Source organism: Rattus norvegicus, chromosome 7 (assembly GCF_036323735.1).
Source record: "Rattus norvegicus strain BN/NHsdMcwi chromosome 7, GRCr8, whole genome shotgun sequence".
NCBI classification, from domain to species: Eukaryota; Metazoa; Chordata; class Mammalia; order Rodentia; family Muridae; genus Rattus; species Rattus norvegicus.
In genome coordinates this window covers 91,854,274-91,926,362 of record NC_086025.1, presented here as the reverse complement: position 1 = coordinate 91,926,362, position 72,089 = coordinate 91,854,274, and the positions used below count along the sequence as shown (strand labels likewise).

The 72,089-nt window shown below is 42.7% G+C and overlaps 1 protein-coding gene, 1 long non-coding RNA gene and 1 pseudogene across 4 annotated transcripts; 1 reads left to right on the top strand and 2 right to left on the bottom strand.

The window, feature by feature from the left end:
- Positions 1-29,343: 29,343 nt before the first annotated feature.
- Fam91a1 (family with sequence similarity 91, member A1) lies at positions 29,344-69,102 on the bottom strand. 3 transcript variants are annotated; one of them, XR_001838719.3, is made up of 25 exons: positions 66,992-69,102; positions 62,139-62,223; positions 60,416-60,567; positions 58,870-58,927; positions 57,959-58,026; positions 57,327-57,440; positions 55,485-55,575; positions 55,055-55,117; positions 51,350-51,456; positions 51,230-51,268; positions 50,707-50,819; positions 50,159-50,274; positions 48,847-48,959; positions 48,495-48,581; positions 46,708-46,840; positions 42,869-43,017; positions 41,622-41,756; positions 41,309-41,422; positions 39,948-40,020; positions 39,129-39,278; positions 35,658-35,762; positions 35,049-35,172; positions 34,505-34,708; positions 32,865-32,934; positions 31,170-31,213 (listed from the first exon to the last, which is right to left on the bottom strand). XR_001838719.3 is itself a non-coding variant. In NM_001127578.1 (24 exons), exons 1-24 carry the CDS (start codon positions 67,061-67,063, stop codon positions 31,028-31,030), a joined length of 2,517 nt encoding a protein of 838 aa, NP_001121050.1. In that variant the 5' UTR covers positions 67,064-67,283; the 3' UTR covers positions 29,344-31,027. The 3 variants fall into 3 exon arrangements, 2 of the variants coding, with proteins under 2 accessions (NP_001121050.1, XP_006241746.1); NM_001127578.1 differs by lacking the exon at positions 34,505-34,708 and having other exon boundaries at positions 29,344-31,213; positions 66,992-67,283; XM_006241684.5 differs by lacking the exons at positions 31,170-31,213; positions 32,865-32,934 and having other exon boundaries at positions 34,476-34,708.
- On the bottom strand, positions 35,769-39,122 carry Zcchc9-ps2 (zinc finger CCHC-type containing 9, pseudogene 2; annotated as a pseudogene).
- Positions 67,302-69,359, top strand: LOC134479911 (uncharacterized). The gene is made up of 2 exons (XR_010053804.1): positions 67,302-67,416; positions 69,090-69,359. It is a non-coding gene; the product is annotated as an uncharacterized LOC134479911 (long non-coding RNA).
- Positions 69,360-72,089: the final 2,730 nt, after the last annotated feature.

The window sequence follows — 72,089 nt, the reverse complement described above, 5'->3', positions numbered from 1 at the left end:
GTCCCTGGAAGTAACCCCTCCCACAGGTCCCTGGAAGTAACCCCTCCCACAGGTCCCTGGAAGTAACCCCTCCCACAGGTCCCTGGAAGTAACCCCTCCCACAGGTCCCTGGAAGTAACCCCTCCCACAGGTCCCTGGAAGTAACTCCTCCCACAGGCCCCTGGAGGTAACCCCTCCCACAGGTCCCTGGAAGTAACCCCTCCCACAGGTCCCTGGAAGTAACCCCTCCCACAGGTCCCTGGAAGTAACCCCTCCCACAGGCCCCTGGAAGTAACTCCTCCCACAGGCCCCTGGAGGTAACCCCTCCCACAGGTCCCTGGAAGTAACCCCTCCCACAGGTCCCTGGAAGTAACCCCTCCCACAGGTCCCTGGAAGTAACCCCTCCCACAGGCCCCTGGAAGTAACCCCTCCCACAGGCCCCTGGAAGTAACCCCTCCCACAGGTCCCTGGAAGTAACTCCTCCCACAGGTCCCTGGAAGTAACCCCTCCCACAGGCCCCTGGAAGTAACCCCTCCCACAGGCCCCTGGAAGTAACCCCTCCCACAGGTCCCTGGAAGTAACCCCTCCCACAGGCCCCTGGAAGTAACCCCTCCCACAGGTCCCTGGAAGTAACCCCTCCCACAGGTCCCTGGAAGTAACCCCTCCCACAGGTCCCTGGAAGTAACCCCTCCCACAGGCCCCTGGAAGTAACTCCTCCCACAGGCCCCTGGAGGTAACCCCTCCCACAGGTCCCTGGAAGTAACCCCTCCCACAGGTCCCTGGAAGTAACCCCTCCCACAGGTCCCTGGAAGTAACCCCTCCCACAGGCCCCTGGAAGTAACCCCTCCCACAGGCCCCTGGAAGTAACCCCTCCCACAGGTCCCTGGAAGTAACTCCTCCCACAGGTCCCTGGAAGTAACCCCTCCCACAGGCCCCTGGAAGTAACCCCTCCCACAGGCCCCTGGAAGTAACCCCTCCCACAGGTCCCTGGAAGTAACCCCTCCCACAGGCCCCTGGAAGTAACCCCTCCCACAGGCCCCTGGAAGTAACCCCTCCCACAGGTCCCTGGAAGTAACCCCTCCCACAGGCCCCTGGAAGTAACCCCTCCCACAGGCCCCTGGAAGTAACTCCTCCCACAGGTCCCTGGAAGTAACCCCTCCCACAGGCCCCTGGAAGTAACCCCTCCCACAGGCCCCTGGAAGTAACCCCTCCCACAGGTCCCTGGAAGTAACCCCTCCCACAGGCCCCTGGAAGTAACCCCTCCCACAGGCCCCTGGAAGTAACCCCTCCCACAGGTCCCTGGAAGTAACCCCTCCCACAGGCCCCTGGAAGTAACCCCTCCCACAGGCCCCTGGAAGTAACCCCTCCCACAGGCCCCTGGAAGTAACCACTCCCACAGGCCCCTGGAAGTAACCCCTCCCACAGGCCCCTGGAAGTAACCTCAGTACTCATCAGTTCAGCAAGCTAGACTTAGGTAGAATCCTTTCTTTGGTCTATAGGACTCTGTGGGGTGAATGAGATTTCTTTGTGTATCCTCAGGTAAAATCAAACAAAAACTCCGTATAATGTTCTGAGCTTTCATAAAGTGGGAGGGCTGTTCACTGCCTCCTACAATTAGAATGTAAAGATTCACAGTTACAAAGTGAAGATTCCTAAGGACAAAATCTCAGAGGATGAGAAAGAGAAAACCCAGGGTCTCTTCGGGTTCCCTTGGATCCTTAGCACATCCGATGAGTGACAGGCAGATAAGGAAGCCAAAGTTCAGACTGGTGACAGAACAGCTCCAGGCCGCACTGCAAGCAAACAGTTGGCTGAGTGTACTAGACAGACAGGGGGGTTGCAGTCCCTTGTTTGATGACACTGGAGAATTTATTTTACACTTGAGCTTCAGTTTTCCAACCTAATGCATACTTTATATTAGAGTGATTTTAGCTACATCTGCTGAAGAGGCAATAAAAATTGCTTAAACAATAAAGACACATTATTATCTCATAAAGTAAGACTGTCAGGTGTCTTCGGGCTTATTGAGTTGAAAGATCAGTGACATCACTAGAGATCAGGTTGTCCCCAGTTTTCTGCTGTCCTATCTTCAGAACACCAGCTTTGTCTTACCACCCACCTGCCCTGACAGTGCCCTCACAGAGCTGCAACAGGGAGACGCCTATGAAACAAAGAGAAGGTAAGAAGATGTCAGGTCCAAAGCAAGCTCCATTTCCCCCAATTCTGGCAGTTAGACATTCCTCAGGAATTGTGAAACTGGATCCCTGCTACCAAAGCAGCCATTTTCCCTTGCCACAGGCATGCTGAAGGACCAAATGGCTATCTGTGGTGGCCTCTAGCATACCGAAGCACATACTGGCCTCTAGTGTCCCTTGGCATCATAAAAACCTGTGACACACCTCAGAGTCCATGCTGGCATCTGGGCACTTCCTGGCACTCTCAGCTCTCCTTACCTTACCCCATACCCTAAAGTCTCCAGCTTAGGCACTTTCCTCCCCACAACTACTCATTTCTCCCTATAACCCTGCTATTTCCACATCCCCACAACCCCCCAACTCTGTTCTTTCTTTGTCTCCCTCTCACGTCCCCTCACTCACTCTCTGCCCCTCTCTCTTCTCTCATGGCCAAATCCACTCTGCTAGCCATGCTCAATCTACTTTCTCTCTCTGCTCTGGACTCTTCCAGATCCTTCTTGCTGCTCCCCCCCCCCCCGATATCTACAACAAAAATTCTTCTGTTCAACCATACCTTAGAGTGGTCATGTCACCAGTTTATACATCAACTGCCCAAACCCTCAGTTTATGCAGAGCAAAGTGGGGAGGGGGTGGATGAAGAAAGGAAGGGAGGGAGGAAGAGAAGGGAGGGGGAGAGAGGGGGGAGGGAGACAAGGAAGTACATTTAGGTAGGATTGTTCACGCCTGTAATCACACCATTCAAATTTTATAGTCAAGAGCATAGTAACTCATGGCTAACCTGGGCTATGTAGCAAGACATATGATCAAGTTATACAAATCCTAGGTGAGAGTCCAGAGGAATCCCATTAGCATACTTTAAAGATACCTACACATAAATGTTTATTATCGAGTCCTTCATACAATCAAGCTATGAAATCAGCCTGTGTATCCACCAACAGATACACAGATAAAATAAACTTGGCTATATATACAATGGAGTGCCATTCAGTGTAGAATGAAGGAAACCATGTTCTTTATCATAAAACGAATGGAAGTGTAGATTGTGTTAAGCCAGGAACAGAAAGACACATATCAAACATTTTAGACCTTAGCTCCCAGGGGACAAAAGCTTTGGTGAAGGGAAGGCCGTTAATAAGAACCAGGAAATGGAGTCTATCCCAAACTGCTAGCATCAGGATGCTATAACCTGACGCTGGAGAACTGCAGTGACACTGAGTGACTCAAGAGTCATAATGTTTCTCCAAACAGGTTCTTAAAGACTTTCACACAAGGATTTCATTTGGGATTCTAATTTTCCTTTTGCTTATAATTTTAATCAATGATGTAATTGTCCAAAAAACCCTCTTTCACTGTAATACATTAAGCATCAGAGTGCCTCTGCTTGGGATCACATGAGCAAGCTTACAGCCAGCCGAGATCAGATGTGTTCATGACTCAGTCTTACTCAGCCGAACGCCGCTAATCACCATATGGTTTTGATCATAATAGTTTTAAGTTGTTTTTCTTCTTAGTCAGAGATGGTGTCATTTATGCTCTTGTGGCTGGTGATGACAAACACAAAGAATGAGGAATTCGCATTTTAGAACACTAGAGGGTTAATGAGGAGCATAAAATAATCATAGTTCCAAGTAGTGGCCTCAAAATGATCAGCATGCATCCTGGAACTCATCCACCAGAAGGCTTATGTTTAAATGGAACGGTCCCTGCCACTGCACAGAGTGGCCATTCAAAAAAAAAAAAAAAAGCTAACTGCTCTAGCTAGGCTCTGGTAGAGTCACCACACATAAGACCCTGGGTTCTATATGAAGGATGGATATGGATAGACGACAGAGCAACAGGCAGATAAAAAGGATAGATGATAGATAGATAGATAGATAGATAGATAGATAGATAGATAGATAGATAGATAGATAGATGGTAGATAGATAGATATAGATAGATGATAGATAGATAGATAGATAGATAGATAGATAGATAGATAGATAGATAGATAGATAATCAACTTGGCTTTTTTGTTCATTGGTCTATCTACATACACACCATGCAGAGAACTATAATAGTTTTAATATTTAGAAGGTAATTCTTGATTTTATATATGATTGGGAAAGCAGTTTAAGCCAGAAAGGAAAGGGAAAAGCACACTGTGCAGAAAATGTTACTATGTTAAGTTCTCATTCTCCCTTTTATGTGAATAAAGGAACTCAAACCTTTGAATCCAGAACTGAGAACCCAATTTGTAGCTTTCAGCCCTAGATGTTCAAAGATTTCCTGGGAGCTTAGTCCTAAAACCCTAATTCAGTTCCTCTAGGGTGAGGTCTGGGAAGAACATTTATGTCTCCTCCAAGGTGGTTCTAGTGCACCCACCCTAAAGCAACTGCTCCTTCCTTTGACAGTAGAATTATATAACAAAAGCAAAAATTATATATATCATGTATGTATGTATATATAATGTATATATGTATATATATGTATGCACACATACACATACATATATTATATTTGGCTTATTTAAATTCAAGTTTATCCATTTATCCTACAAATATTTAGGAGAAAAGACCATGGGGATGGATCAAGAGCTGCATTTGAACTTCAGCACCTCCTGTCAGTACCATGAGCACTGAGCCCTTTCACCTCTCCCGCCCTGTGCATTACTAGATAATATCATGAATCTTTTATCCATAGCTCACCATAGTGCAACAGTCAGAAAAACAGCATGGGATTGTGATCAAAGCAAATAAGCCAGGAAGGGTGACTGGTGGACAGATGGTGGTCTTTGCTACGTGTGTAAAGAGCAGGGTAAGGTCCAGGGATAGGGAAGACCTGAGCCACACACAGCCGGGAAAGTTTCCACAAGCCACCTTTCCCAGGCTCTCCCCTGGATGTAACAGTTGATGCACCACTTCTGCAGGAGGTCCCCCTAGCACAAGCACAGCCTTCTTCAAGACCAAAGAGCAAAGTTCTCCACCAGGTACAGGTTGATCTTTTCCTTAAATAGAAAGGGTGGGTTGGGTTGGGTTGGGTTGGGTTTTGTTTGCTTTGGTTTTCTTTGCTTTGGTTTCGTTTGGGGCCATCTCAAATGTTCCTTGCTCTAGACAGACTATTAAAGATTTACTTAAGCCAATGCCTGTCTGTTGATACATGACTGTTCTGTAAGTCCCTCGGGTAGAGAAAAAAGTTCTAGCTTCTTAAGCTCAAGTCAGAAATGTCTGTCCTTCACTGTTTTGGTTCCAGGTTTCAGGAGATAATAACAACATGCAGGGACTGGTCTCATGGTTTTGTTTTCTTCTGTAAACTGGCTGAGTACTCTCTTAGGTACTTTGGATGCCATGTTTCTCCCACACCACAGGCTGCCTGATCATAGCCTATGTGTGAGGTTTCTGACTCCCGGCAAGGGCTGTGCTCCATACAGTGAAGACCCCAGGGCTCTTTCCTCCTACTCATTGCTCCTGACTCTCAAAACTGGTCAAGTGGGGGCTTGGGAGACCAGTCTGTTAAGTCTGTGTGTTAAGTCTGTTTGTAAAGTCTCTGTGTTAAGTGCTTGCTGTACAAACATGAGGACTTGAGCTCAGACCTTCATCATTGAAGGGGAGGCTGGGCACAGTGTTGCTTATAATCCTGGTGCTGGGGAGGTGGAGACAGGGGCATCCCCTGAGCTCATTAGTCAGTTTAGTCACTCGAGTAAGTGAGCTCCCAGTTCAGAGAGAGATCCCTAAAGTATGGTGGAGAGCAATGGAGGAAGACACCTGAATTCAAGCTCTGGGCTGTCTACACATGCACATTGCACAGGCATTTTTAAAAAATGATTAGACTCCATTCAAGCAGCCCTATGGTAACCATCTAATAAGTGTCGCCTATGCTTCTTATTAATACAGCTGTTTCCTGAAGAATCTTCAGAGCTTGTGAATTGTGTGATTTCAGACAGTTTGAGTCCTCTTTCATTTTTGCCTCCTCAGCACCTACTACGATTCTGGGACCGTGTCCAGTGCCATTGAGCCTGGACAATTATGTATCTACTGTGTGACAAATGCCACCCTGAGTCCTGGGGCTCTGTGATGAATAAACCCATAATTTTTGTTGAAGACCTTAGAGTTCAGTAAGCTCCTTCCAGATCTGTAGAAAGAAGGAAGGGAAGGAAAGAAGGAATGGGTCGGGGCCAGGGGTTGGGAACAGAAGACAGGAAAGCAGAGGCTTGGGGCTTGACACTCACTACAGTGCCTCTCACGGTCACTGTCTTCGTTAGGGATTCTATTTCTGTGATAAAGCACCTACAGTACCATTGACCAAAATCAACTTGTGGCAGAAAAGATTTATTTCAGCTTACAAGTCTCAGGTCAAACTCTATCACTGAGGGAAGGCAGGGCAGGAGCAGGCCTGATGCAGAGGCCATGGAGGAGTGCTGCTTACTGGCTCATTCATTCGTTCTGGCTTGCTCAGTTCGTTTTCTTGTACTCACCAGGACCACCTACCCACAATGGGCTGGGCCCTCCCGCAGGAATCATCAATTTAAAAAAATGTCCCATGCAGAAACCCTGACAGCCAGTACAAGACCTGCACAGGTTCAAACCAGAAAAAATTCCAGCACTGAGAAGCAGACCCCTAACCAAGAAGCTATTTGCAACTGATACCTGCTGGGAGAGGTTTTCTTCACGGGCGTGTCATCAGGTGTATCAACTGCAGTTCCAGAGCAGCCCTATGCCCAGGAGTAATTAGTTGGTCAACACAAAACACACTCGTTTTTCTTTTTCTGCGCTTTTTGTTTTATTTTGTTATTTTTGTTTGTTTGTTTTCTTTGATTTTGGGGGTTTTGTTGATGAGAGACAGAGAGAGAAAGAGAGGGAGGAAAAGCGAGAGAGAACATGAAGTCAGGTGGGTGGGGAAAGAGGGAGGATCTGGGAGGAATTGGGGTAGGGGAAGAAATGTGATCAAAATGTATGAAATTTCTCATTAAATGGAATTTTTAAAAATTATATGTCCATTGTTGTTTGCCTGTATGCATGTCTGTGTGAGGGCATCAGATCCCCTGCAACTGGAGTCATAGACAGGTGTGAGCCGCCATGTGGGTGCTGGCTGTTGAACCTGGGTCCTCTGGAAGAACAGTCAGTACTTTTAATCCCTGATAATTAATTTTTTACGAAAGAAAATTAAAGCCCACAAACTCCAATTCTGTGAAGGCATTTTCTCAATTAAGACTCCTTATTCCAGTTGGGGGGAGAAACCTAGATGTCTGTCAACAGATGAATGGATAGGGAAACTTGATAAATTTATAGAACAGAATATTTCAGCCATTTAAAAAAATGAAATCGTGAAATTCTTGGGTAAATGAACAGAACTAGAAAAAAAATCATCTTGAGTAAAGTAACCCAGACACAGAAAGACAAACATGGTGTGTATATTTGCCTGTGTGTGGATGCTAGCTCTCAAGTCATTGTTAAGCAAACTACAATCCGTGTACCCAGAGATTAAGTAGAGAGTAAGGGACTCAGGGGACAGATGAGTCTTCCTAGGAGGGGAACATATATGGAGAAACTAGAATGGGAGGATGAAACAGGGAGTGGGAGAGAAGAGGGGTGGGGCTAGGGAAGAAATATGGGGAGGGACAGCTAAAACCAAAGGACATTTGAGGGGTTATATGGAAACCTAGTACAGTACAAGTGTCCTATAATGTCCTATATGAAGATGATTTAAGTGAAATCAACAAATAGCAGGAGAGACAGAGCTATAACTGGACATCTCTCATCGCTAAATGAAGCACACACTAACAAGAATGGGCTCCATCTAACAGGTTCCCATGGGAACCCCCAAAGGACCCAGGCTATGGTTAAGACTATTGGAGGCTCTTCATAAACATGCCGTAAGGCTATGTTGCTGAAAACAACACCTACACCACTTGATAAACATGGAGATGTTGAACTTGTGTCTACCTAGAGCTTTCAACCCTATAGACTGGTGTTCATGGTACTGGAAGGTACTCTGCATGCTCCTAAAGGAGAACCATAAACCCCAAGCCAGCTACAAGTAGTAGAATGACCTGCCTGCAAGACACACCAGTGTAATAGTGACACACAGCTTATGGGGGTAACCAACCAACTCCATGAGTTGGAACCCATACCCAACTGCTTGGGGTAGCCAAGAACCTGAGAGTAGACAGCCCAGGGACCTAGGGGAAAACCAAATATGACTGCTCTGCTAAAGGAATGTGTGGGGACATATATAGAGTTGGCTAATTGCTGTGACAATCTCAAAATCAGTGTTGTGGTCACAGCCCAAGGCAAGGATGCCCCATGGTTTCAGTGACCCAGGTACTCCACCTGTGTCTTACCATAGTCTTGCAGCTGTTGACAAATCTGGATGGCAGTCTGGGAAGGGAGAGAGGATGTGGAGAAGGCTTTCCTGCCCTTAGCTTTCTTAGCTAAGCATCTGTTCTACTTATCTTTAATAGCACTAGGACTTCATCTGATGCATGAGGGTTGGAAAAACTAGTTTATCCATTGTTTTTGAAGCAGTGGGCTTGGGAAGCATTTAATGAACTCCTGCCCAAGAGAGTTTGAATTGCTTTTAGTGTAGCCAAAATAAAATGAACTCAAGAGCCCATAAAAAAACATAGCTCTGAATTCCCTAGAACATGAGCTGTGTGTGAGACGAGTCCTAGTGAGTGGGGCTCCTTCACTCTGCAGACTCTTGCTGAGCACCTGCTACATGCTATACTGTGTTCATGGAGACAATTCTCCAGCTGAGACTACTAAGGAGTACATACGCAGTCCGGACTCACTGTGACAGGTGCTTATGTGAACACATCGTTTAGATCATGGTGGAGCAGAGCTGTCTGGTTTAGCTGGGTGATAAGGTGAGGTATACGAACACTTGTCCACCTGATTCACCTACCCCACTGTTCTCTTACCTCTCGTGTTTGTGAGGGACATAACCAGATTATGCAACATTGGGGCTAGAGTGATGCAATACCCTTTCCTGAGAGTATAGGAGCTAGGATGGAGTGCGGGTTCCCCCATAGTAGGTGGGTCTGCAATGGGTAAACATTGGGGTGGTTGGAGGCCAGGTTTACCATAGTCTGGGAAAAGTAAAACAATCAAGTCTGAGGAGACATAAGTGAGAAGCAGATTTGCTAAAAGCCGGGTTGGAGAGTCCTGATGTTCATGGCATTGTCTCTGAAGCTATTTCAGTCTTCTCTGTGAGTTCCCATCAACATAGTGTTACCCTTTATTATCAATGACACCCCTTTAAAAAAAACCTTAATTTATGTATTGGTTGCTTTGCCCAGTGCTGCAGTAAAATATCTAACAAAGCAACATGAGTCACCTTCTCCTGCACACCAGAATGGGAGGAAGGATGATGAGCTACATTCTAGGCTAGAGGCCACTGGCAATGTAAGGTTCATGGAGGCGGTCCTGGGGGCTCCTGGGTGAAGAAGTGGCTCCTCCCACTTGCTCAAACCCACCAGAGGTATCTAATGAACTGGATTCCTTTGTTTGTGCCACTCCTTCAGCTGACATTCTCTTCTGGTGAGGAAGGAAGGGTTTATTTTTGGCTCAGTGTTTTATGGTTCAATCCATCAAGGCACGTTATCAAGGGAATTTATTGAGGCAGAGGGAACAGAGAGCCATGGGTGTTATGTTCAGCTGACAATCTCCTTTTTATTCAGTCTGGGACCTCAGCCCATGGGATGGTAGCACCCATCTGCCCACCTCAACTAACCTAATCTAATCATTCCCAGAAGTTTGTTTCCGTGGTGGCTCTCAGTTTGACAATAGGATTAACCTTCAAAACACAGTTGTTTCTCTTGCCTCCAAGAAACCAAGAGGTCTAATGATAATGGATCCTGTCAACTAGCATCTTCTCCAGACATGGTAGGAGGATCAGCAAAAGAAGGGAGCCAGTTCCAAGAGACAAACAGGGTACATGAGGCTGAAGCACATGGCTATGTAGAAAGAAGTTCGATATGTGCTTTTAGCTGGAGAGATGGCTCAGTGGTTAAGAGCACTGACTGCTTTCCAGAGGTCCTGAGTTCAAATCCCAGCACCCACATGGTGGCTCACAGCCATCTGTAATGGGATCAAATGCCCTCTTCTGGTGTGTCTGAAGACAGCGACAGTGTACTCATATACAGAAAATAAATAAGTCCTCAAAAAAAAAAAAAAAGAAGAAGAAGAAGTCAAATGCACATAGCACACAATAGTTGTAAGACAAAAACACCAAAGAAAGAAGCAATTTTACATGTCCAGGAAAAGTTTGGCAGGGACCTACAAGACTGCCTAAACTACATGTGAGTCTAGGGAATGGAGCTGAGAGTTTTGTGGTGACTTCCATCTCATATTTTATAGTCCTCTGTCTTTCTTCATGATAAGCATGCACACTACTTTAAGGGGTATGGAGGACAGAAGTGAATGCCAACCGAAGGGGCAGCATAGATAATGGAGTCCAGTTCATAGGAACCTCTGAGCAAGAGGGAAAAGCCACTTCTTCACCCAGGAGTCCTCAGCACCACCTCTGTAAACCTTGCATTGCCAGTGGCCTCTAGCCCAGACTGTGCTCATAGCTCATCACCTTTTCCCCATCCTCATGAGTGATAGAAGGTGACTCTTCCTCTTTGAAGCTATAGGCTATTTTGTTATGAATTTCATTTCAAGGTTCAAAGTCAAGTTCTAGGGATATAGAAGAGTTGTGCAGCCATTGGGCAGTCCTTAGTCAATAATGCGCAGTGTGGGAGGGGGGCTTGCCAGACTTTCTGAGAGCAGGAGAGAGAACAGCCTATAGACTGCAGATGGGTGCCTATTAAAGAAACTGTAGTGGAGTCAAGACAAAAAGAAAACCTGTACAAGGCTGGTTGGGCTGGCAGGCCAGGATGCTACCTGAGGATGAAGGAGTCTATCCATCATCACCTAAGCATCCATGCAACATGGCCCAAGGCCATTTTTGTGATTCTTATCTTTGTTGCTGTAAAATTATTAAAAAATCTGCTGTCTTTTACCCCATACTAGATCTGGCACCATAGTGCCCCAAGATATCTGGTAGACATCTCAGTCAGCAAAGCCTCTCACCCACTTTGCTCCATCCCATATCACACTGCCAATGGCTTCTCTCTGAGACTGGCAACAATCTCTCTATCCATCTAGTTTCCAAAGCAGGTTGCCACCATGCCAGAAATACACATCCCAATTCCATGGTGGCCTAGTGTCTCCAGCCACCACATACTCTCTTAAATTCAATTAAATTGCCCCATAAAAGAACACACAATACAATAACCTCTGGTCTAATTGATAATATATAATTGCCCACCTAGACATACAAAGTCCTGTACATATCCATCCCTTAAGAATATTCATAACAACCTGTAAATGTGCAGAGAGAAAGCTTAACATCAGCCTCCATGTTCTCTCAGCTGCCTCTCTCCTCCCGCTCCAGTCTCCTCCTCTCTCTAAAACTTTTCTCCCGCCCATCCTTCCTTCTCGTCCAATGACAGGCCTCATTCTATCTTGTACCTGCCTTCACCTGTATGACATCATACTACATATCTTCAACACTTGACACTAGCCTCTGTTCTCTCCAGCTCATTGTCTTCTTGCCTTCGGTTACCCCTGAAAACCATTCATCTACTCTCCATCCTTACAAACAATTCACCCCAAAACCTCACAACACTAATGAGACTGTGTAGTGGTCTGTTTCATGGATGGACCAGAGTTTGTTTAGCCATCAAGACACTGAAAGTCATTCGAAGTGTTTGCCATTTGAAGCTGCTACAAATAAAGCTGCTGCATTAGTCAGGGGTCTCTAAGGAACATAATCCACAGAATCAATATATACTGAAAGGGGATTCATTGGATTGACTTAAGATGATGTGGTTGGAGTGGTCCAACAATAGCTGTTTTCTCACCCGAGAGGTTAAAGAACACAACGGCTGCTCAACCCAAGAGGGTTGACAGTACCTACATAGCCCCAAAGGTCTGGAGGATTCCTGGTGAGCCACTGTTTTTCAGTACATGTTGGAAGCCTGAAGAATTTGATTCTAATATGAATGAAAGACCAGGCAAAACAACGGATAGACAGATGAACTCACCAGCCAAAGTAAAGGTCTGAAAGGGGGGGGGGGACTTTCTTTCTTCCATGTCCTTTTATATAGGCAATGATCAGAAGCTGCCACACACAATTAGAAAGGGTCTTCCCATACCAATGAAGACAAACAAGACATACCCCCATGCTTTGTTCTAGCTTGTTTTCTGTTGCTGTGATTAAATATTGATTAATCAATATTAAATTTAATCTTGATTAAAACCGACTTTGGAAAGATGGAGTTTACTAGATTTTTTTTTTTCTGGTTTCTTTTTTTTTTTTTTTTTTTAATTAACTTGAGTATTTCTTATATACATTTCGAGTGTTATTCCCTTTCCCGGTTTCCGGGCAAACATCCCCCTCCCCCCTCCCCTTCCTTATGGGTGTTCCCCTCCCAACCCTCCCACCATTGCCGCCCTCCCCCCATAGACTAGTTCACTGGGGGTTCAGTCTTAGCAGGACCCAGGGCTTCCCCTTCCACTGGTGCTCTTACTAGGATATTCATTGCTACCTATGGGGTCAGAGTCCAGGGTCAGTCCATGTATAGTCTTTAGGTAGTGGCTTAGTCCCTGGAAGCTCTGGTTGCTTGGCATTGTTGTACTTTTGGGGTCTCGAGCCCCTTCAAGCTCTTCCAGTTCTTTCTCTGATTCCTTCAATAGGGGACCTATTCTCAGTTCAGTGGTTTGCTGCTGGCATTCGCCTCTGTATTTGCTGTATTCTGGCTGTGTCTCTCAGGAGCGATCTACATCCGGCTCCTGTCGGTCTGCACTTCTTTGCTTCATCCATCTAGTCCAATTGGGTGGCTGTATATGTATGGGCCAAATGTGGGACAGGCTCTGAATGGGTGTTCCTTCAGTCTCTGTTTTAATCTTTGCCTCTCCCTTCCCTGCCAAGGGTATTCTTTTTCCTCATTTAAAGAAGGAGTGAAGCATTCACATTTTGATCATCCGTCTTGAGTTTCGTTTGTTCTAGGGATCTAGGGTAATTCAAGCATTTGGGCTAATAGCCACTTATCAATGAGTGCATACCATGTATGTCTTTCTGTGATTGGGTTAGTTCACTCAGGATGATATTTTCCAGTTCCAACCATTTGCCTACGAATTTCATAAACTCGTTGTTTTTGATAGCTGAGTAGTATTCCATTGTGTAGATGTACCACATTTTCTGTATCCATTCCTCTGTTGAAGGGCATCTGGGTTCTTTCCATTTTCTGGCTATTATAAATAAGGCTGCGATGAACATAGTGGAGCACGTGTCTCTTTTATATGTTACTAGATTTATAAGCTCCAGTCCATCCTGAAGGAAGCCAGAGCAAGAACTCAGGAGAAGGAACCTGGAGGCAGGAAGTGGGGCAGGAACCACAAAGAGCTGCTTTCTGACCTTGAGTCTAGGCTCATGTTTGGCTACATTTCTTATACAGTTCAGGCAACCTATGTAAGGATTTGAGCCATCTACACTGGGCTGGGCCTTTGCCCATCAATCTAAAGTCAAGAAAATGCCCAATATCCATGCCCATTGGTCAAGCCAACGGAAGCAGTTCTACAAGTGGCGTTCCCCATTCCCAGGTGTGTCACGTTGACCACGGAATCTAACTGTGACACCTACAGACACAGTATGATGTAGATAATTCCTCACTAGGGCTCTCTTCTGAAGTGATCCTTTGTTGTGTCCAATTCACAACTAAAAGTAGCCATCACAGCTGCAGGAGATAATTGTGTGAACGTTTTATGTGGGCCTCTTAGTCAAGGTTTGTATTCCTGCGCAAAACATCATGACCAAGAAGCAAGTTGGGGAGGAAGGGCTTATTCAGCTTACATTTTCTCATTGCTGTTCATCACCAAAGGAAATCAGGACTGGAACTCAAGCAGGTCAGGAAGCAGGAGCTGATGCAGAGGCCATGGAGGAATGTTACTGGATTGCTTCCTCTGGCTTGCTCAGCCTGCTCTCTTATAGAACCCAAGACCGCCAGCCCAGGGAAGGCACCACCCACATTGGCCCTCCCACCTTTGATCACTAATTGAGAGAATGCCTTACAGCTGGATCTCATGGAGTCATTTCCTCAAGGGAGGCTCCTTTCTCTGTGATAACTCCAGCTTGTGTCAAGTTGACACACAAAACCAACCATTACAGTGAGCATAACCTTTTATTTCCCCAGAATAACTGCCCAGGGATGTTAATGCTGGGTCACATGTTAACCGTGTCTTTAGTTCTGGCAAACTCACCTTTCCCAAGTGGCTCTCCTAAATTTCCACAGGTAATGTTGGAGTGATTGTTTTCATCCTCTCCAGCATTTGGTGTTGTCTGTAATTTTTTTGTGTGAGGGTTCTAAAAAGTGTGTAGTGCCATGCCCTGGTGGGTTTGGTTGTGCTTCCTAACTGGTGAGTTGTGAATGTCTTCCCATGCGGGTGCTCCATAAATGTGTAATGGAGGACTGCTGCTAAGTTGGGCCTGAGACAGTGAACATTCTACAAGGTCTACCAGGTTTTCTGAGCCTCGGGCTGATGATGATGGAGGTTAGGGACCAAATGAATGTGCAGAGGACTGCCACACACTGGAGGGTTCATTGTCCCTTCCTGTCATTGTTAGCCCTCCGCACCTTGAAAACAATGTCTACTACTCAAGACTGGTTGACAACCTGATTGAGTGGTGGATTGGTGCCTGACGTTGTTAATTCTAGCTAGAAAATGGCTGTAATTTTAGGTTTGGAACATTCTGATTTACATAGCTAAAAAAGAAAACTTGTTTTCATTTTAAGCTTCATTTATATAAGGAAGCAGCTGATGGGTGTTACACTGTCAAGCAGACAAGCTACTGTTTACTGGGAAAAAAGCCTGCAAGACATTGAACGGGACAGTGTCCAAGGTTATTTCATGCATTCTGTCACCGTGAGAACTAAAGATGGAGACGTTTTTCAATGGCACCAAAGGGTAAGCCTCCTTTGGCTGCAACCTCAAAGTGCCCGGCTTTCATGTTATTCTTCTCTTCTCTCGGAAAGTTCTGCATACACGCTGATTAATGGTTTCTGCAAAGCCTTTGTCGAAATGGGAAAACTGCAGGCTTTGCAAGATTGCTGTCCAGGGCTGGAGACCAAAACTAGGATAGCGCTCAGAAGCCCCCTAGAGTCTGCTGCTGCGTACAACAGACACACAGCTTCATTAGCACACAACACTCAGGGATGGGCTCTGGGTTCTGGACTTAAGGGGGCTTTCTCTTGGCTCTATGCTTCTGTGTCTTGCAAGTTATCTGCAATCCCCAAAGATATTTGTGGTTGTTTGTTATTCCCGCTCATTTTGCTTAATTTATTGGGTATAATGTGGTTCAAAATAAATAAATAAATAAATAAATAAATAAATAAATAAATAAATAAATGAACAAACAAACCTGTTGCCCTTTGTGATGAGCAGAGGTTGACACATAAGCACCCAAAGCATTTGGGAGTGGGAAATAGAGAATCCTCCAAACACAAAGGAATCTGATCTTCAAAGAAATGTGGGGGGTTTTGTTTGTTTTTTGTATTTTGGGTTTTTTTGCATCTCCTCCCAAAATAACAAACCCCAGGCATTTTTCTGAGAAGTGGGTTTTTTAAGTCTTCTGCTTTGTTTTGGTTTTCCCCTTATGAGAAACTTCTGATGAGAAAACACGGTGAGGAAGGGGGTCATAGCGTCAGGCACAGCGTTGACTTCAGCTGAAAGCACCACACATTCAATGAGAAGTTATTACGGAATGTAAGCACAAATCCTGCCTGGCGCACAGTAGGTGTTTAACACTCACACGAGTGAATGAGTGGGCACCTTCGGGAAGTAGGTGAGGAGTGCTGTTGGACCTGTTTGACCTCACAAAGCCACTGAGCAGTGAGGACTCGGTGACATTAGAACAATTACCAAGAGAGAAAAAATTGGTGACAGAATGAGAGAGTAAATGAATGTGATTTGGGTACAAAAATTCTGAGTAGCTGTGGGGGGTGGTGAGGATAGTGAATACAGTATGTATGTAACTCTGTTAGTGTCATAACAAAAGAGCCCAGACTTCACAGCCTAAACAACATGGCGATGGGACTGGCTCTCTTCCTGGCTTACAAAGGGCTATGTTATTACTACATCTGCACAAGATTGCTGACATAGATATAGAGATGATAGATAGATAGATAGATAGATAGATAGATAGATAGATAGATGATAAATATATAGGCAATAGATGATAGGTACATAGGTATATTATAGATGATAGATAAATGGGTGACAGATCATGGATAGGTAGATGTATTATAGATGATAGATATGTAATAGTGATAGAATAAAGATAGATGACAGATAAAGATAAAATATAATGGAAAATCGATGGATAGCTGATCAATAATCTGTCTGTCTGTCTGTAGATATGATATATACGTGACAGATGAGAATCTGTTTTCCCCTCTTCTAAGGATACCAGTCTCATAGGGACAGAACCCCATCACTTCTGTCTAACCCTGATTATCCATCTCTCCAAAAGCTGTGTCTCCGAATAGTCTGAACATCGAGACTAGAGCATGGATATTTTGGGTTACACAACTCAGTGTATAACCATCCTTACTATGCGTTTCTACATCATGGGAGGAATTTTCCTTTACTGGGTGCTTTGCCACACGGCTTTTGATTCTATTCAATTAAATAAAAGATAAAATAAATCCGCTTCTGTCAACATCAACGTAACCCTTTCCAATGGCCTTGAGGATGTCCCCAAGGCTGTGCAAGCACCATCTCTCTAGTTCTGACGGACTTCCCTCCACTAAGCAGTCCCTCCTCTTCCCACCTTGAGCCTGCATGAGCTCACAGCCTTGCACACTCAGGCTGTGTCCATATCCCTCCTCAATGGAGAAGACTCTGGGATTACTGGTTAATATAGTTGTTTTTCAATTTTGTCATATGATTTACTTGATGTTTTGTCTTATTATGGTGCCCCTGAAACATGTGGACATGAAAGTCTCATGCCGACAATCCTCTGACAGTTTTCAACCAACAACCAACATATTAAGAAACAATCCCAGCAGGTCCATAAAACTGTAAAATCCACCTCAGCAGCATTCATTTCCTGTCCCAGACACTGGTCCTGTGCAGGGAATGCACTGCTGCTTGATCCAGAGGGGGCCCTGCCTGCCATTCATGATCGATCAGTTTTGCATACAACTCACTTCCCTGTCATTTATCACAAGCACAGGATCTTCCTGAAGAGACTGGAGCCCTGACGACCCGCTGCTGCCTGGGGACATATCATTCTGAGTTCACTTGGCTTCTGTTCCTGCCCAACGGCACTGTCAAATTAAAAGAGCTGTAGTTGATGTCAGCAGGCTTACCACTGACGTTCTGTTCATGTAGATGGTTAGAAAACAAAAGCAACTGGATATAAATTTTTAGATTGGCACTAAAACAAAAACAAAAGCAGAATCAAGTTTTATTTTCCATGAACCTCAACGATTTGTCCACATCCCCATGAGGACATCATATCTCACACTTAAAGACGCTGTCGTTTAGCCACCAGAACCCAAGTCTCCATCTGAATTCTGCTTTCTTTAGAAAGCCCTTCAAGGAGTGACATTGTATAGGCTGACTTGTTGCTTGGACAGGGAAGCAGGGACCTCGTGATTCAAGGGTGGTGATAAAGGTGTAAATAGTGATGAACCCTGGGCAGTGACGCCGACAGAGCTCGCCGGTCGGTTTGAGGTGTGGAAGGACTATAGCACTGTTCAGAATGAGCCCTTGACCATGTGGTCTCCAAGCCTGGCCCTCCCTTCCTGGGACCTCCATGACATTTGCAGTGCTCTGGAGACTGTGAAATCCTCAGTTTTTTGCTGCTTCGGTTAGTCAGGTTTGCCTCTGCTCCTTGGAGATTTAAAAATCCAGATAGATTCATAACATCTGTCCCCAAAAGTCTCCATACCAACAGGGGCAGAAAGCCTCAGTGGAGGAAAGTGAAATGGGACAACCTGGTCATTAGACAGCACAGAAAGCCTGAGGTCAGGGGCTCACAAATGGGCCCTGGCTGTGAGATTCAGAACCATTCTCCTGGCACATCCACCTCACCAAATAGCTATCATCCAAGAAAGAGATGAACAGTGAGAAGGGTTCCCTTCCACAACCTTGGTGTCAATCCAATGTCAATTGTGGCTCACACTTGGCTCACACTTGGCTCATACAAATTAATGTACAACACAAACACTTTTATTGTTGTCTGGAATGATGCTTTTGCACAAACAAATGTATTCTTTCTATCTATCCACACTGTGGTGGTTTGAATAAGAATGACCTCCATAGACTCACCAGAGAGTGGCACTATTAGAAGATGTGGCCTTGTTGGAGAAAGTGTATCATGGGGTGGGCTTTGAAGTTTCAAATGCTGAAGCCAGGCCAGCGTCTCACGTTCTTCCTGCTGCCTTTTGGATGATCCACGTGTAGAACCCTGTGTGCCTTCTCCAGCACCTTCTGCCTGCATGCCTCCCACCACGGCCACAATGGACTAAACCTCTGAACTGAAGCCAGCCCCAATTAAATATGTCCCTTTATAAGAGTTGCCATGATCATGGTGTCTCTTCACAGCAATAGAATCCTAAGACACACAACATGGGGTAACAGCTAACTTTTATAGTGTACTTGCTCCATGCCAGACACCCTACGCCATTCTGAAAACCAACTACGTAGATCAAGGTAGTCACTTGGTAAAAGGAGAAATGGTCAAGTGTCAGATGAAAGTTCTTTGTCCAAGGTCACATGATGAGCCAGTTAGGATAGGATATGGAATACACTACAAATAAACAACAGTCGGTAGCTAAGAAAACAAAGGGTCCTCCCTCATGTCACTGCCATCGCAGATTGGCAGGGCCTGCAGTCCACAGTGGCCATGCCAGACACAGGCTGATGGGTATGACATCTGTGAGAGTGACAGAAGTAAGGGAGTGAGCAAACTGCACGGGCACGAGGACACTGTGTCGGGAAATGAGGTCTTCACTGCTACCTACATCCTATGGGATAAAGCAAAACATTCACAAGTCTGACCTGAAGGATGCGGGAAGAACACCAGGCCACGGCAGAGAGAGCAACGGTACTGAGATGCCTAGGAGGACGGCCAGGGAGGAGATGGGGTGCACATAACCTACACGCATTATTTACAGGTTTGAAGTTGTCAACGAATAAATAATAAAACACTTTCTACTGTAAAACAAAGAAAGGGAGAAATGGGGCGTGGACGGACACTGACGGTGCCATCACCCAGGCCGTGCTTGCTCAAGGATTCTCACTCTCTTTCCCTCTCTCCCCTCTTCCTTTCCTCCGTCTCCCTCTCTCTTTCTATCTCTATACCTATCTCAAGCTCTCTCCCTCCCTCCCCAGTTCTCTATGTCAATTAACCCTTTGGTAAGCAAAGAGATAGAAGGAGAAAAGCAAGCCCGGTCCCAGGTCCTCCACTCCACTGTCACAGGAGAATTTGCACAGCTACCTGACTTGCAAACGTGTCCTTAAGCGTTGCTCAAGATGCCAATCGTCACACAAACGTTGGTTCCATCATGACTCAGTTTTCAAAGCCAGTCTCTCAGGGGTGTGCTGCATAAATCATTTTAAGATGAAACCCTCCCCTTCCCCCAAACACACTGAGTCCTCTTTGGTCAGTTTTGCTTTGAAGAAATTGGTTGATTTGGATGTTCATTGGATTTTTAGGATAAATGGTGGCTGCTTTGAATGCATTCAGTTTGCATGACTACATTTCCCAAGCAAAATGCAATCATCTGACGAAATTCTTACAGGGCAGTTATATTTGGGGGAAGAGAACATTTTAACCACAGAAATAATCACACAGTTAAGGATGTATGCGACAGCAAACACCAGGGACCTACACATCTTACGTGGACCTTATGGTGCTCCTACAGAGAAATCATTTTATCTCTCCAGGCAGACATATTTGCCGGCACATTGTAGTTGGGGACCAAAGTTCCTGTATCACATCTACTCCTGTTGACCTCACACTAGACCTTCTTTCTCAGCCATCTCCACATTAGGACTTGGAGACAGTTTAATTCCAGAACTCTTCCCTCAGGGCTACCCATTTCCTTGAAAGGAACATGGAGCCCACAGTGGTCATAGCTCCGAAGTTGCAGCCGGAAGCCCCAGCGTCATGACGCACCATGAGATACCATGGGGCAGCGGCCTGAGCTTGAGAGTAGCCAGCTGAGTCACCTGGAGCAACCCACCGATGTGCTTGGATCTTCAGCTTCAGCTTTGTGGAATGAGGGTCCCCTTCTGTGTGTGTTAGCACTTTTCTCATTGCTGTGACAAAATATATGGCTAGTGCCACTTATGGGCGTGTTTGGCTTCACTCACAGATTAAGGATACTGTCTCTCCTGAGGGTGACAGGGGTTGAGGAGAGGGAGCATTGTGACAGGAACATGAGGCAGCTGGTCTTATCGCATCCACAGTTAGGAAGAAGAAAAATGAATTGTACTGCTTTTTTCCCCCATTTTAATTCAGCCTGAGACCCCAGCCCAAGGAACGGTGCTGCCCACATTAGGGTGGGTCTTCCTCCCTCAGTTAGACATCTCTGGAGACACAAATAGTCCTAAGAGGTGCATCTCCTAGGTGATGCCAAATCTAATCAAGCTGACCCGGAGGATGAGCTATTTCAACCGAATCGTTGCAAGGACAAGATTTGCTAACATAAATACAATTCTTATTCAAGGATGAGAAATAGACTTCAGTAATCATCAACTCCAATTGTCTGGATCCCTAAGGATTCCGATGAGAACACCTCTGAGCTCAAAGGAAGGCGTTCTAAACCAGGCTGTGCCTAGGAATGGAGTCTGGTGGCCCAGAGAACTCTCTGTTTCCTACCACATCTGAAGCACATTTACCAGGACTCTCCGTTATGAGAGACTTGGATCTGTTGCAAGAGCTTAAACCCAAATGGAGCTTCATTGGACAAGGCTAGCCTGTCTCTGAGAATTAAGACAAAGGAGCAGGGACAGTGATCCAGGGACCTCAAAAACAAAAGCCTGAGACAAAGGCATTGGTAGGACTTCCCCCTTCTCTCCTCTATCCCCTCTCTCTTCTCCTTTACTTCCCATCCCCCTACTTTCCCATTCCCCTTCGGTCCTTCCCTTCCTTCCCTTCCTCTCCTCCCTCTTCCTCCCCCCTCCATTTCCTATTTCCACTCTTCGTAGTTCCATGTTCACTCGCTGGGCTTCAAGCTCCTGATCTTTGGATTCTAAACGATGCCACCCACCCCCCACCCCCACTCCCACTCCAACCCCCAACCCCCAACCCCAACCCCCACCCGCAGCATGGGCTCAGGTCCCAAGGTGCCTTTTATGGCGTCCTGAGTTCTCTTATCTTAGCTTCCAAGTCCACGCATACAGTCGGTGACTGCGTTAATGCAAACACCAATCACAGGCGATTGCTGCTCTCAAAGTCCAGGCCCAAGTGGTATGGCTGCCTTCCCCTTTCTAGTCAGCACTTGCAAAGCAGCCATGTGTCCTGTCCTTCAGATAAATCCCAAGCCATTTGCTGTACCTACTGTCCACCCCTGCAGGAGGCGCTGAGCAGCTGGCTAGATCTGGGGGGCCAGTATGGCAGGTCCGTCTCCGAGAGTGGTCTCTGGGTTTTCTTTCCTGGCTTTGGAATTTGAGACAACACGGTGCAAGGCCACTGTCAAGCAAGTGGACTGTACTTGTGCACCGCCTGCTGCTGACTCAAGGAGCGCCTTTCCAGTTTCAATGACTCTTGCTTGAGCTCCAGAGGCTTCACTCTGTTTCTGTTGCTTCAATAACCCCACAGAAAAAGCCAGTGGGGACTGGAGAGATGGCCCAACAATCACCCACTCATAAGGACTCCAGTCAGGATTCCAGTGCCCACAGAGCAAGCCAGGCATGCTGTAAACACTGCAACTACAGCAGCGCCATCTTCTGGCCTGCGTAGGAACATAAGCCCCACCACCACACTGTACCTTCCCACAACCACCCGCACATGCATAAATAAATAACATTAATTACAAAAACCAGTGGATCCTCAAGAGAGAAAGCAGGCACACACATAAATCATCCATCCATCCATCCATCCGTCCATCCATCCATCCATCCATCTGTCCATCCATCCATCCATCCATCCATCCATCCATCCATCCATCCATTTACAGTTAGTTACCGAGTTTGCACATGGCAGTCCAGAAGGTAGAGAAGGAACTTTGTTCCAGCAGCGAATGAGCAAAGAGAAAGAAATCCTTGATCTCATGTGGTTTACAGTCTAAGGAGGAGACAGACCATAAGACTGTCCCCTCACAATGTGACAACCCAACCCTTCCTTAAGTTACTCAAGCATTTTGTCACAGCAGTGGGGAAAAGAGCTAAGACACCAGCTTAGAAGTCTTCAGGTGCTGGGGGGCGTTGCTCCATGGGGAAAACACTTACCTTACAAGCCTACCAACTTGAGTTTGGATCTCCAGAATTGATGCGGAAGCCAGATGTTGTGGTGTACACATCTGTAATCCCAGTGCTGCTAGAGGGAGATGGAAGGTAGAAACAGGACAATTGCTAGAGGCTTGAGGGTCAGTTAGCCTGATGTGCATGGCAATGAACGAGAAGCCTTGCCTCAAACAGTGGAAGGCAAGACCTGATACCTGGGCTTGGACTGACCTCCACATATGCTCTCTGGCATGCTCTTACACACACACACACACACACACACACACACACACACACACACACACACACACACACACGTAGGAGAAAGCTTTTTTTAATTAAAAACTATAATTCTTCAATGATTCCATTGGTTCTGATACACATGTCAATTGTAGGCCACATGACTCAGGATAACCAATCAGATCACTCTGTGTCCACAGTCACAGGTACACAGGACCAAACTTACATTTTCCCTGGAACTTGTAGAAAACAGGCTTTGCCTTGGGGAAGAGAAACCCAACAGTATGAACCACCTCCATTACTGCCACCCAAACACGGTCACGTGGCCTACTGACAAGGCTGTTGCACCTTGACTCCTAGAAAGGTCTCCAGAATCAGCCTCAGGTGATTATGAAATCCTGGTGTTGTCAATGTGGTTTTCCAAGAGAACACACTGAAATTAACAAGAAGGGGCGAGGGGAATGAAAGAGTGTGTGAATCCCGTTTACTCTTTTTTTTCTTCTTTCTTTTCTTCTTTTTTCTTTTTTCTTTTCTTTTTTTTAATAAAATCAGGGAAACACGGATAGAGAAGTGAAACACTGCCACCCACCGGGAAAGAAGAGACTGCATCGGAAGTCACAGCCTGGGAGAACTCGCCAGGCCTCCCAAGCTTACAGCAGCACAGAGGACTTCAGACACACACATCTGTGCATTGCTGGACTCGGCAATACCTTGTCAGGGAGCTGGACAAAGGCTGTTGGGAGCGATGCCCTTGAAGCCCTCCATTATTGATGTTATTATTATGGTTAGAATTAAGTATGACTGGGTTCATGGAAAATCCCCAGCCAGCTGCAGAAGACTAATACAAATATGGTGGTCAAAATGAATGATATGATAAAGCTAAAACCAACATCCTGCTGACTAATAGATATGACAAACCTGTGACCTTTCTAATATCCTGTCAATATCAACCGATTCCCTGACCACACGAATACTGTGTCCTTGGCCTGCGTAAATGTTTCACACTTCCCCCCTCCCTCTGTTACCCATGTTATGGTATAAATTCAGCCTTGGGAAAAAATAAAATTGTCGCCTTCATCAGACTCTTGTCTTGGCGTCCTTCTTCAAGTCTCTTGTCCCCCATTCTCTTCCAAGTACCCCCCCAGACCCTTCGCTTATAAAAGGCCTTTTACAAACAAGCTGTAAAAACACCGCGCAGATTTAAAACTCAGTTTCAGTAACAAGCACCTCCAGGGTACGTTCCACCATTTTGTTTACTTTTAATTTCTATTATTTTATTTGTCTCATTATGATAGCCATCTTTAACTTTATAGCTGATATGGCATATTTCTGCCTTCTGATGACAAACACAAATTATATATATATATATATATATATATATGTGTGTGTGTGTGTGTGTGTGTATATGTGTATATATCCTCATATATATGTATATATATGAGGATAAAATTTAATAAATCGATAAGCTGTATTTCACAAAAATCTCACTCATTTGCTAAAGGAATATTTTCAATGTAAAAGCATTTAATAATACTTTGATTTTGTGAGGATGCTAGACAGTTTTATTATCAAATGTACCATAAGAACTTTGTAAGAAAAGAGATCTGCTTCACATTCATAAAAATAGAAATAAAAACTTAGGTGAAAGGAGTTACCTTTGAATCAAGAATTTTATTGGAATATTAATTTGATATTTCTCTTTACTATAACCTTATTCTTAACTTCCTGTGAAGCTACAGGGCTCCACAATATTAAGATCATCTTTCAGTTATAACAAGTGATTTAATGTATGACTCTGAACTTTTCGTTCTGTGCCAGATGAGTAATGTGGGTCCCAAGGCAATGTTTCAACTTCCTTTCTCTAGACCTTTAGTTCATTTTGCAGTTCTTAATATATACTGAAGTAAATGTCTGTTTTAGGAACTCCTAATATGTGTGTGTGTGTGCGTGCGCATGCACACACACACACACGATAGATAGATAAATAGATTGGTATAGATGATGATGGTTTCAGATGAATAAAATATTCCTTAATAAAAAAAAAAAAAAACCTCTGGGCAGGCGATGCAGTGAAGAGAGGCTTCCGGGGCCAGCATGCCCTTCTGAGGTGTGGTTTTATTACAGTGATGTTCAAAGGATGGAGAGTAAACCCTGCATAAACAGATGTTGCTGTGTGGTGGCTCTGCCTGGGGCTAAGCAGAGGCCTGCTTGGAAAATGAAAAGCACTCATGGTTTCTCATGGGCAAAACAAACAAAAGTAACAAAATATATGAAAGGACATCTACAATTTCAGGGACCCCTGTCTTAGTTAGGGTTTTAGTGCTGTGGACAGACACCATGACCAAGGCAACTCATACAAGGACAACGTTTAATTGGGGCTGGCTTACAGGTACAGAGGTTCATTATTATCAAGGTGAGAGCATGGCAGCATCCAGACAGGCATAGTGCAGGAGGAGCTGAGAGTTCTACATCTTCATCTGAAGGCTGCTAGGAGAAGACTGGCTTCCAGGCAACTAGTACGAGGGTATTAAAGCCCACGCCCACAGTGACATACTTCCTCCAACAAAGCCACACCTCCTAATGGTGCCATGCTAGAATTCCAAGAAGCAGACAGGCATGGGAGGGCCTCCTCCTATCTACAAGGCTCAAACTGCAGCTTCTACTTTGGAAGTTGATTTAGTCAGGGCTTCTATTCCTGCACCAACATCATGACCAAGAAGCAAGTTGGAGAGGAAAGGGTTCATTCAGCTTACACTTCCACATTGCTGTTCATCACCAAAGGAAGTCAGGACTGGAACTCAAGCAGGTCAGGAAGCAGGAGCTGATGCAGAGGCCATGGAGGAAGGTTACTTACTGGCTTGCTTCCCCTGGCTTGCTCAGCTTGCTTTCTTATAGAACCCAGGACCACCAGCCCAGGGACAGCACCACCCACAATGGGCTGGGTTCCCCCCGCCCCCCTGGATCACTAGTTGAGAAAATGCCTTACAGCTGGGTCTCATCAAGGCATTTCCACATGAGGCTCCTTTTTTGTGATAACTCCAGCTTGTGTCAAGTTGACACACAAAACTAGCCAGTACATGAACATAGTATCAAACTATCTTCCAAATATGTATCTCTGTACCATGGACTGGTGCATCTCTGTGTTCATCAGAGAAGCGTCACCATGCAGCAGAGGGTCATTAACACAGAAACTCATAACTGGTCAAAGTGCAGAAACAAATGTCTGTGGAGTGCTCAATCATAAACAGAAAATGTCTGTGGAGTGCTCAATCATAAGTGGAACATTCGAAACACACTCGAGAGTGTGCCTCACAAAACATCATGGAAGAGGGGGTGAAAAGCTTCTAAGAGTCAGAGGTTAGGGAAGAATGGACCAAAACTGTCTTCTGGCTATGATAGGACCACTGCACTCATAAACTCATAATAGCTGCAGTTGCCTGTGTAAGACCATTATATTATATACACACATTATATATGTGTATGTACTATAAAATTCTCAAAGAAATTTAAAAAAATTTTAAAACATCTCTGTACACCCTCCCTCAACCAAGTTTATCAGAGTGCTAAGAACTGGTGTTAACTAATTACTCATACACATTGGGAAATCTGTTCCCTAAATGAGATTTCATTAATATGTTCAGTTTTTATATTTTATGTGTCAAATCTAAAAAAAAAATTTCCATATTCATGACAAAAAAGGTTGTAGATAAATCATTCCATAGTATTTCATTTCTAATCTCGTTTCAGTTCATCTTTGAACTTTCCCAGTACACAAACATGTCATCTGATAATTTAAATATTTCCCATCCCTTTAAAATGTGACTACTGGCTGTACAGTGGTGGTCCACACCTTTAATCCCAGCACTCCAGAGGCAGAGGCAGAGGCAGGACGCTAGTTCCAGGACAGGCTACACATTGAGACCCTGCCTCAAACCCCACCCCTCCCAACTACCCCTTGATGCTTTAGTCTGACTTTGCTTTAATTCTATTGTGATGTCAGCAGTGGCAGATCAGTGGGCACATGTCATTTCTATCTGTGGGAACTAATCCAGCTAATAGCAAGTCTAAATTATAGAACGGATTGTGTAGTATCCAGGTTTTAGCTGATAATTTAAGAGAGGGGGATGGAGTTTTGTGCTTGTGCGCATATAAATCATCTCTATGTTTTGTCTGAATGAACATGAAGAGCTTAGCACTGGCCATGGTCGAAGCAGAACGGTGGCACAAGGCTCTTACACTAAACCACTCTCCACTTTTGCACACTCCTTAATAAAACACAAGGCTGGAAGAGTTCTCGATGGAAAGCTGAATTTTTGCTCATGGGCAGGGACCCACTAGAACCACGAGATGAAAAACAAATGGTCCATGAAAGAACCTCATAGTCCACACCATGAGAAAGATGACCTGGAACTGACAGACAGCTCTACAGAGAGAGATCTGGCAGGAAAAGAGCTCATTGTAAGCAGTAGCACCGACCTCATCATCCAGCCAGGATATTGTAGGGAAACAACCAGGGGCTGGAGTAAGACAGAGAGCCTATGCTATGTGCAAACCTTCCTTCTTAGATTTTAAATGTTTTCCTTAGTTGAGAATGTCACGTGTTTTAATCCTACTCACCCTCCCTCTCCCAACTCTTCCCAGATCTTTGGTATAATAAAGCAGGCTGGGCAAGCGAGGAGAACCAAGCCAGTAAGTTGCACTCCTCCATGGCCTCTGCATCAGTTCTTGCCCCCAGGTTCCTGCCAAGAGTTTCTCCCCTGACTTCTCTCAGTGATGGCCTGTGTTGTTATAGCAGTCAAGCCCACGAGGCCAGCCAGGAGAGTCAGTACCCACGCCAATCACTAATTCAGACACTGCCCTACAGACCTGCCCACAGGCCAATCTGGTGGGGGCACTTTCTCAGCCAAGGTTCCTCTTTCCTAAGTGACTGTAGCTTCTATCAAGTTGACATAAAACTAGCCAGCCCAGAGACAATGAACATCCCTGGCCTAACCTGGATATTTTCCTGCAAATCTGGTATTAGGACAAAATTTTAAAGTTAGCTGAAAAGGCACAGGAAAGGAGCTGGAGAGATGGCTCAGCGGTTAAGAGCATTGACTGCTCTTTCCAGAGGTCCTGAGTTCAAATCCCAGCAACCACATGGTGGCTCACAACCATCTGTGATGGGATCTGGTGTCCTCTTCTGGTGCATCTCAAAACAGCTACACTCTACTCATATAAGTAAAAATTAATAAAAAAATATTTAAAAAAAAAAGGCACAGGAAAGCCAGGCTGAAAATCACAGGCGTATTTAATATTAAAACAGAAGTCCCAGGAAATAACATGCTCTCCACAACAACTTGATCAACATCACAGTTTATTCGTAAACATGTTATTTGTGTCAATAATCAAATTGACAACACTTTATACAATTTCCTTGTATAATAGTAACATCACAACAGAAAACAATCCACTGTACTAAGTTACAGTTTTGGTACTTTAAAATCCTTTTAATACAAAGTGTCCTTGAAACATTGAACATAAGAAGTAAATTAGAGTGGCAAAGGAAAACAAAGGACCCAGTAAGGGAAATCACTTCCCCTGGAAACGAATACAAAGCCATCTGGTTACATGTTAAACAAGAAAGGCGCTAAGGCAGTGGTTCTCAACCTTCCTAACGCTGTGACCCTTTAACGCAGTTCCTCATGTCGTAGTGACCCCAACCAGCACATTATTTTGTTTTACTACTTTGTAACTGTTGTTTTGCTGCTATGAATCGTAACAAATAACTGATATGCAGGATATCTGATATACAGCCCCTGTGAAAGGATAATTTGAGCCCCCAAAGGGGTTGAGAGCCCCACAGGTTGAGAACCGCCATTGTAAGGAATCAGATGACCCTAACTTCTTAAATGATACAAAGTTGCATTGCTTTAGATACATTTGTGAGGTGAAACTAGACCTTTACTAAACCGTATGCCCTTTTTGATATTAGTAGCTTTCCCCCCCTTGGTTTCTAAATGTCTGTCTGTCATGGTTCAAGCTATAGTAAGAGGTGAGATAGGGACAGAAAAGAGGGTGGTGCAAAGCCAGATGAAATTAAACATTTGCAAAATAACTTTTATCAATCTTCTTTGGCAAGAACAAAGTCTATATTTATTTATTTTTTATCAACTTAACAGAGCCCTCTCTGCATGAGCTAACATGAGTGGAAGGAACCAGGCAAAGCACAAACACACATCATTCTCTCCTAAGAAGACAGGGACTTTGGCTGGGACTCTGATGGTCTCACTCTCCCTCCTAAATGAAAATCCAGAGAGATGTCAAGTGTTGTTTTCTTTAAAGTACTGTCCCTAAAGTTCATGATCATGGTTAGGCTCCATCTCTTCTTCTTTCAAAAAGGAATTATAGCAGCAACTCACTCCCGCATTTAAACTATAAACAACAATAACTGGACTGTTGTAACTATAACTGTTCAATTCTTTATTAGTGTACATGTCATTAGAGTTGGCATTCAACTACTAATACAAAGATAGATACCTACAGTAACTCAATCAAAGCAAATGAGATTAATGAGCCCTGATCAAAAGAAATACATACAACTTAAAGATGAAACTGTAAAAGTTACATACACATATAACTAATAGCACTAGGAATGTACAGTATCAGTAATTGGAAAAATAAATGAGTAATTCACAGTCATAGAAATTATTTTAATATTACTATGTACTTTTCCTTTTACAGACAAATGTGACATACACACAGTTCTACCTCACACAAGACAGAGTAGAAAACTAAGCATTACTTCATTTACCCCAAACACAGCACTAACTGTGCCACAGGTAACCTGGTCCAAAATAGTCAATTCTACAGATAGGCCATGGTATGAAATACATGGCCACTTTAACGGTTTCAAGAAAGGCATATACTTGCAGAAGTCTGTTAATTACACAAATATCAGTTGTATAAATAACAAAAGCCATCAGCAAAACTGTTAAGCTCAAATGTTCTCAATTAGTGTAATGCTTGAGTGTTTCAGGTATGTTGCTTGACCAGTTCGGTTAGGAGAGCTCAACTAACCACACAAACACCCCAGGGAAGGTGACCTGGAAAGTCTAATCCTGGTTCCAAAAATTCTGACATTTGAGATACTAAAAGACCCAATGCCCAAAGAAGCACATGAAGCCAGGCAGTGCTTCTCCACTCTCCCCCAGAGCTGTGTGACCGTTTCAGATCCAGAGGCTGTGTCTCAGGAATCGTTTTACCATGGAGCTAAGTCCAAAACCACAGCCCTGGGGCTGCTGCCATGCAATTCCAACTTCAACCATAATCCTTGGTTTAAACCATCAAGGTCAATTACCCTAAGAGTTCATAGGTAAAGCTAAGACAAACTGAAGACATGCAACAGCCTCAACTACACGTGGAAAATAAATTCTATTTTTCCATAGACTCTATGAAAATATAAAGCCCAAGGTAAGTGACGACAGAAGTCCACATACAAACATCATTTAAAAATAGAATGTTTTCCAAAGCTCTCATAAGATGTTAATGAATCATCAGTTAAGACCTTATAAATCAAGGTTAGGTTTACACAACTATGCTGATTGACATACCCTCAATCATGTTCACTTGGCATACATAATTTACTGACATTACAGCAACCTTTAATGCCCTAGCACATACATACCCTTCACTGCTGGATGCTTGCCACTTCTAGCGTGACTACCTCAAGAACCAAGAAGCCTTTCGGAGGAAGAGTCCATCTCCTCCCGTGATCCCCTCAGTGTAGATAACAAAATATAAAATTAAACCAGGTTTATGTCTGAGAAACATACATATAAAACTACCACTGCAATATTCATAGTGACTGCTTATAAACGTAACAGTCATCTACAGCCTATAAAGTCTGTCCTTAGTTTATAAAAGAAATGCAGATTGTCTCGAGTACAGTGCTGGCTGCTGAGAAGTACTTGCTGCAGTAAGATGTGTAACAACAGGCCTCTGGCGTCAGAAGACACGAGCACATTCTGAGCGTTTCCTACCAATGAGGCTCGACCTGCACCACGGCAGCTAGAAGCTTAGTGGCTGACCTCGGGAAGCCAGCGTTAAAAAAGGAAAAAGGCAGAGTATGTGAGCAACAATGCTGTAATCAAATTACTGCAAATGGAGACCAGCAATGAGCAGGGAGGAAGGGGAACGTCCACTCCACTCGGATAAGATCCCATCTTTAAACATTACGTTTTTGGCAGGAAGTGGAACTCCCGTGTCAGCGCAGGACGACTGTGAAAACACACTTGAGAAGCCAGGCTCCGCGTGAAAATCCAGAGTTGCAGCACCTTCCTAAAAGTCAAGAACAAGAGAACTGTCTCACATGTACTTACAGCAAAGAAATGGAACTAAGGAGCCCAATTACCCAGAAAGTGTTCACAGCGTGCACAGCATTATCGGAGGACACAAAAAACAGGTGCAAACTGACAAGCATGTATAACTGGACCTAGCTGGAAATATCACCCAACAGGAGAATGCCACAAAAGATCCCATCACTACACTACACAGCTCTACACGCAAGGCAGGTAGTCTAAGGCTTCAAGATGGACATATTCAGACCCACGTTCCCAAGAAGCCAAGTGTCTGACCATGGCCAGAAGAGTGTCTCCTCACACTACAGACTTACCACACCCAGTCCCCACTTCCACCCCAGCTTTCCCCATCCAACTCCTCCAGGTAAACAGAAGAATGAGAACCAGTCTTGACTTCTTCCTACTACACCCTCATTATTTCTTTCATTTAATTCATCAAGTTTTACAAATCTATCTCCAGAATATATCTCAACTGTTCTATTCACCACAGCCACAGTTACTGGATTCCAAGTGGAGTATAGTACTAAGAATTTCACAACGTCCCCACCTGTGGACTGTTGTGGTTTACTGGCATGATGGTATGTGTACAATAAACCACCCTTTACTGGGTGTTCCTGAGCACTTCAGCTGTCTTCCAGTGAAAAGTGCTCAGTCACAACATGGTTCCCCCAGGCAATTACCAGCATCTGACTGCAGTGCCCCTAGTCCACGCCTCTCCAACACTAACACACAATTTAAAGGACTTCATTAGAAACAATCCCTCCCTTTCCCCAGCCTTCAGTCATGCCTCTTGGTATGTGGTGTATTCACAGGTATTCCCCATGCTCAGGAAAACTCCGCCCTCCTCGACCTCACCTGTTGTCACTTCCTTTCTTCAGGATGTTCCTACCATAGTGGCTACCTTTTATTCCTGTGTGCACGGTGCTTTCCTGATTCTAATGCATGTCCTGTCTGTCTGCAGCATTCTGTTCTGTCCTATAGGATTCCGTTTTTAATCTTCTAAGCCAGGGCTTCTTTCAGACCCCATAGGAACACAGCTCCCTCAAAGCAGTTGATGAAGTCTTTCAAACATTAATATGTGACCAGTCTCACACAGTATCACATGCTCCACTAATGGCTTCCACATCAATTTCCTTGGCACTTGGTAAAGGGACTGGCATAGGGTAGACTCAAGTATTTATTGAATGAATGAGTGGAGTAAATAAATGAATGAAAAACTCTAAAAACAGTCTTCATAATATTGAATTAGATATTCTAAACAGAAATATTCTATTCTCAAAGTTTTTTATGAATCTACATAGTCCAGAATATCCACCGTTCTCTCCACTCCACTGACCAGCAGTAAAGCAGCACTGCAGGCATCAGCACTGCAGCCTGGCCTCAGCACTAACATGCAGGACTCACGACACACAGCACATGGTCAAGCCTGCTCTGCTGAGCGAACCCTGGCACAGAACCTAGAGGCCAGGCCTTGTCCAGGAAGGCCTGACCAGCAACATGTCCAAGTCAGTTAACACCTTGAATGATGCTTGTTACATATCGTACTGGGGAGGTGTGAAGCCCATCAAGAGGGGCTCACATATTATGGAGTGCTATAGTAGCACCATTGGCACTGCTTTGGATGATGTTACCTGGAATGAATGGACAAAGTTAAGGACTTGCAGAGAGAGTTTTCTACTGGAATGTAAGAGACTTTGAAGGCTGAAAGAAAAGGGAGAAAAAAACAAATTTTAACCAAATATAATAAAACTTTTGCAGGTTAAATTTTATCAATTTAAATAATCTATGTGAATATGTAACCTAATACAAAATTCTTTAAGTAATTGAAATGCTTTGTATCAATAAAATTTTGTCTTCTTTTTAACAGAAACTTGTATATAAAAAGAAGGCCATTTTCAAATAGATGTCATGCTCTAAATCTAAATTAAAACATAGTTTATGTGGTAGTCTACATACAAATGGCCACTATAGGCTCATATATTTGAATGCTTCAGCACTAGGGTGTGGCACCATTCGAAAAGATTAGAAGGATTAGGAGGTGTGGCCTTGTTAGAGGAACTGTGTCCCTGGGGATTGGCTTTGAGGTTTCAAAAGCCTATCCCACACCCTGCTGTGCTTAACTCTCTCTCCCCCAAACCCTCTACCTGCAGATAAGGATGTAGCTTTCAACTCCTTTTCCAGCACCATGCTCCCTGCCATGAGAATGATGGACTAAGCCTCAGAAAATGGAAGCAGGCCCCAATTAAATGCTTTCCTTTATAAGTCAGAAGTTGGTACTAAGGAGCACGGTTTATATAACCAAAATTGAAGTTATTTTTTCTAAAAGATTCTACTTATGAACTGTTAATACATACAAATATAAAATAAAACAAGATGCTAAACATATCTGACAGATTTAACACAACCTACACATACATCACTTTCCAGATATGTGAATTAAGTACAATGAGAGTGGCAATCTTTGAAGTTTCCTAATAGTTACACTTGTAAAAAATGATTATTGTTGAAAAATTTCACATACACACACACACACACACACACACACACACACACACACACACACTCACGCAAAGTGTTCTGATTAGTCTCAACCACACCTCTCTCCTTCCCCATCTCATCCCTACTGTTTTCTTTCCCAAGCTCCTGACTTTGGTGACCCATTTAATTTAGCTAAGGCCATCTGTGTCACCACTAGATTTTAACTATCCACTGGATCCTGGGTCATGGTCAAGGTAGGGTGTTACCAGTTGATTCACAACTGAAGGCAATAGTTTCCATCTCCCTATCAACAGTAAATAGTCCAACAGTGAAGGGTGGGCTCTCAACCCCTCGTCCATCCCTGTGTTACTGCTGATGGGCTGACCCATCTTTCTGCAGAAACAGCACAGGCATCCACACTGCTCTCCATTGTGATTACAATAGCTGGTCCTGCCCAGGAGATGGTATTTATATGCAGCCTCCCGTTTCTAACATTCCTCAAACCTTCAAAGGGTCCCTGTTACTATAAATCTAGTCAAAACCCTGTGGCAGTGGACAGCACGGCCTCAGGGAGCAATGAGTCCTGTTTAGCAAACTGATACAGTGTCAAGATACTCTAAACATCATGCTCACACCCACAGACATATGCTGCTCCTAGCCTTAAAATCACAGATGCGTCTCTTTCTAGGGAAAAATAGTGCATGCCAAGACTCCCGGCTGCAGCGGACACAGAGCGTAAACAATACTTGAGTCTCAGACCTCACTTGGTGTTTATACTTTTATTCATACATACTCCAGAGAACGGCTGTGGAGATTATCCGTTGAATACTCTTTACTATACAAGCTTCACTAGGCCAAATAATTTAAGTTATTTGCTGTCCAACTTTGTTTTCCTAAGTTTAAAAGACAGAATTGCGGGCATCTCCCCTCCACAGTTGGCCACTCCCTTCCAAAGGGTTGGAGCTGCTTGCCACAAGGTCAAACCTGCCTGTCATGTCTGAAAAGCAAAACATGCATTTCAAAAAATATGCAAAGGGGAAGATGTTAAGAAAGTCACCAAAACATGAAGTAAACATTTGAGTGTATATAGTGCTCTTGTACAGACAAATTTTCAGACTTCTTTTTTTTTTTTTTTTTTTTTAGTGTCTTACTATGTACCCCTGGCTGGCCCAATTCACAGAGATCTTCCTGCCTCTGTCTCTGGGGCACTGAGATTAAAAGTGACATTTATTATTCAACCAACCAATATATATAAGGCAATTGCTATGTTCACAAAGAAGCAAACTAGAGCAGTGTCAGTAACAGCTGAAAATGGAGATGAAGAACAAAAGCCTTACCTCTCTTTACTGCACAGGCCATGTGTAGCTATTTTCTGACAAACTTTCCGGTTTAATTCAGAACTGAACAAAGGAATTCCAAAGCACAGCTCAAGAGGAACCCAATCTGCTTCTGCTGTGGCCCCTACAAAGGACACAGATAACTTGAAATCCATGATTCCAGACTCTGCATGAGCACCAAGGTCTTCCAATCTGAGGTTCCTAGATCTTTCCATCCCTGTGACACCCACTAGTAAACTCAACAAGGGAGAAATAAGACAAGGTTATTAATCTCAAAAGAGAAGCACATGTCTTTTGATTATGTACATGTCTGGGGAAAAGATAGCTTTTCATAAAGTGTTGCAGACAATCACTTGCTCAAAAAGACATCTGCAAGATTTAGATAAAATAAATCTATTTATCATATACACAATGAAACTGAAATCATTACACTCTGGCCATAACTTTATAATTTTTGAATTACTCTAAGCACATAAACATATTTCCTAGAACAATCACATTAACACAGAACTCCACTGCAGATAATAAGGCAATATGCAAATAGCTCAACAGAAAAGTTAAGTCCCAGAAAGGACCTAATAAAGTTGCAAAGAATTCTTAACATCTTACCAGAGTTTTGCTTTGTAGACAAGTCTGTACTGGCTTCCTCAATGACCATTTCAAACGACTCTGTACTGCCATTTACATCTGAACTAGAAGCCAAATCAGGCTCGCCTGGTAAGTCAAAGAATACAAAACAGTGTGAGGATTCTATACTCAGAAGAAACCATCAACTAAATCTTAGCACAAAAGGACTTCAGGAAACAGTAATAATGAAAGAAAAAAGGTTTTAAAAATCAAACAAACAGGGCTAGAGAGATGGCTCAGTGGTTAAGAGCACTGACTGCTCTTCCAGAGGTCCTGAGTTCAAATCCCAGCAACCACATGGTGGCTCACAACCATCTGTAATGGGATCCGATGCCCTCTTCTGTGTGTCTGAAGACAGTTACAGTGTACTCACATACATAAAATGAATAATCCTAAAAAAAAAAAAATCAAACAAACAAAAAGAAAAAAGAAATTAAAAGAAGAGAAAGAAAGATCTGCTGCGATAGGCAGTCCAAGGTACAGACAGCTCTCGGTCACTCACACAATCTACAGAGCTGCAGACAACTGCTACTGTACTGCACATACATGTCCTGTACTCTCCCTCCCTTCCCACCACAGGATTTAAAAAACAGCAAAGAGGATGATGCTCATCTTTGGTTTAAGCAATTGACATCTGAGAACCGTCTAGAGACAAGCTGGTGAATAAGAGAGGGCGTGGCTGACCATGTGTATCATACCATGTGTATAAAATTCCCAAGGTCAAAACCAACCATGACCTAAAACCTCTAAACTCATGAGGCAGAACACAAGTTTAGACTCCTACTTCCATCAGTCCTAAAGCCATCCCCATCAGGGTGGACTTCTGCAGTCCGAGCATTCTCCACAATTCTTTTTGAATCCCTCCATCTTTTGGCATCATGAGATTCCTAGTCACCTTCTGCACTCATCTATTCACTAATGACTCCTTTCTTTTGGCTATTTTCTGCTTTCTAATTCCCTTTGCAAATGGATGGATGGATGGATGGACGGACGGACGGACGGACGGACGGACGAGCAAGCAATCACCTTGACTAACTTCTCAGTTTTCAAAGCTCAGTTCAAACTGTGCTTTCTTTAAGATGCATTCCCTGTGGCTCCTAGGTTACGATATGCCTTCAATCTCCCATGTATACTCCAAGTAGTCCACAGTCCCTTCTGAGCCTTAACTACACAGTGCAGCAGATTCACTTCTTCGCTACTGAGGCTTTACCCTTTAGACTAAAACTGGACTGAAAAATTTAATTGCTTCTAGGACTTAAACCAGGTATTTGCTGTTTAAATGTTTGTGGGGGAAAATGACTGAAAAAAATGAGCTATAGTACAGCTAAAACTGAAAGGGAGTCAACCCAGCCCCCTGGCTGACTACTGACCATATTTTGTCAGTGTTTTCAACTGAAGGAAAGGATCATGGAATACTGCCAGTGGCAGACACTTGACAGCTTCAGAACAGTGGAATAGAGTTGACACCACCATAAGCAAAGCTATCTACACTTCATCTCGTCAGAGCAGAAACTCCATAAGAGCTGATCTGACCATGAACACGCTGGGCAATGTAGAGCTGAAGGGCGGCTACACAGAAAGTGGCTGCAACATGTGTTTTTAGGTATCAAGGTCCAGACCAAACTGAGAATTAAAACAGAAGAGGGGCTGGAGAGATAGTAAGCTAATGCAGGTAATGTGTGCGCAAGAAAAATGCCAACTTCTAGACTTATGTTGGAGTCCCAGCATCTACACAGAGACTCACAATTGCTTCAAACCCAATTCCACAGAAACCAATACTATTTCTGGCTATAGTGTATACACACATGCACACATAAAATAAAAATAATTTGCTTTTACAAGGAAAGAAGAGGGAGGGAAAGAAATGAATGAGAGTTACTTCCAAAGTCTAATTCATGGAATCTGTAAACTATTAAGTCTAATTTGGGGATGTTAAAATGGCAGGAGTTTTGAAATTATACTCCTTAAGGCTAATTTGACTCAAAGCCTATGAACATAGATGCAATGGTAAAAGGCTGAGTGAACAGCAGTTCTAAAGCTAACCCAGGGTCATATTCTTTCTTTTTTAAAAGCATGTAACAAAATATTTATTTACTCACAAGCTGAAAGGCATGTACTTTGTTAAGGGGTCAGTTTTGATTCATAATTTACATTTATAGCGATAAGTGCCACAATCAGGTATAGAGGCACTTGTTTATTTCTAAGTTCCATCTGCTAAAATATGTTCTTAGGCACACTGCCTGTAATCTCAGTACTCTGGACGCTGAAGCAGGGTTATTAGTCTGAAGCCAACCTGGGCTACATAGAATCTATTTCAAATATAGACAGATACACAGGCAGACAGACAGACCCCCCCACACACACACATCTATAGAGTATAATTAATCACCCTGTACTCCTTGATAGATAGATTGTAGGCAGTCTGGCTCCCATCAAGGTCAGAGTCGTGTCTATAATACAAGCTTGCCTCCAGATGTGTCCAGCTTTAATTTCTAAAAGCCTACTCTGAAAAGTAACCCTGAGATGGTACTTAGCAAGTGTAGCAATTCTTATCAAAAATTAACTACTTTGGGTACTTTTGTTTCAGGTTTCTGTGGTTTGAGCACATCCAGAACAACTTTGTAGTCTGCACTCATTCCCTATGACCAGGACCAACTGTGATGATTCAATCTGAGTTCTGATTTTCCAGGCAATCTTTCTTAAAATGCTCCAGACTCCTCTGGTGTTATCAGGGCGGGATCTGGACACGTGTCCCATTTTTCCACAGACAAAACATTTTGCAAAAGGAAATTCACCACGTGCAGGGTCTACATCATCTTCAGCATCTCGTGCTCTGTGCAGCAGTAACAGATGCCGGTGTCCATGTCCTGACTCTCTAGCACAGCTGGGCAGTCAGAGATTCCATGGCCAGGTTGTCGACAATGGGAACACCATTGCATTCTTCTTTGCCACCTTCCTTCCTTCCTTCCTTTTTTAAGGCCACTGCAATTTCTCCCCTTCCTTCCCGGCTGTCGGCTGCTATCAGCTGTCCATTGTGAAGCGCCTGGGAGCTCTTTCAGGTATTCCATGAATCCATTCACATCTTCATTCAAATACTCTTTTTTCTTTTGGCTCTTTTTGCATTTTGCTTGAGGTGCATTGTTTCTAAGGGACCGCCCACTGATTTGACATTGCCTCTCCACAGATCCCTTCTTCGTGTCCTCCCATGGTGTTGCTGACTAGGGTCTCTTACCCTCTGAGGTGGTAACTCTAGCCCACTTGGTCATGGTTGGATCAGAGGTACTTAACTAACCCTGTCTGAGTCCTCCAGAGCACTCCAGGGTCATATTCTTATCCCTTCAATGAAAACTATTAAGTGACAGCAGTACAACAAAGGTTTGCTGTGGTTTACACACAGAGGCAATGCTAGACTCAAACCAGCTATTCTAACCAGAGACCCAATCAGTGACTGACCTCTCTCATCAGAAGCGTCACTGAGCTTTCTACTTGCAAGCTGGCTAGAAGCATTCAACATGGTGACATAGCCACAGAAATGCTGCAAGTCCACTTTGCTCCTCAGAATCTGCAATGCTTTATGAACACCCATGCTGGCCCGGGTAAACTCTAGGAGCAAACCAATAGCACCATATTAATGAAGTCTTATCATATAACAATACCAAAAGCTAATGAATACTTTACTATTCTTAAAATTCTTTTACATGTTAAATCAGACCGACTACAATGATGAAACCTAAGGACAGCTTCACATGAGCCCCCATTAATCAGCTCTTAAGAGCTCTCAAGACCACAGTATCTGCCATCTTCAGGAGAACAAACATTTTGTCCTCAGCATTTAAAAAGACTTAAAGGATAAGAGAACAAGGCCATTTCGCACGCACGCACGCACGCACGCACGCATGCAAACACACACATCACAAATCTTGCCTTGAGTTCTATGAAAAAGAATGTTAAACTTTGTAAACATAAATTACTCTGATGGTTTGTTTTCTCTCTCATTCTTCAAATAAACCAACAATCAATCAAGGGAAGCTACTAAAAGCATTTACTCTCTTCATCTCTAATGCACACCAGTATTCTTTAAAAGGTTAGAATTGGTTGTCTAACAATTCACTGGCAGAAAAGTCATGCAACTGAAAACTACTTTCAATCAATTCTTTATGCAAAAGAGTAAAAACACAGAATTTAAAAGTGTCAAGAACTCACTCCCTGTCATTTTCCACCAATTACTGACAGGAATAAGGATAAAAATCAAATGAATAGAATCCAGTGTACCTCCTTGGAGCTCTGCTTCATCAAATGGAAAGGGTATATGGACAGTCTCTCCTACCCCATGCAAACCATGTCCCTACAAACAGAAGAAATGCAAGTAGAAAGGTGAGTGAGAACCAGCACTTCCGGTGACTGAAATAGCAGGGTGCCACATCATGGTACACTCCACCATACTCAAACGCCCTTTGTAATTTTGCTTCTCTTTTTCATCAAGGAATGACAAATGTTTATTAACTTCTTGGACAATATTTTTCAAACTGGACATATGAAAAGAAAAAACTAAGAAGGCTAATAGGCAAATCAGACAGGCTTAAGCCAAGTAAGGACTGAAGTACACGGTCTCATAGCTCAGCCATAAATGGACCTAGGCAATCCTCCTCACTGTGTAGTGAAGGAAAACAGACACTCAAAAGGAGTAAGTGATCAATGCACAACAGTAGCAAGAGAAGCAGCGCTCACAGCTCTCTCAGTCCATTAGGACCACACATGCCATCCTTACAGCCTGCCCCTCGGTCAGGCACAGTGCAAAGCATTTTAAGCCAATTATCCATCTTAACCAATTTCTTCAACAACCCGAGAAAGATGGTGGCTTCTGTTATCTCCAACTGACAGCTAAGGACACTGAAATTCAAAGAAGTTATTTATCTTTTCCAAGACAAACATTAATACTGAAACCAAGATGTGAGTTGGGACAGTGTAACTAGAGGCCCTGTCCAGCACATCCAATGCTTGTCACCTCCTATCTCTATGAGTACCACATATTGTCCCTGACTAATGGCATTCTCTTAAGGATTCAACTTCCATCTATATGCATGCCAAGGCTTCAGTCACCTCTCTCCTGTAGTCTCTCACTTGATTTTCAGATTATTTTCAACTGCCTTCCTAATACTTGGTAATCAATATGTCCAAAAACCCAGCACATTATATATGTAATGTAATGTAAAGCTGTGCAAATGTAGAGACAGTAATGTTACTGAGGAATGAGAGGATGAAGAGAAAATAGATAATTAAACAGTATAGGATTCACTGCTGAGGGGATAAAAATATTCTACCATGGGGTATGCTGATAGCTATACAAATCTGTAAGCAAACTAAAAACCACTGAATTGTACTATTTAAACTGCTTAATTGTGCCATATAAATTACAGATTGATAAAGCTAGTTTAAAAAACAAAAAAATGTTGCAGAGTTAACAGTGTGGCTTCTACTGAAATGCTGAGTCCAAATTCAGTCCACTTTGCCCTGCTACTCACTGAGACCCAAGTCATTCATTATCCCTCAACTTTGAGCTAATCAGTTGCATCTGGACAATGCAATGTAAGTGATAAAACCTAATTTAATTTGTTTCAAGAGACAACACATACCTGAATTAGCACTGCAGAATGTGTTAGAGCATCGTTCAGCATCGTGAGCACATTTGATGTAGGAACGACCCCAGGATCATGGCCCCAAGAGGTTATGAGTAACCGATCATAACCCTATTGGAAAGATGAGTAACATGAAATGGCACTTTGAAAGAAGGGAAAATTACAAAAGTTACCTAATTCTGCATAGCAATTTCTGTGCCCCCCCCTCCCCCAAATAGCTCACAGGGCTTGACCAACGTGTATGAGGCCCTGAGGTCAATCCTTAACAGAATAGACTGGAACAAAAGAGGAGAAAGCCTCTCACACATACCTGGAATATATCTGGCAGTTTCCGAAGTCTTGTGCCTTTGGACAATAAGAGAGATGGTGGTCCTTGCCCAGTGATATGGTAAATATACAATTTAAACCAGACAGAACTGACTTCTGGAATAGCTGGTCCAATATGCTATAACCATAAAAGAGGCAAGATAAAGCTATAATTTTATCTAAATAGTCAAATTTCATAAATAACCAATATAATCTTCTAATTAGTGAATATATACTTTAACTGCTTCATACATATTTTAACTGCTGTTACCCTTATGAAGGTAAATGCTAATTACCAGTAAAATAGTTTTGTCTTCACACTGGGATTAAGATGTAGTTCTGCACTATTAAGAGACTGAACTTTAAATCAGACTCCCCAGGTCTGAGTCTAGGTTTCACCCCTTCAGCCATATCACCTTTACAACGGTTCTTACACTCTATGCCTGCCCATTTGCTCCATCCACAGAAGCTCACGAAAGGATGTATGTACCACATGAAGGTGCTGGAAGGTGCTGGAAGGGTTGAAAGTAGTGCCTGGCTAACAACTTCCACATAGAGCAGCAGTCATTACTATCACGTGTTGCTTTTCAAAAGAAAGATGATGTCCCCTTCATCCATTTTCCCACCTGTGCAGACAGCTCACAGATTGTTTCTACTAGGCAAAAGCACTGAGTTAAATGGAAGGGATGTAAAGTATTGTACAAAAGCTTTGTAAAAATCTAGTTCCATTCTTGTTGACACCAGACAAGGACTTTGTCCTAAGGATGAGTGATGCGAGGCAACTAGAGCCCACGGAGAGCAATAACAAACTCGGTACCTAAATCCCTTCCTCCCTTCTCAATCCCCGAGCCCTGCACATTCAGGAATCCAGGACGGATGGACCACTGTACATCTTCCTTGCTGATTATACAAAACACCATAGTCATTTGAACAAACCCTATGGTTACCTAGTAACTGCTAGCTTGCAAAGCCCATCTTTTCTTCTCACCTAACTTAGCATTACACTTTTTTGAAATATCTGCTATTCTCTTAAATTTATCCAAACTCTCATTCCAGAACATTCAAAATGTTCTCTTAAAGTATTTCACATGAATACATTTTTAATCTAAGGTGTCACGAGTTACTTAGTGATATACAAGCTAAATATACACTTAACAATTTGAATGTGACAGCATCTTACAAGAGAAAACAGGCCAGTTTCCTCAATGAAATGACCACACTCCCATCTGAAGCCTCTAAGTGAGTTATTACCTGAGGAGTGCAGCTGCTGACTGGACGGATTTCATTGGTAAGAGGAGCCATAGACACAAGCAGTGTGTAGTTTTTGTTTAGAACTCTGCTACAAGTTGCTGGGTCCAAACCAAGAAGGCTTTCGCAGCGTAAGAGATCCAGGGGAAAACCTGAGTTATAACAAAGCACACACACAGGACATAACAAATTGACCATGTGAAACAAAAGTGTTGAAGATAAGCTGTTGATCACTGCCTTAAGACATTATTTTTGTCTTTAATTATAAACAGATTCTTTTCTCACATAATATTACAGTTTCTATTACTTCTATTCCTCTGAAGTTCCTCCCTACCTGCCTCCCTTCTGGATTCACTCACTTTTCGTCTTTCATTAGAAAAGAACAGGCTTCCAAGGGATAATAATAATAATAAAATATAATAAAAAATATAATAAAACAAAAAAAAAATCACATTAAAACCAAAAAAAAAAAAAAAAAAAGAGCCAAAAACAGGAGAATCAGAAATCTACCCATCTGCACGCTCGGGAGTCCCATACAAACTCTAGGTCATATGTACTATGCAGAGGACATGTGCAGACTGCACAGGCCCTGAGCGTGCTGTATCGAGATTTACTGTTTTCAAAGGTACAATAACTGCTAAGAGACCACATTTCCAACAGGACACTGTTAAGACTGGAAGCTTGGGTCTAGACTGAAGGCTGTGCTCTCCTGGAGGAGCGCCTCTTCTGACTCTCACTTCACTCCATTCCCATCCCAAGCGCTCTGCAGTGTGTTCTGACAACCAAGTGTCAAGATGCCAAAGTGTCAAGGAAAGCTGTGTCCCCCCCTCCCCCGATGGCAATCTCTAGAGCAGTGGTTCTTAACCTGTGGGTCAAAACCTCTTCAGGGGGCTGAGTGATATTTCACAGGGGTTGCCTAAAACCATCAAAAAACAGATATTTATGTTACGATGCATGATAGCAAAATTATAGTTATGAAGTGGACACAAAAATAATTTTATGGTTGGGGGGTCATCACAACATGAGGCACTGTATTAAAGGTTCACAGCATTAGAAGGTTGAGAACCACTGCTCTAGAGAAAATCACACCTTAGATCTGATTCTAGCATAGAGGTAAGCATTCCTCAGTTAGAAATTTGTGCTCTAATTTGCTGGTCTATAAAGCAAGAATTCAGCATGCATTTTAAGCGACCACTATCCTCTATCCTCTGGAAACTATCCATCCCATCCTATTGCTCTCCAGGGGCAGAGAGAAGCTATGCAGGTAATGAGCAGTACCTGCTGCACAAGCCTGACTACCTGAGTCTGATCCCCAGAGCCCACAAAGCCAGAACAGAACTGACTCTTGAAAAATGCCCTCTAACCTCCATATGTACAACTGACACATCAATACCACACTCACACATGTATGCACACCCACGCACATGCACACAAACACCTTAGTCCTATTGGTCTATAAAGGAGGTGTTTAAGATTGAAACTAACTTAATAGGTCCTGTGGGCCACTTCCCCTTCATGAAAGAATGCATCTAAAGAAGTGTACAGCCTGCTCAAAGGCCCAAGATGCTCCCAGCATAGCTAGCACCAAGATCCTGATCTCTCATACAGTGCCCAGAAAAATAAAGTCGATTCCTAGGAGACTGATTAATACGCACAAAATAAGATATTGTTGGGGGAAAATGGAGTCAAGTCACAAGGAGACAGAGAACAGTTTGAAGGTAAAATGAGGCAACTAGAGCACAGAAACAACTGAGACAGAAATGACAAGTCACTTGAAGAGACTGCTAATAACACAGAGGCGATGCTAGAGAAGAGAGCGTGACTAGTTTGCAACAACTACAGTTGAGAAAGAGCCACTGCTGATGCTAAATCCCAGGGCAAGGTCTTAAAGTATCTCCCACAGATTTCCTCTATAGTGCAGTATCATGGAGAAATTAATTTGGGTGACCAAATTAATATCAGCAGCAAGAGGAAGATGAACAGCACGAATCCAGACACCAAATCCTCAGGAAATCAGAGCACCGCTTGTATGGTATCCAGACAGGAACAAGCCACAGCCTATCTGTAAGGAACAGCATGCCCTAAGATGAGAAATATGCATACAAACCAACAGACGTGGGATATAGTGCTTTTGAACACTAAGAATGGCATTAAAAATAAATAAGCAACCAAGCAAACATGAATTTGTTACAGAATAAAGAGAATAAAAGAAACATGATTAAATATAATACTCTTCCTAGGCTGGAGCCCACCCTTGAAAGAGAGCAGCATGAGGGAAGGATATTAACGTTACTGACCAGCAACAGGGTGGGCAGACATGACAGAAGGCTGTGATAAACAACTGATCCCCAAATTCTACGCTGAGAGATTACTCTTGTTCTCAAAATTTGAGAGTCCTATTCTAGAGCTTACGGCCTATGAGCTAGTACAAGACAGATATACTGACAGGAGGAATAGTACCTGGTTCACAGACGGGAAAGGAGAGGAGGCAGACTCCCTTATAAAGACCAAAGAGATTTCAGCTGCACAGTGAGGAACTGTACAAAAGACACTTATAAGAGAACTTAACAAAAACTTCGTCTTGGTATTTAGGAAAGATTTTGATAAATAAGAGTGGGAGCATGGCATATGGTTACAGTGGAAAGTGGACGACACATGGGGCAGAAACAAGTCATGTGAGAAGTGGCATGGTAACACAGGGTGCGGAACAGACTGGAGACATTCTACTGTAAGGTGTCACTCAGCATGAACTTTGGGGGCCTGGAATCTGCAAAGATTCCTACCTACAGTCTGACTAACAAGCATCTTATTCTGACCAATCAGATGAGAGGCAAATTCAACCAACCATTTGTGAGGCAAAGGGAGAGAACTCAAGAGGCTGTTTCTGCCTTGTCAGATATGAACAGGGAGAGAACACAGAAATTTCATGAAAACTGTGTGGAAAAAGGATGGTCCTTAAAGTCGTTTCTAAAACACAAATGGATGAGGGGATTCCCAACCTTCAGGTAAAAGCCAGGGTTATTAATGTCAATTACAAAATACATTTAATGTACATTAGGGCAGGGAACTACGAAATCTAGAGTTCCAAGTGACTGGAGCACTTTCTAAGACTTTTACGACTATGATTACTCATCTATAAATATAGACTAGCTTCTAAATGTTTCCAAAGTCTAAGCTACCAAATTACAAACTTTCATTGACCATAATGAAAAGATGTCTTTTTGTTATTGAAAATAGGTTGTTTTCATAGAATATATTCTGACTAGTTTGCCTCCCCACCTCTCTACCCACCCAAGACTAAATCCTTTCTTTCTCTATCTCATTAGTATGCAAACAGGCATCTTAAAATAATAACAAAATAAAATACAATCAAACTGGAATAGGATGAAACAAATTAAAAGAAGGAAAAGCATACAGACACAGAGAAACACACGTCCACACATACAGCAACACCAGATACCATAATACATACCCAAAAGTCATGTAAGGGAAAATATAAATAAAGAAAAATAATAAAGAAAAATCCAGACAATATGACTATGAAGTGTGCACTGTGTTCATTCTGTGCTGGCCATCTACTGAGCTGCCCAGTCTAACAGCTTCATGACTAAGTACTCCTATAACCTTTCTGTCAGTCCTGTCAGACTGAACAAATGTTACTAGTACAGGAGAAGAAAGGAAGAGGGTGAAAGACGGTGAGAAACAGCTGACACGGTTCTCAGAGAACAGGCTGCCAGCTCCATGTCTGAAAACATGTGCTGATGGAATGAGGTACATGGCCTGCTTCAATTCTTGAAAAGAAGGTCACTGTCGTGTCTTCACAATCCAGTATATTTCCATACCATAGTTGGACTGGTCTGGCTGAGAGGTCTGAGCTACCAGATCTTTATTATGACGAAGAAAGAGAATAGTGTTCCTCAGAGTAAGTGCATGGTCAAAGTATCTCTGTGCTTCTCCTTCACCAGTGCTCTGAACCTAAACCAAGAGAAAACAGATTGTTTTTAAAATACCACTCTCATACTATTCATCCTAATAATCATGTAACACAGGTATAAATACATTAAAAATAACAACAACAAAAATAAAAACAGAATTCCCAGGAAATGATTTTGAGAAAGTTCCCGTCACCTCCTAAGATGGGAGGAGGACTCCAAGTAGAACAACTCTAACAACTGAGTGAACTACCGCGGAGCACACGTTTACGCTCTGTGTCCCTGTATGATTCAAAGAGGGGAAGTTCCAAAGCCAGGTCAGCTTCATCCATAGAGTAGAACAAGAATAATCAGATCAGGACATCAAGTGTACAGTAAGACAGAAAACCCATAACTAGCACAGCATCTGGAAGAACAGGGGTGAGAATTACAGACACGAAGCAAGTGTTCTGTATTATGCTGAGGTCTGGTCTGCTGCTCTTTACTGTTAATGCTAAATATTGGTCCAAAAGGTTACCCAGGACAAGAGAATCCACACGTACACCAAGAGATGCTATGGGATCTTGCTCCTTAATTTAGAACTACCGGTTGAATAAAGATGCCTACAGCCTGTAGCTGGGAAAAAGAGAGGTAGGCAGAGTTTTGGTTCCCAGGCTTGGGTTCTGAGGAGAACCCTGAATGGGGGGTGAGGAGAGAAGGTGGAAAAAAAAGAAGCCATAGAACAGGTAAGTCATGAGAAATGGCCATGAGGACTGGTCAATTGGAGTTAAGAGCTGCCCACAAGGAATGTGACAAATTATAACTCAGTGTTATAAATAAGGAAGTAGATTTTAATAGCTTAGAGGGTAGATATCTGCCTAGCTCTAGTGCACTATAAATATTACATTTCTAAAATTAGTATATAAATATAAAAAATTGTCTTTTATCTGAACTGAATGATCACCAGAAGGATAGAAACTCCCAACTGACATCAAATATTTATTACAACAGTATTATTTCATATATGTTTTACACTAATGAATATAAAATTCCTATGGAATAGTAAAATAAAAACCTATTTATTTATGACAAAGAAATTACAAAATCACTACAAATCCTCTAAATGAAACATTTAATGTATAAAATTCATAACCACCTACCTAAACTATTAGCTAAGTTGCAGATCTGACAAACGGAATACAAAGAAAAGAGGACAGGATGAAACGCAGTGAAGAAAAGCACCAGTGCATGGTACTAGGCTTACTCAGTGAAGGGAGAGAGTGGGTAAAGCAAACACAGCTCACGTCAAGGTGCTAACAGGAATAAGAACAGTGGGCATAAATACAGTACTCAGGAACACTGTTCCACATTAAAAACAAAAGAAACAAAAACCTAAATAGAACAGCCTCAGAGCTTACCTCAGTCATATCACATTAAAAAAGAATAAACAGTTAGAAAAGATTAAAGATGTTCCACAGACTAAGATGTCTATACCCCATTTCTCAATATATCAAATCTCATTAGGAGTTAGTCACGTCGCCTTACGATCACAGATCACTCACTGTGCTGATGTCTAAGCAGCACCATAGGAGAAGACAGGGTAGAGTCCGGAAGAAGCAGAGATATTCCAAGACAGAGGACAAGGTGCATATACATCGGTAGGGCTGCCATCACAAGCAGTAGGAAAGGTTCCAGCCATGCTGCCCTAGGGCACTGACCTTCTCTAGTTCTATAAGGAAGCTGTCCAGAGACTCATCTGAGAGTTTGCCCACTTCAAACATGGTGACTGCATGGCTTTTCAAGTTCTGCAAAAAGAAGCAGATTATTAAGCCACGCTTTTCCTTTTTTATGCTAACAATATTTATTATGCTCTCTAACACATCACAACTGAAAGACAGCAACATGAGCATCTGCTTTGCTCCTCACTGAGACTCACACTGTCAGAGGAATGTGACCCAGCTGGCTGCTTTCAGGACTTGTTCTAAACACAAGGACACATTTACACAGCAGCAATGATTGTATATCTCATCTTACTTTAAACATCATTACACCCACAAGCACTGGACTTACTGGTGAAAGGTTTCCCATCATTAAGAATGCAGTAAGAGTTGAGTCAAATAGGAATGCAATTCGCTTTGTGTGCCCAGTGGACAGACTCAAACTGCTGACGCTGGCCGTGTCAGCTGAAAGAAAAAAATAGAATATGCAATCAAGTCAAGAAAGCCTTCTTTGCTTATCGTCTGAAATAGTTTTGCTTCAGCAAACAAACTTAATTAAATATAAGCAATACCGTGGTCTTAAGACATTAAGTGTTTTTGCATCAGGGCCTCACTCTACTGCGCACACTGGCCTTAATTCCAATCTTCCTGCATTTAGCTCCCTGGTACTAAGATTATAGGTATGTACCATTTAAAAAAAAAAAATGTAAAAGGCATTTAGCTTTGTGTTGATGTGCTAGTTTGTCAAATCAATCTGACACAAGCCAGGATCACTGAAGAAGGGGGACGGTAAGACCAGCCTGAAGGCATGTCAGTGAGGCATTTTCATGATTAAGGATTGATGCGGGAGGCCCAGCTCCCTGTGGTGGGCGCCTCCCTTGAGCAAATGGCCCTGGAAGTATGAGAAAGGAGCATGAGCCTGGGGAGTAAACAGTAAGCAGCACTCCCTCAGGGGTCTGTCTGAATTCCTGCTGGCAGACTCCTGCCTCACAGGTCTGCCTTTGCCTCTCTTCACAATGGGCTGTAATGGGCTGTGAGCTGTAAGCTCAAATAAACCCTTTTCCTCCTCAAGTTGCTTTTGGTATTGGTGTTTTATCAGAGCAACAGAAAAGCTAATGAGCACAGCTAATTTCCTTGAAAACTATAAATAATAATCCTTGGTAATCATCAGATCAATAAGCACTACCAACAGGCCCATGTTTCTCAGTGTGTGACCTGTGTGTCAGGCAGAACAGGAGAAAGGCCATCCCAGGTTCCTACTGCCCTCAGCATTAACCCTGCACGTCTCCCTTTGGGCTGAGTCACACGTTCTCTTTGGCTAACATGGCCTTTTCTCAATGACCCCTGAACTCACAGCCACGCTAACCACAGCCTCTTCCTGAAGTCAAAGGTTAGAATTTTTATTTGTTTCTGCATCCCCAAACACTTCAACTGTTTATGTTTTGGGGGTTATACTCCATCACCTCCTGCCTCAACTTAATTTGTAGGTGGCAAATACCATGTTCTTAATTATCGTATACCTGCCAGGCTCTGACAGCGTTGGTAAGGTCCCAGACTGCATACCAAATAAGAAGCCTAAAGGAGAGCTATAAAGGAGATGTAGGGCTGCATCTGGACACATGGCAGACCAACAGACAGACTCTAAGTTAAACTGAATTGCTAACCTGGATCCTCTTGACTATTTGTATCTGTGTCAGTAGCAGAAGAGGCTTCTTGCACAGGACTCCTACTTTCCCCACCATCCCATGATAAGAGCATCTTTTGTGGGTCTAACGTGCTCCTGTTAATGAAGAATACATTCATTTTTAAAAGTCACATAAATTATCCCACCTGAACATAGCTACTGAGGTTGGTACTTACAACTGCGAACGACCAAACATAACCAAGAACATAACATAAACCAAGGCCTAAGTCTGAAACTGAGATGAGTTCTCAAACTGCTCTGGCCATACACAGAGAGCACTGTGACCAAAACTCAAGCACAGGCTTCAGGGAATCCAAGGTCTTCTAAATTTTATAAAATACTGTATGTGCTTTTTCCTTAAACAAAGCGTCCTTAGTTTCCATCAGATTATACAGAAGATGAATCATACCCAGATGACTGAGACACTAGGATTCAGGATCCACCTCCATAGGCAGAGTGAACTAAAAAACTTTCTGCATGTAAAAATTCTTTTCAAAAGGAAACTGTCATACGGGATAAATGAATTACTTTAATCTGTTCACAGATGGAACGTTCTTCCATGATGAATGAAGTTGGTCCAAGTTTATTACTTGTCCCTTCTTATGGGCAAAGCCCAATCGGCAATACATTGAAACAGCATTCTGAAAGGAATGGAAGGAAAATTAGCATTAAAACAGACATCAGACTATTTGAAGAGAAAAATACCGTACAAGACTAATGCCAGCGTTTCCGTTCCTCACAGACAGAACAGTCCGAGCCAGGACTGCTGTCCCTAGATCCTCTTCTAATGAGGCCAGAGCTGCGGCCTTAACAAGATACTGACCAGGCTGCTTCCTGCTGCCCACATTAATGTGAGTGCTCTGGTCCATTCTGCCTGGTGGAAAACAGACTCAGGGCTTCTCATCTTGCCCCTTCTTTCTCTGCAACCGTTCCTTTACCATGGAGACTCCCTCGAGCAGCCAATTAGGATCAGTAATGTATCAAGATAAAAATTAACTAGCAAAATCCACCCAGTACTCACATTACACATAGAAGGTTAAAAGAGTCATACCTTTACCAGCGATAAGTCTATCTCAAGGACATTAGCAAGCTAGAAAACAAAACTGAAAATTACTGTTCCGTTCTCAGCATTCTCAGTAAGTCTTCTCAAGAATACTTTTGCCACACTTACCTCTGCAACATTAGTGTGCTCATCTATTGACACAAATATTTTATAGAGTAGGGTTTCGAAATAATCACCTTGTACCCGATTCATTACAAAACCTTCCAGAGGAGGAACTGAAATAAACAAAAACTTTCTCAGTACTGGGTTTCATAAAACAACAAAGTATAACTCAAATGCCTATGCAAAAAGAGAAATCATTCAGAAACTGAATACAACTTTTATGCATTTCATCCACTCCATAGCAACCTTTCAAAGTCCCCACAGTTAAGCAACCTTTCAAAGTCCCCACAGTTAAGGACACATACACCATCATCTACACAGAGCTGTCTAAAGGTTCACAAGAAACTCTCCATTACCGAGACAAAGGGAATACTAGGCAGTACAGACTTAGGAAAACACATGAGGGCGGGGCTGAGCCTCAGAAGGCTTGAGATACGTGTGCTTTTGATGCCTGCGGGCCAAGGACTGCTGGAAAGAGCTAATAACCCCTCGGGAACAAGTGGAGGAAAGCTGGCTCACTGCCATTCTCCCCCATCTCTCTCTACCCTGAGAAGAAACCAGTCTGCAGAGGTTACTAACGCCTGCTCTTCCTCAGGGTCCAGAGGTCAAGACCAGCACACAAGGTATCCATTCATACTCAAGCTCTCTCTCTCCTGTCCAAATGCTTTCATCTGATTTAGCAGCAAGTTCTGCCTAGTAAACAGTAAAGGGTGTGCTTTTGTTCACGCCCTTCCGTGGGTCTGCATCCCTTCAAATTATCCTAGGAAAGGGCCAGCAAAATGGATGAGTGAAGGCACCCAATGGCAAGTCCAACAACCTACACTTAGTGCCCCTACACCCCTACATGGCAGAAGAGAATTAGATTCCTAAAACCTGTGCTCTGACTTCCTTCCACACGAACACCGCAACATGCACTCACATACACACTGTGAAATGTAAAAAATGAAATTTTACAGACAAGTGGAGCACACAGGCCACCAATAATAAAAAGCAAAGGTTTCTTTTTAGAAATTAACTTTAGAATAAGTTAATTCTTATCCTACAGTACTGCTGTGTTCAAGCATTTCCTGAATGAATACTGGCTGGGTGCTGAGCACCTGCCAAGTACATTACATTCATCATCCCATCTTTTAGCCCTACAGGTTGTATAGTATTATAATTTCCCTTCCTTGGAGATACCAAGGTACTAAGAAGTTAGAAATTTCAATATATAATTTACATCTGAATGATAGGATGGGAAAACTCCTTATAGAGACATAAAATCAGTTTCTAATATGTATTAATTTAATATAAAAGTATGAACTAAATTCCAGCCTAAGCTGTGGGTGTGCACTGGCCATGGGCTGGAGGGGTGACTTGGTGGTTGCAAACATGTACTGTTCTTGCAGACTCAGGTTCAACCCCAACACCCTCATCAGACAGCTTATAGCTCCTTGTAACTCCAGCTCCAGGCTTATGTGCATACACAGAATACGCACAGTACATGTAAATACATAATAAAAATATTTTTAAATAAAAGATACTGGTCATCCAAATACAATGAATGGAATCATTATTTCATCTCAAATATAAAACTACATTCCAGGCAAACTACAGATTTGACAAGTTATTCAGAATTTTATGTATGTATATTATATAATTTTTCAATGATATATTCTTTAAGTACCTTTTTTTAAAAGAAAGAAAAATATAGGCACTGAAGCATTAAAATATACACATAGAAAAAAAAAAAAAGACTCTAAGAGCCAAAACACCAGGACATCTACTATGAGACGTTCTTTTTTTTTTTTTTAAGAAAAAAAAAAAAGCAAGAAGTGGAGGAGGGAAAGAGAGGTGATCTGGGCAGAGCTGAAGGGTGAATAGAATCAAGACATGTTGTATGAAGTTCCCTGAGAATAAAACAGTGTTTCTCTAAGTGCATTAACACTGGAGTCCTCCAAAGCACCGCTAAGAGCACTCCTTCCTCCAAACCCAAGTGCTCCACATCCACAGTGCTGCATCTTGGCAGACCATCTGGAATGCCTCCCCCGAAATAGCCTGCCAGGGTTTCATGCAGAATCTGATGGGCTCCAAGTTGCCAACTTTGTGGGTTCTTCCAAATAGAGGACCAGCCAAGAGAGGTGGCATGCTAGCAAGCAGGCTGAGTCCAGTCCAGCAGCTACAAAGGCTACATCTGCCTGCACTACCCAACTGCTAAGTGTTGAGGGAACCACAGCAGACTCTATCACTACAAGGAATTCAGCCCTCCTCCGCTCACTCCAACAGACTGAAGTGCTATTACAAAGCTGGGTGTGGTGGTGGCATATATGAGGCAGAGGCAGGAGGGTGAGTAATTTAAAGCAAACCTCAGCTACATACAAGTTCAAGGCTAGCTGGGGCTATATTAGAACCTCAAACCAAAGAGGTACTCAAATAGTCAGCAGTTAAACAGACTGAAGTGAACAAATCCAATCTAATCCAACTTTGGAGGGAATCTCAGATGAGTTCAGTCAGCTTATCAGGTAAGAATAGGGACTAGAATAAATCTTCCAAATCCCAATGGTGAAGAGACCACTACCACAATCTCTACCTCCAAAGACTCATTTCCTGCTAACAGTGCAAATTCAACCTACTGCTCTACTTGTTACATCATCAACCTCAAACCCAGATTAGATAAGTGTTTCACCTCCTTTGTAACCGTCTTTCCAAACTTAAAACAGAGCTCACGTAAGCATACTGTCCACAATGTGTTACAGGGTTGGGAACGAATCTCCCTAACATACTGTCTTATAGTGTTTCTATTCCTGCACAAACATCATGACCAAGAAGCAAGTTGGGGAGGAAAGGGTTTATTCAGCTTACACTTCCACATTGCTGTTCATCACCAAAGAAGTCAGGACTGGAACTCAAGCAGGTCAGGAAGCAGGAGCTGATGCAGAGGCCATGGAGGGATGTTACTGGATTGCTTCCTCTGGCTTGCTCAGCCTGCTTTCTTTTAGAACCCAAGACCACCAGCCCAGGGACGGCACCACCCACAATGGGCTGGGTCCTCCCACCTTGACCACTAGTTGAGAAAATGCCTTACAGCTGGGTCTCATCAAGGCATTTCCACAATCGAGGCTCCTTTTTTGTGATAACTCCAGCTTGTGTCAAGTTGACCCACAAAACCAGCCAGTAACACATATGCTACTCAAAGGAAGGTCAAGACTTCCTACAGCACTAGACCTGACAAGATACAACACTGACAAGAGGAAGTATTTCTGGGATCAGCCACCCACCACCGGTTTCTCAACACCTAGTCATTCTTGGGGATTTGACCCTTTATACTCTTTCTCACAAATATTGCTTCAGTGTGATTTTTAAAATCATAAATAACCACAGTAGCCAAATGACACCAGAAAAGATACTTACTACACACACCTAACTGTAAGTTAGTACTGTTACAAAATTTAAAACTTAAAAAAGGTGATTTCATTTGGAATTGTAGGAAATTTATCCTGAAGTTCTATTTTAATATAGTGTATAGATCAAAATAACATAGAAGATGAAATAGTAATAAATAATAATAAAACTACAATAGGTTAAGTGTAAAAGTAAAAATATCCTTCTTTTAAAAAAATCCTCATATCTAAAATTACAGAAAGATTTGTGTCAAATTTATTAGGCTGGAACATAGCATTTAACTTCAAGCAGTCATTCAAAATACAGTGCAAAATGTTAGTCCAGACTCACCTGCTATACAACTGTCATCTGATATGGGCACATCCAGATAAATAAAGCCTTTGTTATACAAACCTACAAAAGCAAAAGCACCTAGTTTAGATGGGACACCATAGGACAGTGTTTCTTCTACTAGTCTGACTGCTAACCTCCTTTGAAGCCTTACAATTGAACACTACACAAAGAAAAGAAAATTGTATAGAGTAAGTAACTACCTCTTCTAAATCTTGATTTCCTAGATATTTTCAGAACTACAAATCTCTTACCAACCATTTATGTAGGTCTGTAATTTCATCTACACCAAAAAATAAAAGACTAAGATCACATTTCAAGTAACATGACTTAAGAAATAGACTCAATTCGGGCCAGTAATTGGTATTAATCATCAACTGTTACAAACAAGTTTTGGGGTTGACTAAGAACATGTGTACTAAACACTTACTGTGTACTACATTGTAATCTAGTGATCCAGAGAGCTGAGGACCTGAGTCGATGATCTTATCAATAGCGCTTTTCTCAGGAAAAGTGCATATCTATGAAAAGGAAAATATTTTCAGTTAAGTTTGTCCTAATTAACTAATTCATAAGAATCCTAAGATGTATTCACATTGGAATCCATAGCTGAAATATGCATAGAATGAAGGTTACTATCCCTAAAGTTAACTAAACTATAGTGCCAACAGTTTAGATAACAAAATCACTGTGACTATCAACATCTGTTGGTTAGCAGTAATGCTCACTCATAAACACCAATGCAATGGAATCAGATACAGGAGTTCAAATCATTCTTATCAAAAGTTCACTGAGAAAAACTCCACATGAAAATGATGAGATTACAACAGTATGGCAGCACCATAAGGAAGGGCTTAGAGTGGGGAGGAGCGGTTAAGAGCACCGACTGCTCTTCCAGAGGTCCTGAGTTCAATCCCCAGCAAGCACATGGTGGCTCACAACCATCTGTAATGGGATCCGATGCCCTCTTCTGGTGTGTCTGAAGAAGCGACAGTGTACTCATATGCATAAAATAAATAAATAGTTTTAAAAAAGAAAAAAAGGGCTTAGTAAAGTGAAGCAAAATTCCTGATGCCCTCCAGAAGAATTAGACGAAAACTACAAATGAAAGATGAAAAGGCCACACAGCCCTTCAACCACATACAGATATGCCTCGGTCTCCAGGCTCCCAGAGCACCCACCCTTTCCTCAGTCAGCATCCTTCCAGACTGTGTGTGGTGTACACTAATTTCTGCAGACATCACTGCTCTCGATCTTGACACTGTTCCCCATCAGGGCACCTACCCCTAGTTCACTGTAATTCAACAGTGACTAGACTACAGATTCCAAAAGAACCTGCCTGAGTATCTATCACTCTTGGACCTTTCATTATAACTTGGGTTATGTAGTTAACTCACTTTCCTTATCTGTGGACTGGGTGCAGAGATTGTCATGAGTCTTGACATAGTTACCTTAGTGTATGGCACATGTACACACAGTCAGTGTTTAGAAATATTAGCCATATTACTATGGCTACTATGACATCATATCACTAGAAGGAAACCACTAATTAAGACCCCAGATTACTATACAAGAACCAAATCATGTCTCCTGCACCATTAAAGAGGGCCTTGTAAACTCCACGACTAGCCTATTAAGATCATTTGAATAACTTGATTTTCTACAGTCAAATGTTACTTGTAGGGGATGGTTCTGGTGCTTTGATTGGAAATCTATTTACTGACACTGAAGGTCCTCACTTCCATTGGTTTTTGATCTATCAATAAAGTTGCCAGTGGCCAATGGCTGGGAGGAAAGAAAGAGGAGGGACTTCTAGATTCCTGCAGGCTAGGAGAGAGGAAGAGACTTGAGATACCTGGGGAAGAAAGACTGGACAGACTCAGAGCTACAGAGAGATCTTCCAAAATGTAGGCAGAAAGGGAAAGTGGCCCGAAAGCACCTTGGGCAGTAAGACCAACGGGCTTCACAGAAGGTACTGAGCAACTAAGCTGAGAGCAGATTTACAGATGTTGAGCTAGGAGTGAAGGTAAGGGAACATTAGCTGTGGGAGGCTTAGAAGTGCCAGACATTGCGCTAATGTGTGTGTGTGTTTCATCTGTGGACCCGAGAGAGCTCCTGGGCAGGTGTGTGCACGCGTCCAGTCAGGAACACAAAAGTGCATGCAACAGTTACTTCTGAAAACATTATGTCATTAAAAACTTTAAGTTAAAAAGCAAAAATTCTGGTTTTAATTTTTCCTTTTCCTCGGGTTTTAGCCTATAAGAATCTCTACCTTGATGTCATCTTCTGTGATATATCCAGCCTGCACCACCCACCACGCCTCGATGGCAATTTCTACTGGCTTCATTGGTAGAAGATCATGGGCAGTTTTCCTTCTGAAGAATTTCTGCAATAATACAACATTTAAGGACCTACAGCCAACCCAGATTACCACTGTCTTCTATGATCACAGAAGACATTACAACAGGCTACATCTTCTCAAATTTTCATGTTTAAAATGCTAACTAGACTATATAACGTAGACTCATTCTTTTTTAACTTATTTTAAAATAAATTACTAAACACAGACATCAATCCAGAAGCATTTCAAATAAAACCCAAGAGGTTAAAAACCTGTACTTGAAAATGTGAACTTATTTCACCCATAAAGTGAATTCTAGGGTAAACTGTCCAATTAAAAAGACAAGCAAAGAAAAGTTAACTTCCAAAAATAAATATTATAAGCTGTAACTCATTGAGCACTTAAGCTCTAACTTGCTGAACACTGAAGATCTGTTCACCAGGCCTATGAAACGCACGTTAACTGGTTCATGTTAGAGGTTGTTATTCCTAGAACTCTAAGCCAAACTTTGGTTATGATCCAGTTCTGACAAAGGGGCTGTAGAGCGAAAGGGGACAACTTACTTTTGAAGATCTACACTGATTCATCAGGTCAATGTACTGGTTTCTTCCTATGCCAAGAAGCCGCAGACCTGTAAGCAAGTCTTTCCTTTAATACAGGTTAGAATGTGAGTATACTATGAGCAATGGCATTGGGGAAAATTCGCACTTATATTCTTTAATAACTGATTGATGTGGCCCATCAATATCTACACAGATGAAACTTCAACTTTGGAAGAGATGAACTGAACACTTCTGACAATGCTAATGAGGTCTTACTAAAAAAGCAGAAGTCCTCCTGGTTTTAAGAAGTAAAACTATGCTTTTCAGCAGAAGTTTCTTCTACACAGAACTCCACACCATGATGAATAGAACTTCACTTAGCTAGTAAGCACAGTGAAACACGGCAGACATCTGTGGCACTCGACGGGTTACTGTAAGGTAGGAATCCTGTACGCAGGCTGCTCTCCTTCATCAGACACAGCCCAGACAACAGCAAAGCCTCAGTGGCGAGAGCAGTGATTCTCAACCCTCCAAGCACAGCGACCCTTTAATAAAGTTGCTCAAGTTGTAGGAATCCCAAACTATACGATTATTTTTGTTGCTACTTCATAACTGTAACTTTGCTAATGTTATGAATCACAATGTAAGCATCTGTTTCCGGATAGTCTTAAGAGACCCAGGACAGGGTACTTTGATCTCGAATGGGTCATAACCCATGGAGTGAGAACCACTCTAGAATAAAGGTTAGACCTAAATTTCTGGCTCCAAATTATACTTCCCAATCTCACATCTGATTTGTATTATGCAATAAAATACCCATTGATAATATTACTCTCAATTTTTACATATTTCAGGTCACAAACACACAATCCTAATGTATTCATATACAAAACCAAAATCTAAATGTTACTCCTTCCCAGCTGGATACTCACAGTCAGCAGCAGTAAAATTAGGCAATGAATCGTAACTTTTCTCACTGTTCATAATGTCCTTTGAAAAAGAAAGAATACAAATTTTGAATTAACTTTCCTCAGATAAGAAAAGAGTTTATGTATCTATTACTACGGTGGAACAGAACATTTACTAACATTACAGGAAACAGTGGATCATAACTGACATCCTAAATGTGCACACACCACTGTGGCACTAAGCCAAGGCAACAATCTAGAAAAGGAAGGGTAAACGGTTGGGTCTGGGTTTCTCAGAAGTCTCTGTGAGTCCCAGACAGTTGCCCTGTAAGTCTCCATTAGAGCCAAGAGCTTTTCAACACTTCACACCCAATCCTTCATCTCTACCCGGAGAGAATGTGCCAACTCCATCAGTATGTATCCAAAACACACACTACCGACAATAGTTCTAATTACTTCCAAGCCTCTGTTCTTATCTCAGTATCACATTACACTAGGATCTGGCTTCTTCAACACCAATCTTCTCCAGTAATACTATTTATTGTTGGATAAGACCCACCTTCAATGCAATCATTTAAAAATAAAACCTGCAGAACAGAGAGCATGTGAACGTAAATGTAACAAAGGATGGCAAATATAAAAAAAGTAAAAGTTATATATACCTTAATCTTGTGGATACCAGAAAAAGAATCAGAGCAAGAGGAAGGAGCTGACCTTGTTCCACCACCCCGTGTGTTTCATCAACTGAACTAGCAGAGCTGCCAAGAGAGCACTTCAGAAACAGACTATACGAGTGCACACAGAAAAGTGGCTTACAGCTAAGGAAGGGAGCTTGAAGGCAAGGGCACTGGGCATACCACAAAGTGTACTGGCCTTCCTGTTACTGAAGGTGCTTAGCTTTCCTGGGTATATGCTATTCTCTGCTTTGTCAGTGTCTAGACAGCCCAAAATAGCAGGACTCACATATAAAGTAAATTAATACTAGATTTTAATGTCAAATCTTTATAGAAAGCTTACGTAACAAAACAGTTTAGAATTATTATTAAAGTTATTCAACAAGAACCAAATACAAACTAGCTCTGGAATAAAGTTAAAAGTTAATAATTGCAGCAACTAACAGCCAGGGCAAAGGACACTCTGGTGTGTCTCCTTCCTGAGATGTGTATCATACAACACTGGGTGTGCATCCTCGTTTTTATACAGGGTGAACAGTTAAATATACTAGTGTCCTTGATCTTCCTGTTGAAGTCTGAAACCCACATTTCAATCTTACATAGTACAAGCAATAGCTGTAGTAACTGCTGGTAAAATAACTGATTAGTATCTTAACTGCACAAAGGGTAAACAACACCTTCTAGAACAGGGAATACAAGCAGCCACCTTTCTAACGTAAAAGCATCAACAATGATGAGCTCATGCGCAAGTATGCCTCAGCTACCTGTGACCAGCATTCCTTTTACACAGTAACTGGGTAGCTCAGAGCCGGTAGGCCGGTGCTCTGCTGGCTGTAAGGTGCTCCTGGCTTGCAGTCCCACCCCACTGTTAACGGTTCCCCACACTAGACACTAACCTCCATGATCCCAGTATAGTATGAGAATGGTGTTATCCTCAGGCCCTTCACCATGATGTCGGATAAGTGGTAAGGGTACAGCATGAGATGATCACGGCTATACTTCAGCAGTTCCTCATAGTATTTGCGCTCATCTTTCTTGACATGCTTAACTGCAAGAATAGGAAAATGTGCCGTTTTCTCAGGTATCTAACTGCTTCACTATAAACACAGCATGAAACACACACCTTTTAACTTTTGAAACAGTATATAAACTAGACAAGGACAAATCAACCGTTGGAACAAAGCAACAATTTTATCTCACACACAAAAAAATGTGAGTCTTTCATACATGTAAGTAAAATGTAATAAGACATATAAGTAGAGGAAAGAATCTTACTAAAACAAGGAAACAGTATAAAATCAACATGCATAAGCTGTAAGTCTTACACCCTTGACCACATCACTTCACAAGATAGCCAGACTAGACTAGTTTTCAAGTTAGTCCATTTTAGAAAAGCATCTTCTGTTTCTGTCTCATGTGTTGTGGATTGAAAGCATGTGTACACCGCTGAGCTGTAACACAACGAGCTGTACATTCACTGTACAGGTCAAGCAGCCTTGGCCTTGCAATTCTCCCAAGTCAGCCCTCCCAGCAGCTGAAATCAGGCCTATTCCACAGGCCTCCTTATTGTCTGTCCATTCATGTGGAGAAGGAGGAGGCCACCCTCCTCCATCACTCAGCATTTTCCCCGTGTTCATTTTAAATGTGTGTACACATATGCAGTGAAGGACAACTTGAGAAACTAGTTTTCCCTCTCCACTATGTAGGTCCTAGGGAATGTCCTATCCTCACAGAGCTCATCTATCTCGCAGACCCTCTACTGGCAGGATTTCTTACTGAGACCTAGACTTAGGCTAAGCAAGCTAGTCAGGTAACTGCCAGGACCTGCCTGTCTCTGCCCCAGGACAAAATTAGACACCTGCTACCACATTTCTTTTTTAATGTAGGCACTGAATACTGTACTCAGGTGTCCACATGATAAGCATGTTATCCAACTGAACTATCTCCCTTGCTACTTACCACGTTGTGTTTTTCAAATGTAAAAAGCCTTCTGAATTCATTGGAAAATACCTGTATAGAAACTCTCTGGAGTATTAATGCTTGAAAGAAAAGTTACAGAACCCAGGAAAGTTATGGTAACAAAATAAAATTTAAGTCTGAAAATGATCAAGAACTGATGTCCTTTTTCTTCTCTGGCAAATCCCCTCACACTGATAAAGAGAACATCAAATTCAGATTAAGATTTTTGGGGGCTGGAGAGATGGCTCAGCGGTTAAGAGCACTGACTGCTCTTCCAGAGGTCCTGAGTTCAATCCCCAGCAACCACATGGTGGCTCACAACCATCTATAACGGGATCTGGTGCCCTCTTCTGGTGTGTCTGAAGGCAGCTACAGTGTACTCATAGACATAAAATAAATAAATATATCTCTAAAAAAAAAAAGAAGATTTTTATAGGAAAAGTAGACCTATAAAAAGCACTCTAAAAAGGAATTTTCATTACACTTAGAAAAATCCAAAATATAAACTGCTATTAGATAGAATGATGTAATCTGAAGGTTCTTAAAGTCCATACATGGAGAAATTTCAGATCCATGCAGAACACACTGAAAACTAAGAGAGATTTATACAAGTGAAAAGACAGAGTCATCTCCCTCCCAGTATAAAACGTCTTCACTTACCTAGGTTATTTCTGTAGCGCAACTGATTGCGGATACTGTACAAAACAACCTGTTTTTCATATTCTCGTTGTGAATTTCCAAGACTCTAAAAGAAATTGTACATGGTCATTACACAGTTCCCAGATGGTACTTTTTGTGCCATAAAATTAAAAAATAAAAAAAGACTGCAATTTTACTCTGGCATCGCTAATTCCTAGAACTGAATAAGTAACATATTCTTAAGTTTTATTATGTTAACTTTACTGTTATGATACTAAAACAAGATCCCACATGTTTTATTTTTTTTTTTTTTTGCAGTTTGCCTTTCTAAGATTTACTTAAACTTTTACAGAATATAAATATTTACACAAAATAAAAAACCAGTATAAGAGGGGTTGGGGATTTAGCTCAGTGGTAGAGCACTTGCCTAGCAAGCGCAAGGCCCTGGGTTCAGTCCCCAGCTCCGAAAAAAAGAAAAAGAAAAAAAAAGAAAGAAAGAAAAACAGTATAAGAATGTAACAAGAATGTTTACTTGTTAGCAAGATTGGTAATAAAATTTTCCTTCCAAAATATCCAAATTTAAGTGGAATGGATAGATGGATATATAGATGGATGGGTGGATAGGTAGATGAGTGGGTGGACGGCAGGTGGCTTCTCACACCCACCCTTAGGTAAACTCAAGAATACAGCTAAAGAAGGACAGACTGACAGCCTAGACTTTCTGGACTGAGCTGTGATTAGCTGGGATTAACATTTCTACAGGACGGACACTCCAGATGTGCTGAGACTGCTTCTGTAAATGTCACGTCCTCAGGGCTGCTGTGGACAATACAATGTTGCCACTCTCACACACAGCCCTTCACAGGCTCCACTAGCACTGGTGCCAGGACCCTCAGGATACCAAGACCCAGACATGCCCCAGTCCCTTAGAGAAAACAGCATCACATTGCATAGAATCTGCATATACGCTATATTTTTCTGCATATTTTAAATCATCTTGCGATTACTTCTAATAGCTACTAAGAAGTTGTTAGACTATATTATCTATGGACTAAAGCTAGAAATAAGTCTGTATACGTTCAAGATAAACCCTTTTTTGGCAATATTTTCAGTCAGTGGTCCTACAGATAGAAATACAGACTTGTACATAATAAACAAAATTCTTTCTAGCTATACACATAGTGTTTTAAGTTCAAAGTTAGAACTATAAAAACAAAGAATAAATATGTTTAGTCACAGTCAACATGACATTCACATGTGACCATAAAGTTAGTATAGTATCGAAATGTTCTCTTGCTTCTAATTACTATGTATAGTTTCTGGGTTTTGTGGTGTTTTTTTTTCCTGGCACACTGTAAACTTAAACTAAACATCTTAAATGACAAAATAATTGGGAGGATTCAATTGGTTGTATCCTTTATAGGTTTTTAAAAGACAAAGCCATATTCCTATGTTTTACAATCAGATTAAATGAACTACCTAAATAACCTGTCCTGCAATTGGACAGGCTACAGGAATGGCTGTGTCAGCCAGGACTATAGCTCAGGTGTGCATGACCTATTTCCATCTGTAACATCCCAAGTTCTGGAGGAGTGTGCCCTGAGGAGACACTATCGCAACACCCTCCATACAGCAGCAAGGCTCCGGTCAGTACCGGAGATCACTGCGGGTTTCAGACACATCTGTCAACACATCAGTCAAGGTTCCCACAGCTGTACTATCAGGTCAGAGTCTCTTTGTCAGGAAACACACATGCATTGTACACAAACATGTCGTCCTGCTACAATCACAGCAAGTTCCAAACCTGAGGCTTTGAGCTCTGGTTCAAAGTTAGTCCTTTAAGTTAACACTATTATTGGTATGCCCCATGGAAAAACATGAACTCTAGTACCATGTGAGCTCGAGGACTAGGTACATAGCGTGTGATTAGCCCCATCAGTCGATATATGTTAGAGTTCATAAATCCCTTCCTAAAACCAGTGAATGTTTTATTTTTCCCTCAAGAAATCTGTTCAGGGGGTTGGGGATTTAGCTCAGTGGTAGAGCGCTTGCCTAGGAAGCGCAAGGCCCTGGGTTCGGTCCCCAGCTCCAAAAAAAAAAAAAAAAAAAGAAATCTGTTCAGCAATTATTTGACTTTCTGCCCTTCTCCAAATCTCCCATCATTTTAAACCACTGTCAGCACCACAGACCCAGATAACAGAACAGGACCAGCCATTTCACCAGGCCACTATGGGCTGCACATGGGACCACCTGCTGGATGCCCTAGGCATCACAGAAGAGGAACTAGAACAGGTGATGTGGGATGCTAGCTTACACACAGAGCACTCCCTGCGCAGCACATAACCCTGAAAGCAAACTTTCTACCCCAAAGGAACCTACAAGCCCCAGTGTAGACATCCCAACAGGTACTTGTCTAAAAAAATAGATTAAGTAAAAATAAGCACATTTAAAAAATTGATTCACCATAGATTTCACTTTAAATAAAAGAACTATACATTGTGTTAAACAACGAATGCTTGATATTAGTAAACTATAGAAAATTTCTGAAAACAATGGCCTGACCTACATTTTTTTCTCCCTGTGCTAGGAATGGAACCTAAGACTCTGTACATGCTCAGCCCCCATCTACAGCTTTTTTATGTACCTTCTAGAGTCTGGTGTGACCCACAGAACTAAACACATTTCTCCTCATCTCATCCACACTGGGGCAGGAGGAGGGGACTTAGTTGATCATGAGATTTTTTTTTTTTTTTTTTGATCCAAGTCTCCTTCCTCTAACTTTTCAGAACTGGGAAATGAGTCAGTTCTGAATTAAGCCCACCAAAACTTACTGGAAATCATCATACCAACATACTTAGAATTTACAATACCAAAAGACACATTCTTCCTATACATTGTGCCAAACAATGAATGCCTACTATTAGAAAATTACAGAAAAGTCCTGAAAATATTCTTTCCATATCATAAGGAAATTCCCACTTTTAATACAGTTGTGATTTTTATAGCCTTTTAGGCGTCACCTCAAACCAATGCCTCATTACCTCTAACAAACAGCTACTAAAAGCCAACGTTTAGGGTGCACAGATACTTAGGGCGCAAACCCTAACTCAGAATCTAAGCAGAAAAGGCAGCCTGGTGAGGTGATAGCTGTGGTGCGTGAGGGGTGACAGCACAGGGACAACACGGCTGAGGGCAGTGACTCTGGACTGGAGGGTTAGGGAATCTCTAAGAGACATCTGAGAGACAATCAAAAGAAGCTATAAAAGGCAGCTACTGCCAGTAAGAGGACTGGGCTTGCCTCAGCACCTCAGTCCATGCTCCAGGGCAGTGTGGAGAGGATGAGAAGGCCCTGCGCTGAAGATAAGAAACCACACAGAAGGGTGATATCATCTAAAGTGGACCTTAACTTCAGGAAACCATGGAAAGGCTGGAGGTCTGCAGAAACAAATGTGTACAAAGGCCTTATTGAGCCTAACACAAAAGAACTGGGCCTTTCAGTGGTTTTACACGCAAAAACTAATCAGTTTATATCTGGACTTAAGTTTTAGCACTGTCCTATTATTTAGTAAGAGCAATTAAGTTTGAGGAGGCTTTTGCCAATACTAATAGAATCAATTATTTAAGTTGGGTATAAGCTATTTAAAAAGGAAATAAAGGACTATTTATTCTACTTGTCTTCAAATATGTCTCAGAACATATTTGTCTAAAGGACAAAAAGTGCCAACCTCATTCAAACTTAAGAGGAACTTATTTCCAAAGAGTTAGACTTTTTTTCAAGTTTCAGAAACCGAGAAACTTGACATCTTTGACATTCTAGAGACCTTTGTCCCTGAAACACACCTTGCTATTATCTAGGATTCTGGTGTCTTAAAAGTATTTTGTCATGTGATGTTCACCAGACCCTTAACTCATCCCCTAGAACTAGGACTCAAAGTGAACCACAAGAATCATAAAACCATTATCACCGCCATTCCATACTTTTCAAAAGCATATCTGCTGCCTATCACCAAGAGAAACCAGAAATCAGTGGAACTGAACGAGAAATGGAGGGCAGAGAAACGGTGCCTTGAATGTGGCACACGCATCAAGGCCTTCGTAAGAGTTCAAACCACCTGTCTTGTTCAGTACTTTCATGAGTCTATTTACTCTGTCTCTGATAAAACAGACTCTCCGTGGAGACAGGATCGTTGTCTGAGTGCTGCAAACTATCTACATCCAAAACCAGGCATACAACTAGTAGGTGCTCAATAAATGCTGCTGAGTAAAACTACCATTCACCATTAGATTTAAAAAATAAAATAAAATAAAATAACCCTCAGGTCATGCTCCCGTTGACACATTCTTTACAAAACCAGCCTGTCTAAAGGACGAAGTCCGACAACTCAAAGCACACATACCCTTTCAAATCAGACCTGACTACCCTGCCAACCTCAGCAGATATTACTCTCACGCATTCAGCCGACACTTCCAAATGCATCGAAACACATCTCCGAGCCTTGGTGATGTCTGGAGACGTTCTTCCCCCTCCTTGGGGGAGGAAGGGCTTCGTCCCTTATCTTATTAACTTTTCTTGGTCTTCCAGAGCCAACTTTAAATGCTTCCAGTTACACATGCAACTCTAAATGGGCAACTTAACCTCCAGATACGCTACAGAGGAGGAACGTTTGAACTGTCTTGTACTGCCTTCTCCCACCACTCTTAAGTTTGGGGTCCGGGGGCTTTATTTTAGATCGTAGGCGCCTGGCTTATATAGAGTCTGCGGGCTGAGGTACCAAGAGTTCATTCAGCCTTCTTGGGAGACAGCGCACGCCCAGTTTTCCCGAGCCCTCCACGGTCCGCAGGTCAGGCGACACCGAAGCGGGGAGGAGCCATACCTGTTTCACGTTAGTTGGCAACTTGCTCCAAGGATAATTGTGCCGGATGTGGAACTCAACGTCGATGTTCATGATGCCGGAGCCCAGGCCCGCAGTGGCCGCGGCTCCCACGCCGCCTGCCGCCCGCGAGCGCCCGGCCCGTCAGTGGAGCCCGCGGGAGGCCGTACGTCTACGCCGCACGAGCCCGGCGCCACCCCATGGCCAGGCCTCCACAGCTCCGCGCGGCGCGGGCCACGGGGCACAGTGGCGGGGACTACGACCCGTGCCTCAGCAGCTTCAAGTTTCTTCCTAGTTTCGGCCTGCCGGAAATGGCTCTTTGCCGACGTCACTTCCGCTCACTGGCCTGCGGCCGAGTGGAGCTCCGCCCCCCAGCACGTGGTTGAGCCGCGCGAGGAAGGCGGGACCCAGAGACCCTCGGGAGCCGGGTTAGTTGCGCCTGCGTGTAACAGAGGCTCTGATCTGCACCGCTGAGCTTGTGTGACTCAGTTTCCCGAATATGTGTCCCCAGTGGCTCTGGACAGGCGGCTAAAGGCACGGCGGTCGGTTGTCTTAGCAAAAACGCTGCTAATGGAAGAACCACTCTCGCCACCCTGCCGAACAAAACAAGGTCCCGGAGAACTCGAGTGTGCCCGTCCCCCAACCCCCACCCATTGACCTAGAGTCGCTAGCGGCGTCATCCCTTCCAACCATTGGCTGTATCCTGGGAATGGAGAACGTTGGACTCCTTCCAAGATCCAAATTCTTAAAATGTGGGGATTTGAGGTGCAGAAATTTTAACTAGCTTCAGTAGCTTTTTAAACACGGAACTCGGGTTGATATTCGTACAGCTCTCCTGAGGTCTTTGGGAACAGTTTCTTCCAGAGTGTATTGTGTTTCCTAAGCAAGCTCATTTAACTGCAAGACACAACTTCCGTGTTTCTTTGTCAAGTTTTCATTTTAAAGCAATGTTTTTAAGTCATGTTTCATTATACACTACTGATAACAAACTGAAAACATTTAAGATGTTTAATCTATACCTCAACAACTAGCAAGTCTGAGGCATACCATTATATCTAATTAGTTGAATATTATAGTACACACGGCTCTTACATAGGTGTGTTGTTCTGGTTAACCAATTGCAGGAGCTTCGTACCCTATTGAGACCCTCCTTAACATAGCTAAATAGTACTGAACCCCAACAAAGTAGCAGAATTCAAAAGTATGACCTGCCTACTATATATCAATCTCTTGCTTTGCAATAGATTCTTATCTCTCAACATTCGGTGAAACATTGCTGCTGCTACTAGCCCTAGCAGAAGAAGAAAGCGAGGTTGGCAAGGTTACATGACTAGTTCACAAGATCGCTCAAGTTTGACAGAGCCCATGGGCTTTTACTATTTATTATTTTATGTCTGAGTGTTTTGTCTACATGTATGTGTAGTGTGTGCACTACCTGTGTGCCTTGTGCCTTCAGAGGCCAGAAGGGGGCATCAGATATCAGGTGCCCAGAAGTTGGATTTCAGACAGCTGTTAGCTTCCATATGAAGGGTAAACCAAGACCCTCTGCAAAAGCAGCAAGTGACTTCAGCTGCTGAGTCAACTGTCCAGGCCCAGCCCAAGGCTGTTTATTAGAACCACCTTTTGAATTCCTCAGGGGTAACCTTCACAGAAATATTCTGCCTCCTTCTCCAGTTTAGGAAAATTCACTTAGAGTTAGTGACATAAATCACCCCCTTACATTTTTCATAATTCTGCATGTGGAAAAAATTATTCTTCAAAATCTTTTTTATCTAGTATAATGTAAGTAACAAGAAAATTAAGGACATCATTTTAAAATCCCCACAAATTTTTATTTCAACTGCTAATAACAGTTAAACTGGCCTGAACCTATCCATCCTTTTTCTATTTCAAATAATAAATCTAATTTGAACTCAACCGAAACTAGTAATGGTGAATGGATGCCTGCTAAATCAGTACAGACCTTTGAAAATCTTAGCCATGGTGACCTGTAAAGGCTCTCAGTATGTAGCCCCCAAAAGCAGACTTTTGAAGGAGGAAATAGCATTAGGTCAAAGCTATGTGGACAGGAAGAAGACAAATAACAATTTTTCTCCCATAGTGGGACCCAGAATCAGATCAATTTATAAAAATACAAGATGCTCGTGGAAGGACTGAGCTGCCTCCAGTTTCCTCAAAAGGCTAGGAAACAAAGCAGTTCTGGTCATCCATCAACTAACCTACGAGGTCCAGGGCCTGCTGTGTGGAAACTCCAGGGCTGAGACAGCTCCCCAGTCTTCAGGAAAAAGCAACTGCCAAATGGATTCCCTGAGCAGCACTGGTGACCTCATCAGCTCTTTTGGAAGACAATAAATCCCATTTTTTTTAAAAATCCTGACTCCAGTCTCTGCCTTTCAAATCCTAGAGCGATCAGAAACTACAGCATGCTGTGCATCCCACAAGCAACCTTCCAAAGACACCCCCTGGGTACACAATAGCTTCAGACATGCAAATGCCATGTGCTGCCTTCTCAGCCAACTATACATGCCTGACCAGATTAAAGAAAATTACCCAACTGGCTTAAGCAACCTGAGCTTGTTCTTACAAAGAAATGATGACCTCACATAGCTCAGGCTGGCCTTGAACTCGATATGTAGCTGAGGATGTCACTGAACTTCTGATCCTCCTAATTTTACCTCCCCAGTATTAGGATCATAGGAAAGTGATGCTGTCCCTGGCCTAACAGTCTACTCTTCAGAAAAACTATCAAGCTATTCATCCCCAGAATTTCAACAGAGATAATGAATGAGAAACAGCAACTTTTAACTAACGAGCTGTTGGCTAGTCTCACTCACTGAGCCCAGATTAGCATGTTCTATGACAGGAATAATAACGGCTCACAATGATTCCCATGTCCAGAAACTAGAAGTGCTTCCTTCGTGGCACTGTGATTAAGATAGCCTTGAGATAGGAAAATTCTCTAGGGCTATCAAAATGCCATAGGGAAATCACAGAGTCCTTACCCAGGGAAACAGGGATGACTGCTGGAGGCAGACATCAGTGGTTTGGGATCATAACCAAACCTGTGGAAAGCTACTAGGAGCTGAAAAGGTAAATGGATTCTTCCCTAAACCTCAAAAAACACTCCTGCCAAGACATTTGAATTTCTGATCTCCTTGACATTAAGATAATACATTTCAAGCTTTTAACATGGTGGTCTGTCACAAGAGCAATAAAACATTTTACTATACTCTCCCAACAAAATATTCCCATACCCAAACAAGTGATGTATAAATTTACATAATCACCATCTCCCAGTTCCAAATGCCTCCCAGTTCCTTTGGAGGAATAATCCTTTCTTATCATTAATATGTGAGGGACAGATAAGTTATCCTTTTCAAAGAGTAATTTGAAAGAAAAAGAAATACTCAGAGATGAAATGGGGTCAGAAAATGGTTTCTAATAAAAAGAAGGAAACTGTATGCATCTTAAGCTTCACACTTTGTCTGGGCCTGTCTTTGGCCATGGATTCATTTCAGACGAGCGTGGCTCTGTTCCAAGGACTGACTAGTTCATCACCCCCAGGTATGGGTTCAGTGGATCATACCTCTCAGCTTTTGTCCTGGCTAATTTCTCTGCCGCCTTTCCCATACCTTGGAGCAGGAGTCTCCATGTCCCTTACCAGTTGTCTTAGCTTATGTTCTTCATTGCAAGGAATCCCTGGCTGGCCATTTGGTGTCTGTCTGTTGTCTGTCTCACTCTAGAGGGAAGGACTTGGTTTCTTTCCGAAGTCTTTCTTGAGTTAGGCTTCATGCATAAGCTCTTACTTAGTATTCCCGCATTGAATGAATGAAGCTATGTCATGGCTGAGCCTTGTCTGGCATCTGGTTGAGAATTATAACACACCTCCAGCTCTCCACCATTCAACGCACTGCATTATTTTTCTCTGTAGAAGGGGACGAGAACATATTAGCATCTAATGTGGGTAAGAAATGATTTCATTGTTCTAAATCATCCTATTTGTTAGATTAGAAGCTTCCCAAAGTCAGGGGCTTCAGTATGCTTCCTGTTCAAGCTTGTGTTAGCTCAGGCACTCAATAAACACTGGATGGATGGATACGTGGGGCAGAATTCTCGTGAAAATCCAGAGGACTTTCTTGAAACTTTGGAAAGTCCTCAACATTTCCCACACCAGCCAGTGGAGCTGGGCAAAGGTTCCCTTTCTAGGACACGAGGACCAGAGTCCTCCCAACCTCCACTCCCTCTGCTTTGGTGGTTGCTTGTGGCGGAAATCATCAATTTTCTGCTGAAGTGGAGAAATTCTTCAACCTCTGTCTATATCTAAAGAGCAGAAAATGTCATCTAGTCAGATGGTCCCAGCCAGCCATCCTTCCCCGTTACTAATAGTAACATAGTTGCAACTCCTTTTACCTGTCTTTCTGTTTGCTCCCTTTGGGGTTTGGGGTATAAAATGCTCATCTCTATTCCTCTCTCTGGATACAGGTACTGAATGGAATTCGTATTAGTTTATTTACTTACTTATGTACTTATTTATTCAATGTGGGTACATTGTTGCTATCTTTAGACACACCAGAAGAGGGCATCAGATCCCATTACAGATGGTTGTGAGCCACCACGTGGTTGCTGGGAATTGAACTCAGGACCTCTGGAAGAGCAGACAGTGCTCTTAACCACTGAGCCATCTCTCCATCCCCCGAATGGAATTCTAAAGAAGCCAAATGGACATTGGAGAGGGCGGAAGGAACAGCGCAATGTGGAACATTCTTTTTGCATTATGGAATTTCTGTGAGTAGTGGGCGCATTGTGGTTCACATTTATAATTCCAGCACTAGGGCTGAGACAGAGGATTGCTGAAAATTCTAGGCTAGCTTGAGCTACATGGTTCAAGGCAAGGCTGAGCTAACAAGGGGTCCTTTGTCAAAAAGAAAAAGCAAAGGAGCTTCCAGACTGTGAATAATGGCAAGCAAGTGAAGAGATATAGCTTATTTTAGAGAGAAGCAGATAGGTGCTCTGCCCTTCAGCCTTCTAAAAACCCCAATCTATGTATAAATATAGAACGTGCTATGGCTATCTTCTGGAGTCTGTTTGTGTTCCAAACGTT

Bases quoted from the DNA above. Each gene is read 5' to 3' on its own strand.
- Fam91a1 (NM_001127578.1), bottom strand. From the start codon at position 67,063: ATGAACATCGACGTTGAGTTCCACATCCGGCACAATTATCCTTGGAGC. The intron at 62,224-66,991 runs GTATGGCTCCTC...AATTTCTTTTAG, and splicing joins TGCCAACTAACGTGAAACAG to AGTCTTGGAAATTCACAACG. The intron at 55,576-57,326 runs GTAGAGATTCTT...TCCTTTTCATAG, and splicing joins TCACAGAAGATGACATCAAG to ATATGCACTTTTCCTGAGAA.